The sequence below is a fragment of the Dermacentor andersoni genome, chromosome 4, assembly GCF_023375885.2.
Source record: "Dermacentor andersoni chromosome 4, qqDerAnde1_hic_scaffold, whole genome shotgun sequence".
Classification (NCBI taxonomy): Eukaryota; Metazoa; Arthropoda; class Arachnida; order Ixodida; family Ixodidae; genus Dermacentor; species Dermacentor andersoni.
This window is the reverse complement of record NC_092817.1, coordinates 186,643,766-186,715,560: the sequence shown is the minus strand read 5'-3', so window position 1 is coordinate 186,715,560 and position 71,795 is coordinate 186,643,766. Positions and strand designations below refer to the sequence as shown.

Here is a 71,795-nt window from a genome sequence, read left to right as displayed (position 1 = left end):
GAATCCTTCAGGCACGAAAGGAAAGACCATGTCTGCGGGCTCCGTAAGGACCAGATCGTCGCAGGCAGCCGAAGAAACGGCAACCGTATTGGTTGTGATCAACGGTCGGCAACAAGACAGATCAATAATCACCGACTCTAAGACGGCTATTAAGAACTTCACAAAGGGCTGGGTCTCCACCGAGGCGGCCAAAATTCTGAACCGCAGAGCAGAAGACATTAAGAACAGCAAAATTACACCCAAATACCTCAAATGGATCCCGGCACATATGGGAGAAGTAACCACGAATTCCCCTCCCAACCTCAACGAGAAGGCCCACCAAGCCGCGCGAGAACTAACCCACTGCGGCTCGGACAGTGACGGGCCAACACCCCGCAACCCCCGGGGAAGGGGGAAGGACTGCGGCGGAGGCGATGGAGAACACTGATGAGGCGAGGACGACGAAGTAGCGATAAGAGACTATAGGGACAGACTGGTCACGTACCACGACATACTGACACACTATATGAAACAAAGAGAAGCATACCCACAACCCCAGAAACAACTCGACAGCTCTCAAGAAACAGATTGGAGAAGGCTGCAAACCAGAACGTTCCGAAAGCCAGTACATTTAAACAGAGTAAATTCGACACAATGCTCAGACGCGAGCTGCAAGCTCTGCAAGCACGAACACGCAAATATGGCACACATCTAATGGAAATGCACAAAGATAAGATCAGTATATGTAGAGGACAAGATAGAACCGGACCTTCTCGAGGAGTGATGGCTAAGCGCTCTGACTAGCTCGGAACTACACGATCAACTATGGGCTATCCAGCGGGCCCGGGCAGTGGTGGAAAGGCTATGCCTCACCGCACATAAAGCCCGGGTGGCCTAAGCCCGGGCTGGCAACCTCGCAGGTCCTTTTCGCATCAAAGTTTATTACCGTCCGTCCGTCTTTCAGGTGAAAAAAGAAGCAAGCCTTCTTAGTTCGAACGTTTCCACAAGATTGCTCATTATTTTCGCTGCGTCTTGCCATCTCTTACCCTACAGAATAACGGAAGGCGCTGCCAACTGTTAATGGCGTATTAAGAACGTTTTTCCTGCTGTGGAACAGTTGACATATCTCGACTGCTTAAGAGCGACACATTAGCAATGAATAGTTCGTCATTGCTCACGAAAAAACAGTCCGTATTTCTTCTTACGGCATCACATGTCCACATGTTCATGCCGCATGTTTCGTCACAAATTAAGCAAAAATTTATGTACCTATGTTCTTACTTTTGTATTTGTGGACATCGGTTGCTTACTTTTTACTTCTGTGTACTTATACATTTACTGTTGGTACGGCAAAGACGAAGTGCACTTGGGCTTGTGGGCTTGCAGGCCGGCGCGAGTGGCGTATAAACAAAAGTAAGCGTTCGCAGAGAAGACCGGTGGGCTGCTAACCTTATCTTCATCGAAAATGTATCATAAAGCAGCTGTTACATTCGAACATGTGTGTCCAGACTGTGAAATTTTAGGATTAGATTTTTACTTCCTGGTTGCGCTGCGTTTAGAGTGATTAATGCTTACTTTCCGAAATGAGTCAGTGAAGCAGCGTGCCAGTCTGGGCTGGTTAGTACATCATTAGGACGGGACAGGACGAAACAAACAAAAGACGAGACGAAGTCGTTGTCGTCACTTCGCCCTGCCAGGACAAAGTTACAGCAGACACTTCGTCTCCTGGCAGGACATTTTAATTCTGACCGCGCTTCTTGGGTAAATAAAACAGATGTTTGTGGAAAGAAGTTGTAGAATTAGGTGCATGATAACAGTCTTTTAATACCACAATTCAAGTCGAAAAACTTTCCTACGTGAGTGATTCTCATCTGCATTAGACCTGGCTTTGTCTTCTTGTCTGATGTCTACTTCAACTTGGTACACCTTTGGCAATGGAACAAGCTGTGATCACTTACCCATTACATTTGAAATTATGCTTTCACATCAGGCGTGCATATTACGGCAAAGTCGGCTCTATAATTATAAAACCTATATATCATCTACAACATCAGAGTTATCATCGTTGACTACTTGTGATTAGCAACGGAGCGTTGACTCAGTGGTATCGGTTGTAAATTCTGCTATTCACCCCGCACAGTTCGTGGTTATGTATGGCAGCTAGCCGTCAAATTCATGTAGGTGGAATGAAGAATGCACACGAGATTATAGGCGAACAAAAGCCACGTGGAAAAATCTCCAGCATAATCATTCACAAAAGATTTAGATGGATATCAATTCTATGCAGCTCCGTTTGACAAGCTGCGACAATTGCTAAAGATAATCAAAAGAAAACGGATTGCATTCATTTTTGCGAAAAACAGAAAGCAGATGCGCACATATTAGGTTTTTATGGAGCATAAAAAAATCTGTCAAAGTATCCGTGTGGTCAAATTCTGCGGTTCACTCGCCCAGAGAAGCATCGGATTCGCTAAATGTTACCGCGAAAGGGCTTGAATCACACTTTCTTTCGCAGCGTCCTAGGCCTAGGAGGTGTAAAGTTCGACATCAGAGTTTGTAGAAGTCATGCTTACGGAATTATCTGATGTCACGTTAACTTCACACACTCGGCTCCTAAAACAGGCCGTATTACATTTGCTATGAATAAATTATAGTTGAACTCCTTCCTCAATGAACATTTGAACATAGTTAACCATTCACTACAAAATAAATGGATTCTGATCTCTTTGAAAATTGCACAAACAGTCGTTTTACTTAAACATCAAGACCTCACATATGGCCTGAACAACATTCAGCCAATTTCCATTAAAACGAATTGAGTCAAAATAATTAAAACAGTAATCCATGTCCCGCTAAATTAATTTACTGCTTCTCGGGGTATTTTGTGCTCGAGGCAAATAGTATTTAGGCCTTAATGTTCAATATGATAAGCTAATTCTGATTTAAAAAGGCGCATTCGACTAGCAGGAATATCACATGTCTCATCATTAGTAACTTTAGATATTGCAAAAACTTATGACAGTGTCGCAGATGGAATTTTAATTTCTAGATTAGCAAGCTGACCTCTTCCAGACTATATATTGGTCTGGACGCAACATTTCCTTGCTGGAAGATATTCTTTCGTTTCAAGGATGGGATGACACCGGGTGCGTATAAATAGACGAGACGAATAAATAGGAATCAGAACTCGTATATACAAAGTGTTCTTGCATATAAAGTGTTCCTGCCAGCCAGTAGTGATGTAGGACATTATTAACGAATACGATCAGCCAATGAAAAAGAGAACTTACGAAGAAAAAGCTTCGTGAATTCGGCCCCAGTTCTTTCTCCAGTGTTGTTTAAATCTTTTCTTATCTTCTGTCCCAGTTCACCAAGATCTGCAACTCTATTTCTGTGCCGAATACATTGCATATTTATTCTCATCACGTGACAAACACGACATTTTACAATCATAGGTGTCTGAACTCGAGTCCTTGTTGCACGTACTGTCTCTTTCCTTTAGCGTCAATAAATGCTCGTTACTTCTTTTTAAATTGTGAATTCACTGTTTTATTTCTCTTCATTGTCGAAATGAGCTGATCCCGCATTAGCCAGCTTTGTACTATTTAGGGATAATATGTACTGGTAAGCTAAACCGGCAGTAGCAAATTGAAGCAAATGCTAGTAAAAGAGAATGTTCAATGGGATCGTAGCGCCGGTTGAGTGGTAAAAACACAGGTATGGGTAAGGCTAGCTTGCTGATTGTTTATTCAAATTACGCACAACCCATTTTTCAATTCATCTGTGTTCTTTTCTCAGGGTGTCCACCATACAAGCTACGACCTCTAATGCTCCTGGAAGGGCAAGCGCTGCGTCTGTGTCGTGAGCTGCCAAGTTTGGTGACTAAAAATGGGACTTATCTGTCCCCATTTAAGCAACTAACTATCCTGACTTTAAGCGTTACGATGAATCTCTCTCCCGTTTGCAATCTGCTTCCATCACTTTTCCCGATTTATTTTTCTGAACATCTTGGCGGCGTTAAGGACAGCCACAATTCCTTTTTGTTCGGGCGCTGTATCAAAGCTACCAAGCCTGATTTCCAGAATAACAAATTCGCTTAGGGCGAAACTGTTTTTCATGTCTATCGAACACGCAAACCTTCATCCATCGCGCACTTGAAGGCCTCCTTCAAGGTCATCTTGGTCAATTTCTACGGTCGCAACGTCAAATCTTTCGAAATCAGCTTAACTGGCCTTTTCCTCTCAATCTTGCTGATTATACTTCAACATTTCTTGCAGAATTTCGGCCAGTAATTCTGGCCATAAGAAAAATGGGTCCACAGAAATGTAAAGTAATATTCGTTAGAGATGCGCTTTTGGTCTGCGCTCATTTAATTTCTAATAATCGGTCACAGCTGCCGATTATATTTTCGACACTTATCCTGGACAATTTGTCTGAAGTCTGCTTTGCCAGGGTTCCCGGACACTAGAGTCTTTTTTAAATGAGTCCGCTGACTCGCTCACATTGTCGTCGCTAAATGTTCCGGTCTGAAATGTTCCTCACTTCTCTTTCAGGACAGGAAGTAGATTTAAACGCCTTTTATTTCTCCTGCCCTACTGTCAGCTGATGATTTTCGACACCTATGATTTCCGGAAAACAAGAGAAAATGCTTTTCACGACAATACAAAGTGATGTTAACAAGCCGATGTTCCAGCATTTGCTGCAAGATGCTTCAAGAAATCATTGCATGTTGCATATCATTACATATTATTGCATATGTATGTAACATATATGCCATAATCTGGAATCAAATAATTTTTTATTAACCAGCAGTTGTTTAGGAAAGGCTTGCCATGCGAGATGCATTTACTAGAATTCACTACAGACTTACATTTTAATATGGACCGTATTCTTCAAACAGATTGCATTTTTCTCGACTTCTCCAATGCCTTCGACCGTGTAGCTCACTGCCGCTTAATTGCCAAATTATCCGTTTTCAAATTAGACTTCTTAACGCTCTCTTGGTATCGCAACTTTTCAACTAGTCGTCAGCAATTTACGTCACTCCTTGCATATGTCAGTTCTGGTGCACCGCAGGGCAGCGTACTAGGACCCTCGCTTTTTATTATTTACATCAATGCTCTGCACAATAACATCTCATCCTGCACGCGTGTTTTAGCTGATGATCGCATATTGCATCCACCAAGTAACAACCTTGATGATGATCTCACTCTTCAAGAGGGCCTTCAACTTGTTACCAATTCGCGTGAAGACCAGCAAATGAGACTTAACGCATCCAAGTCCAAATAATTCCATTCACGCGAAAAACTTGAAACCACATCTTTTCATATTATTTAATTGCAAATCTAGTATCTAATGCATCAGTACATAAATATCTAGGCTTTAATCTTACACCAAGTCTCTCCTGTGCCATTCACGTCACAACCATATGCGCTATCGCTTCCAAAGTTCTTGGGTACATTCCTCGCAACTGATGTTACTGTCCGTCTAACATCCGTAAATTAGCATTCCGAACATTTTTACGGCCCCAGCTTGAATTGGCGCCCTCTATATGGTCTCCCTACCACGAATACTTAATTCGTATGTTGGAATTAAGCCATCCAAAACGGAGCGAGTTGATTTATTTCCAACAATTACAGCCACCAGTCAAGCATAACTGAAATAAAACTCCACCTTTCCCTTCAATCACTAATTACCCGACGTGAAATAGAAGACCTGTCCGGGCTCTATAGATATGTACACCAGATGAAGCCAGCAAACGTGCCACTGAAACGCGCGTCTTGCACATGATGCCAACTTCATATTGATCTGAGCTTCACTCGTATTTATGAGAACATTAACGCAGTTTAACTTCACGGTTTTATCACGAGCTATCCAGTTATTGACTTCGCTTCCTAACAACACTGTCGTGCGAATGAACAAAGGTAAAGTCAGAAAACTAGTGAACCCGCCGTTTTCATCACAACAAATTTGTTCATCTTTGCATATGTCATTTCCGATAATACGTACCATATATGTATCAGGTTTCTTTTTTCAATGCGGCATTCTGTATGCCATCATGAACTGTCTTCTTTTAAGGGCCTTCTTACTATTTCTTTCCCATTTTATTTTCGATTTGTTCTTTCAATTTCGTTGTTTTTTATGTGCTCGCGCTATGTGCGGTATTTTGATGTTCTTAACGGGAGGGATTCGCCGCTTTCTATGTCACCATAAACTGTACTTTCCCGTTTTTATTTGTAACCTTGGGCGCTATAACGTAAAACTGTTCCAAACTTTTCTATTCCAATTCCGCAATCAGCCCTCCACGATTGGTCAAAAAATGTTCACGACACCCCAACTTCGCCTGTATGTCACGCGACGTCATGAAAACCACGATAGCTCCCCACCTGATACGACGTGTACACACTGATTATGCATGAATAAACCGAATAAAAGAAAAATAAATATTTCTGATTCGGTGCCTTTTCGCCATTAGCCCTCTGCTATTGGTCAAGAGTTTTCGGGCTGCGCCTTATTGCCTGTCTGTTACGGGACGTCAAAACTCAATTTTTTTAATAGCCAGAGACTGCCCGTTTCCAAAGAAATAGAAGATGCCTGCGCGCCGATCGCCCAGGCACTAGCTTTTCGCACCTGCTAGCGAGCTTGGATTTATTCGCGTGTAATTAATAAACCTTCTGAGTGGCTGTATAACGTTATCGAGCCCTTTCAGCACGTATACGACATCGCTCTGCCAACTCTTCCTTGCTGAGGATCAGTTTTAGCGGCATTATTAACCTTCCATTGCATGCCGCCGCGATTTCCGACCAGCCACCGCAAGCTAACAGCAAGCGGAGCAATCGCCGATGCCCGCACCACCCTCCTCATCCAGTTGCCCATTTCCTTGCGCTGATTCAGCCCTACCGAAACACTCTCCACTTGAGCGTGCTCATTGCCTCTTGTCCACCAATCAGATAGAAAAAAAACAGCTCGGTGTAGGTAATTTTATTCATTTGGAAGGCAAACAAAAGGGGCGGCGTATAAAGGAGAGCGCGTTTGATTGGGCTGCGCAGACAACGCTGCGGGTCACCGCCCGATGCTTGCGTCAGTGGCTAGGTAAATTTGACGTCAGGACATTGCAATAAAAACAGACTGGAAAAGTTTTACATTATATGGCCCACTGTTTTGCAAGCGCGTTATCATTGTAAAAATTTGTTAGCTCTCATTTATTGGTTTTATATTGTCATTTATTCTACGACTACCCCCTTCTCAATGCTCACCGTGGGTCCTCTAAAGTGCTTATAGATATATAAATAAACGAATAAATAAAGGAATAAATAAATGTTCGTGTGCGTCATTCTTCCTTGAGTAAATAAACAAAATTACACTCATAGATCTGCTTTATCCTTAATTAATCTCTGCTCTTTTGTAATGAGCGACAAACTATTGACCCTTCCTTTCTTTCTTACCGCCACTTCTCCCGCCTCATACTTCCGACTGGTAATCTTGGTTTAGCACTTACGACACCAAACATTTTGTCCTTTGGTGCTTGTCAATTAGGTATGAGCCATGGGTCGATGAGTACCGCTCTGCTCAACTTCATTGAAGCGTCCGGAAGATTACGCTGCTAGGGTACCGACCCCTAGGCTTTCTGTTCGCCCTCTGACATTTTGTGCAATCCGCCGTGGTTGCTTAGTGGCTATGGTGTTGGGCTGCTAAGGACGAGGTCGCGCGATCGAATCCCGGCCTTGGCGGCCGCATTTCCATGAGGCGAAATGCGACGACACCCATGTACTTAGATATAGGTGCCCCTTAAAAAACCCAAGGTGGTCCAAATTTGTGGAGTCCCCCACTGTGGCTTGCCTCATAATCAAATCGTGGTTCTGACATGTAAAACCCTATAACTTTTTTTATTTTCTGCTATCGTTCATTTCCCTAATGCTTTGTTTTGAATGCTTGCCTTTACCCCTTTTGTTCTTTTGTTGGGTGTACAACATTTCAATCAATACCATGGGGCCAATCCCCTTGCTGGGTAGGAGCCTTATTAATACGAAAGCTATATATACCTCATGGAGCGGAAAATCTGTCGTCCGTTCTTGTCGTCTTATAGTACTAAAACCCACGTGACAAATAGATAACGTCACTTGCTCGGCGCTAGATCTGTCGCGGCTCGCGCGCCGCAATCTCACGGTGAACAGCCCTGGCGTTAGACCGGTCCACTCCCAAAATTAGATTTAGGTTGATTAAAGTGGATTAAGGTTGATTAAGGTGTATTAAGAAGGAGTTTTAATTTATAGTGATAACTTAGACAACTCTTATTGCTATCGCATTCAAATCACGTAAAGATACTAAAGTGAATGTTAATTTATTTTGAGGGAACAACAACTGTCTGTCTGTCTTTTTACATGACGCATTCTACAAAGAACCACGCTGGCTCAGTCATGCAATCCGCTGCTTTATCGCCGCCGCACGTAATAATCACATCAGTCGCGTATGGCGTTAAGCCTCCTCGGCAGTTTCAGAGTAGGATTCTACCGGTGGTCTTCTCAAAGCGATCGAAAAGCTGACACAAGAGCTGCAGGCTATGACCAGCGCCTTGGCAACCGTCAGCAGTTGGGCCACGCTTCCACCTGACCCTGAGTGAGAGTGCGCTTCAGTCCCTCCGTCTTGGACCTCTCCTGCCTGAGTTCTCCGCCCACGCTTCCTTTAGCAAGTGTGATACTGGCATGAATTCATTCAACAGTCCATCCACTGCGCACGTTGATCTTTTCTTCAACCCATCGCAAGTGTACGGATAAGCAACGCATCGTGCCTACATATACTCGTGTTTTTGTGCAATAAAGTTATCTTGCAAGAGCTGCTGCTGCGTCTACGTCGGCTATTACAGTGACGACGAGGCACGGTTTAGCCCCTGCGGGCCGGACATTACCGGCAAGATGGCCTTCGCATCGGCGAATTTCACCTAATGGCCAACTCTTCTTGGGAAGATTATATCGAGCGTGTAGAGATGCAGCGCAGCTAACAAGCTCAGGGAAGACGCCGATAAGAGCGCAGCGTTGGGGGGCGGAGCTGCTGTTGAGACGAGACGTCCTCCATGATAGCTACCTGCGCAAGCCTTTCCGACTGCCGAACGGGGACTACGAGTGCATCATCGAATTTTTGAAATCTCCGACAGAATAGTGTGGCAACGCTTGTTGACCGAGAAGAACCTGACTTTGGAGACTCCCTACGATTTAGCAGTCCCAGCCGAGTCTGCTGCAATATAACAAAGAATTGTGGGCAGTCAGCGTCAGGAAGTCCCAGACGTAACAGTCAAAGTAGATGTGCAAAATGTAAAGCAGCACAAGAAAGGCCTGGATGAAAACGCGTCGGGCAAGCAGTTGAAGTGGCGGTGCTTTCGGTGCTTGGGAAAACATGCTGTGTACCATTACAAGTTGGAAAGCGCAGTACGCTTCAACTGTTCCGGGAAATGACACTTAGCAAAACAATGCGGTAAGAATATGAGTGGGAAAGTGAGCTATCCCTTGTAATATATCTCAAGTTCAGGGCCAACCGAATATGGTGACTTGCTAATTATTAGCCAAGTGACCTGAGGTTGCCCCAAGTTTATCTTTACCGTAAGCATTGGCGGAGAACGCGTTGCTATGGAAGTAGATACAGGAGCCGCTAGATTGATTATCAGCCAAAATGCGTTCAGGACACTGAAGGTCGCAATGAGCATTAAGTTTGCACAAGCAGACGCTCAGCTCGTAACTTGGGACAAGGAAGGATTGTACGTCGTCGTAAAAGCAACAGTTCCAGTCAAGTTCAAAGAGCAAGACTTCCAGCTGCCCCTACTCGTTCTACAGAACGACGGTAGCACACTTTTCGGCCATGAGTGGCTCATGGTTTTGAACATCCGTGTAACTGGGCTTCACAGCATCAGCCAAAACGCAGAAGCCAATACTGAAAACTTTCCTGACGTCTTCGGTCTGCCGTCCCACCGCCAGCGCACATCGAGCTAAGCAGGAAGCCCAGCCAAAGTTTCTGAAATGCCGCACCATTAATTTCGCTCTCAAGGAGGACGTCATCAGTGATCTGAACGAACTGGAAGGTCAAGGTGTTCTGCAATCGACAGAGTAGTCGGAATCGGTCACCCCTGTGGTCATTCTGCGAAAAACGAATGGTTCGCTGAGGATATGCGAGGACTATTAAAGCGCAGTCAACAAGTCCGTAAGGAGGAATGTTTAACCCTTACCAACCAGCAAAGAACTATTCGCAAAGTTGGAGAGAGGCTGTATTTTTTCAAAAGTTGTCTTGACGCAAGGGTATCTGCAACTTGTAGTTGATGATGCTTCAGCAGAATTGCTCACAATAAATACAGTAAATGGCCTGTACAGGTTGCGACGTTTGCGGTTAAGTGTGTCGGTGGCTCCCAGACTATTTGAAAGAGCAATAGATACAGTACTTGCAGGATTCTCTCAGGTGGGTGCATATCTCGACGACATCCTGGTTGCCAGTGAAACGGCAGAGGAGCACCACAAAGTCCTCACTAAGGTTCTCAACCGACTATTGAAAGTGGGACTGCGTGTTCAAGAGGCGAAGTACCAGTTCTTAAAAGAGAGCCTGGAACATTTAGGCCAGAGGATAGATGCAAGGGGCATCGGCCCTTCAAAAGCTAAGATCGATATTCTTCACCAAGCACATGCACCGGCACGTAAAACCCCATCATTTCATTTTTAAGCAGAAGCACCAAAGAACAAGAAGGAAGTGCAAGCCTTTCTAGGTATGGCTAATGTTTACAATCACTTCCTAAAGAATCGTTCTGGAGTTCCCGAAGTGCTCTACCGCCTACTGGACTGCGAGTGTACGTGGAGGTGCGGCGAAGAGCAGCAGCCAGCCTTCGAAGGGACAACGATGATGCTGGGCACGTCTGAGTCACATCTAGTGCACTACAATATTAATGCACCATTAATTTTCTCTTGCGACGCATCACTCGTGGGAGTGGGAGCAGTATTAGCTCACAGCGATGCTGAAAGACGCGAGCAACCTGTTGCTAACACGTCAACACTCACCAAAACGGAACGCAATTACGCCCAGATTGACCGCGAGACTATCTATTGCCTGTAGGGTTCGTCAGTTTCACCTGTACCGCTGTGGGCGAAAATCCTGCACCTTATCCGATCATAAGCCACTCCTACGCATATTTCAAGCAGAGAAGCAGATCCCGGTGGTTCTATCACCGCACATGTTGCGCTGGTCTTTGATGTTATCTGCTCATGAATACAAACTGGAGTACAGAAAGGGGCAAGACTACGGTAATGCTGACTATCTAAGTAGGCTACTGGTACCCGGAGATCTGCAGGACCTCGAGCCTTCAGGCGACGTTATTTTGCTAGAAGCAGCGGAGTTCCCTCCTGCGAGTGCAGCAGACGTCGTATAAGACACTATGCGTGACCCGTGTCTGTCCCGCGTCAGGAAATGCGTTGTCGGGGGGTGGCCAGAAGAAAGTGTCAGAACGTTCTGTGCAATCTCACCAATTGACAATCGACCGCCCTCATGCAGTGTTTCATGGTTCCTTGTACAGCTTGATGAAACTTTGCGGCAATGCACCTCAGTGGACCAATTCTGTTTGATCGGGGACTTTATTATTGACATTTTATGACTTTACAAAATATGTGCTTGCAGTTACATACTTGGGCCCGCTTATGCTCTGGAATGTACAATTAGAGCTCCTACTAGAGTGGAATTAATTATTTATAGCCTAGTGCCATATTGCTTAGATGACATAGTGGCCAGAGCTTCGAACTGTTCATTTAGGCCATGTACTATTCTACAATGGTTAGCTGACCATTACCTCGTAGCATGCCGTCTTCTATTACCAAACGCGTCTCGAACGCCGTCGTTCGGAACAGCATCTGGGCCGCGCAGATGCCTTAGCCCTATGTTTAATCGACTCATGCTTAATAACCTTATCGTTTCGTTTGACTGGGCATCCTTAACCAAAGAAGAATCGTCGGACAAAGTATATGAAAGGTTGCGTACGCAAATGAAGAATTTTGAATTACGTTGCACACGGTTGGTAGCTAAGCCGATACGAAAGTATCACTGCTGTATGAACACGAAATTTCTAGCTGCGATTTCGTATTGAGATACCTTGCGGAAACACTACAAAATAAATCAGAGAAACCAAGCACTGCGATTAGAATACAAGTCGCCAAAAACTAGAGTTGTTGCTCTTCTGCGTGGCGCCAAACATCGTTACATTTTTCATAAATTCTAGAAATCTTCAAATAATGTAAGGAAGGCTTTGTCTTTGGTAAATCATCTCAGAGGGGTTAGTTCCAGTAACCGGTCTCCGTTTGATTCTTATATGCAACCTCCCACAGCAGCGGCTGACGTTTTCAAGAGAGACTTCGTAAGAGCGTCCCAAATAGCTGTATCTATATCCACAAACACTCACTCGTTAAGGCAATCTATATCTGCTGCAGATTTTCTTCTGATAATTTCTAAGCGTGACCTGGGAGTAATGATTTTCAGTTTCCGCCCTAACAAGCCTCCTGGATATGATGGAATATCATTACATATCATCTGAAGAAATTTTACTGCGCTGTCAGGTATTATCTTTCCCATATTGATTGGTTTTCTCGAACGTGACAATATTCCGGAATGCCTGAATACTGCAGCTGTTATGCCCCTTCACATGTAAGGGAAGAAAGATAAGATCGAGAACTATCGGCCAATTTCTATACTACCAGTTATTGCTCAGGTCTTAGAAAATTTTCACTTTTACACTATGCCTTCTTTCCTTAACAAATTTTCTATCCTGACGGATTGAAAGTTTGACTGTTTCTGGGCGGCGTACCGTTGCAGTGCCTGAGGAATTTTCAGATGAATTGATCTCGGTATTCGATCAGAACCTTTTCGCGTATGCTGTCTTGTTAGATGTAGTGAAAAAGTTTGACACGCAGAACCACTAAATCTTCTTTGGTAAACGGTATTTTTGCGATTTCGTTGGCCTTTTTACAATATTCTCGAAAATTACTTGAGCAGCCGATCTCAAGTGGTCTCTACCGAAGATAAGGCCGTTTTTATTTCTAAGTTGTCGCTGAATGCAGGTGTTCCTCAGCATTTAATTTTACCGCCATTGTTGTTTAGCATCTTCGTTAATGACATTTCTTTGGGAATTTTCAAATGTTCGGTGTTCCAGTGTGCTGATGAGACTGTGTTACTAGAAAAACATATTTTAGAAAATTTTCACTGAAATGTTGCTAAATGACCTGTGCAATTCAACGCATTGGTTCTCTAACAATGGAATTGTCAATGTCGAAAAAATACAACTTGTTTTCTTTTCACTCTTTACTCAAGACTACTGTAATTACAATGTATCTCTACTTGCATAAGCCGAATTGTGTTTCTTGTAAATGTGTGCTGATGCATACGTGAATTGTGTCAAATATATTGGGATGTCTTTAGACACTAAATTATCTTGGCAACATGGCTTATCCCTTATCTGTTGAAAATTGTGGTCACTCGCTCGGCGGTTCTTTAATATCAAAAGCATTGCGTCCCTGTCTATACAAAAAAAAAGATAGTACATGCACTGGGTTAGTGCGTTGAGATACGACATTGCACTATTTGGCTTCTGTTCGGATTGCTGGACATGCAGGCTAGACAGGATTACACAAAATATTCTTTCAAATGTTGCCTACAAATGCCCAATAGTAACCGTTGCAAATGTCTTCCGTGAACTTGGCTTACCGAATTTGCAATCCCTGCGCACAGAAATAGTTGTCAAACATTATTGGAATTCCGCCTTCCAACAAAAGATACCGCCACAAGGGAAATTATAAAACACGCCCGTTATGTGGTTCGTTGTTCATCCACAAGTTATGGTTCGGCCAGACGCTGTGCCTATGTGCCGGGCATTTTGAACAAGTTACCGGATGAAATCTTTAACGCAACCTTGAAAACCACGCTAACAGAAATATTGAAGGAGCTATGGCGAAATTCATTAACATAAACGCTTTCGCATCGTAATATTTACTGCCCAAATATATTTTGTGGTAAATAGAATAACCAAATGCTTTTATATTTTCTGTCATTTACTTTTTCATCGATGTCTGAATTTTGTTTACCATATCTATCATGTTCATAGGCACAGTCCTACAAGTCAACTGAGGCTTAGGCCAGCCTGTTCCTGTTGTTTTGCATTTATGAGTGGCAATAAACATTCCTATTATTATTATTATTATTATTATTATTATCATTATTATTATTATTATTATTATTATTATTATTATTTGGGTCGTTGTGATTCATAAAAGTTCTCAACGCTTGCTGATGTAAGTCTTTGGCTCTTTTATAGTAAAACGTTGTACATCTTCAGCGACAACAGGTTAACTAGGCCCGACGAGACTGCGTCAACATAGGAATAGAGCTCAAATAGTTTTTCCCTTAAGTGTCCCTTGAAGGCACCTACAACGGTGGTGCAATTAGTACGGACAATCAGATGGCGCAACCATATCTTTATACAGTGTACGTAAGAAATACGAAAATTCGAAGGAGAAGAAAACAAAACATTATCACAGTAAAAAAAAGCGATGTACAATGAAAGGGGCTGCATAAGGAGCAATAACCATAGCTACTGCAGCTCCTTCAGAGTAGCGGCTGGTCCGGCTCGCTGAGTAACCTTGCCACGGCGTTATACTACGGAGGATGTGGTTAAATGTTTGCTTTTTGACAGCGCCGGCCACACTGAGATAGAGGCAAGAACACTCGTAGGCCTAGTTGTAGGTCGAACGTTCCTGGGTCTAGTTGCAGGTCAAAGCCCTCTTGTGCTGGGGGCACAGGTAATACGTAATGCCCGCGAAATTAAATACACGAAGACACACAAGATGTCCCGCAAGATTCGTGTCTCCAATGTTTTTACTCTCTATGTGTTTCGCATAACCTATACACGCGCAACTTGGCGTCCATGTTCAAGAACCAGTTAACGTAGATACAAACGTATTTAGGTTTAGGTGCACGTTAAAGACACGTTGTCTTCCATTACGGCGTCCGTCATAGCCGCATGCCGCATAGCTTTAGGACGTTAAAACGAACGAACGAACGAACGAACGAACGAACGAACGAACGAACGAACGAACGAACGAACGGTACTTAAAGCAACGAGAGCTCCTTACCACAGCTGCTCTGATGCACTCACCACGTTTTCGGTGCGCACTAAGTCGTTGATATCGTTTATTATAATCTCCAAGACGAACATTTCGGTGATCTGCGAATGTCCCGGAAGGCAGCATGTTCGTGAGCTACTGCACAAGTATAATTGCTTATGCCTTTGTGTCTACTCCGGCCCTTTTACAAGAGCTTCTTTTCAGACAATGGGACTCGATTGCTTACAGCGTTATCATTCACAAGCACATTTCCGAATGCACGGTTAAGTCATAATGCGAAGCATTCTTTGCCAGAAGGCAGGCAGGCGGGCGGTAAATGGGAGGGTGGGCGAGCCCTTGTTGCGCCTTACTTCGGACTTTTAAAACAACACGTCTCATGGTGTGATTGAACCAGTGTCTCACAGCAGAAGAGGCTTCTCCATCGCCCATTCAGCCCCAGACGCAGGCATGGTTGTCTAATGCAAGCGCAAAATAGCCCTCAGAGAAGTCTGCCGAGTGCGTAATGTCACATACCGAGAACAATATTTAAACGCAGAAATCATGGGTGTATAATGTAAACCTATTCCAAATATTTCTATTCCATTTCTCCAATCAGCCCTCCGCGATTGGTCGAACATTTTTCGGGCTATCCCTGTTTCACCTGTCTGTCATGCGACGTCACGATAACCGCGAAAACTCTGCATCTGATATGCCGTGCAAGCACTGATTATGCACAATCGGACGAAACAAAAAGAGTTAATATTTCCGATTCTACAACTATTTTGCCATTAGCCATTTATTATTGGTGTAAAGTTTTGGAGATGCGCCCACTTCGCTTGTCTGTCACTCGACGTCATAAAACTTCGAAAACGAACCACGTCAAAGTGATGTGTACGCATTAAAGATGCCAATAATGTGCTGAGCAAAACTGAACTTTTTTTCGGAATAGCCGGAGATTGCCCAGTTCCAAAGAAACAGAGGATATCTGCCTACCGTTCATTCGGGCACTGGCTACTCGGAACTGCCTGGGAGCATGAAGTTATTCATATATATTTATAGAATACTGCAGGCCAAGATGCGTCCCAGGAAGGAGTGAATTTCTTTATACAGTGTACATAGGAAATAAGAAAATTCGAAGGAGAAGAAAAATAAAACATTATCACAGTAAAAAAAAGCGATGTACAATGCAAGGGACTGCGTAAGGTGCAATAAAATCAGTGAGAATATTTCGTAGAAAAAAAGAAGGGGGAAGAAAGATTTTCGATAAACGTAATCCAGTTCCATCAACTCTACCGCAGTGAGGATAGACACAACTGAACCCTTTTAAGCCTAGGCTACCACGCATTAAAGCACGCAGGCGCATGTGCGTTTACTACAAATGCAGTTTTTCCATGGAATATTATACATTCTTGGACAGGAATACATCGGCTGGCCGGAAGTTCTATTCCTTCATTGTTCCTGGAGCAAAGGAAAGTTTAAAGCAATTTTGCGCTCGGTAATAGGGGTTGTCTTTTCGGGGTAATGATTCCAAGTAGGTCTGGTTGACAGTGGCTGGAGATATCATGAATTTTCAAGTAATAATTTATGTTTGCAGGTGCGGAAAATAAATTAAAGGCGTTCTATCTTCCTTCGGGATGCAAGGGTTGCATTATTATTTTAATTCATTAAATGGTATGGGGAGTCATAACGTCCATAACCATAAAAAATGAAGCGGACGACAAGTCTGGCTATGTGCTCGAGTTTGTTGCAGCTTTCTTTGCTTAAAAGCACCCGCGACGACGCAAGCGTACTCTAATCACAACCTTACCAATGTGTTGAATGCTAAAGGTTTCACGGATCGAGGTGAGTGTCTCAGCTTGTGCCTTAGCAGGCCGAGTTTACGCTGAGTAGACGCACAAACATTATACATGTGTTGCGACCAGTTCAAGCGATTGTTGATTGTTGCACCTAAATATTTAAAAGATTCTATTTCAGCGACTGCGGATTCCCTGAATAGTTTCTTGACACGCTAGAAGGTGTTTTCTGTTGGTGATGCGCATAAAATAGGCTTTTCTTTATTACGTTTCGTTTCCGAGTTGTCGCAGCAATCAGAAAAACATATGACTTTTGTTCAGGATTACTAGGTCATCAGCATCATTCATCACATTCTAAACACTCTGTTAACCATTTTGTAATCACTTTGTATTTGCACATAATAACCTTCTAAACACTGTTAACCATTTTGTAATCACTTTGTATTTGTACATAATAAACAATTTTGCATGGCTGTTAAACGTTGTCGAGCCCTTTAGGCACGCTTACGACATCGCTCTGCTACCTCTTCTTTGGTGAGGATACGTTTCAGCAGTATTCTTAACCTTCCGTAGTACGCTGCTGCGATTTTCGACAAGCCACCGCAAGCTAAGCAAAGGAAGGGGAAGCGGGCCCATCGCAGACGCCGGCACCAACCTCTCCATCTGGTTACCTGCTTTCACTGAGCTAACTCGGCCCCCTCTAAATCCTCTCCACTGCTGCATGCTCCTCGTTTCGTGTCAACCAATTAGATAAGAAAAATCTATCAAAATAGGCAAAGCTATCAGTTTTAAAAGCAAACAACTGTTAACTGCTATAAACAAGGCGAGCATTTGAACGATGCGGGTTACCGCCCGACGCCGGTGGTTACGTAAATTTAACGTCCCTAGATTGAAATAAAGACAGATTGGAATAATTTGAAGCTATAGAGTCCCATTTGCAGAGACGCCAGTCTGCGTTAGGGATAACCGCAAGATTGAAACGCGAGAATGATAGTAAACCTTAGCACTCTTCTCCGCTTGTTTCTTCAAGTTGCGTATCAAAGCAAAAGCTTTATTGAGCGAACTCTCACCACTACCGTTTTGGGTATTTCTCAACTGCAGCTTTGATATGTCTCCCGGAGTCAAAGGGAATACGTTTGCTAGCGCCATTCAATTTACACTCTGGCGTACGTGTCCATTGACTGTACCTCCTACTGCAAGAAAAAGGCTGTCAGAGAACTAAGTGGCGTGACAGACGCTGTGCACACCTTGTCGACATGGTCCCATAGTTGCCCCCTCATCTTGGCGAAGAAAGGCAATTCCGGATGGTCGACCTGCGTAGTAAAGGCATTGTTATGGAGACAGACTCAAAATGCCGCTAATAACGCCGTGTATTTCGTCTACGGCTGTGTAAATATTGCCAGAAGGAAACACATAGCCGCCACCGTCCCGCCCAAATTCACTGACACTACATCTTTAAAATGCCATTTTGACAACTGTCGTTATCGTTTCAGGTTTTCTCTTTCTTATAATTTGGATCGTCAGTCATATGATAAAATTAAAAACTAATTCAAATTTATTCAAGTGCGCATGAAGCTTTAATTGGTTGCCTCAAGCTAACTAAAATTGTTCACACTTTGTAAATAGAAGAATCCGGGAAAGTGTCTGAACTGATTGTTGCCATAAAAGGTTTTGTGAAATTAAATGCATGGTATATATAACGCGACGCTCTCTGCATAGCTGAAAAGCAACATTCTGGCGCTAAATTACACATCACCAGTAAGAAAGTTCTCAAATTTCGGGAAACGCCGCAGGGCATACCGCCACGGCGTGCCTAGGAGGGCTTGAGCAGGAGATTCGAGACGCTCTTTAAGGAAATTTGGTACCTTACGTTCCAAAGCACCCCGTTTGTTGTAGAAAACACCTTACAATAAAGGACTCCGAATTAAGCTGTGTGTCGATTACCAAAATACTGTAGACTTCAGTATTAGAATACACAATTTTTAACATGATTTTAGCTTTTCTTGTGATTTTGTAAATTTCCGTGCGAGGAGATTAACAATCTTAGTGAAACCGCATAAAATGCTGGCACAATATTATGCAAAGTTAACGCAGTAAATGTCTGGGCGCCAACATAACTTCACTTGAGGCCACCCCTTCCCTCACATGATTGACTCTTAATGCGGGATATATAAGAGAATATTAACGAAAATTGCAGGCTGGGCTGGGGTAGCATACGGCATATCAGCTTGAGCGCGGCTCATTTCAGAAGAATGGCACGGAAAACTTGGGAAGCCATATTCTACGACTCTTCGTAAAGCTTTCGCTATCATTTGTTGTCCTAAAGATGAACGTGTGGTGCACTTTGATTGAAGCTGAAGTTCTTTTAGAATTATCTTCATTGTTACTTACGTCCCCAACTGTCCAATTCTTCTGAAACAGATAGCTTGCTGCTACATTCCATCGCCTTCGACATCCATTAGTTTTAGTTTCGATCGTTTCGATCGATAGCAGGTTTTAGTTTCGATCGTCGCTAACGTTACCATTGAAACCTAGTTGAAGTCACCGCACCCTTTTATTGGTTTTCCTAAATTAACAAAGCGCCTCCGGGAACTATCTGGTTAACTAAGGCCACCGGGGAACCTTAAGGTTAATGCCATGCATCGATACAGAGCAGCTTCATTCAGGGTTGTCTTTGAGGAATACGTATTGAAACTTGAGAAAGCTAAACACACCTGATGCAGTTATGGACGTGGTCGGTCTATATCCCTGTAATGAATTAACTTTGCTCACATGAACTGGCGACTCACCGAAAAGATGAGACGCGGGTCGACGGTGAGAGACAGGAGCAGCTGCTGTATGGTTTTCTGCGTACGGAGATGTCATTCACGAATATGCACTTGTTTACTTGCGGAGTGTAAACAAGTGTAAGCACTATGAAAGAACACGTCCTCGTCACAAAATCAATCACTCATAATATGTTCACTTCAAGAAGTGAAACATAAACAGTCCTTTATACAGGTGAACCAAAGAATTTCTTGAGTTTTGAGAGGGGTGACCTAATCACTAGCAATAAAAGAGCAGTAAAAGGCAGTAAAATGCTTTAACAGAAGTAAAGCGATACAATACATCGCATTATTTCAGCTTCAATGCAACTGAAGGAACCTAATATTGATGGGTGCTACGGTAGCATTTAGTCATATTTCACGGCATGGAGAAAGTAATGTTTGGGTTTGGTTTTTAATTAATAAATATCTTCTTGCTTGTTATGTTTTGAGTCAATGAATTCCGCAATTTAGAAGCACTGTAGACGAGTGAAACTACTCCATAGTTTGTTCGAATAAGTGGATTGTTATCTTCATTCAGTTAACTTTTACGATTTCGATTAGACCAAGATCAAGCGCATTCGCTGCACACAAACGCAATAAAATTTATAACTTTAAACCTAAACAGGCTCGTCGTATACAGGGTGTCCTGACTATCATGCACCAAGATTTCAAGATATGCCAATCCCACGTAGCTCGACAGAGCCAAGGTAATGTTGTTAGCAGTCGCTTGGAGATACGGAGATTACTTTTTCCATCCCGCCTAATTATATACCAGGTCTTCACTAATTCTATATTAAGATGAAAAATCTAAATGAGGAAATCGCAGAGCAACACGAGAACCTCTCGATACACCTTTCTGCTTCTCAATACCTGCTACATAAATATGTTTTTCCGAGCGGGAAAGAAACCCACAAGAACATGCAAAGTGCATCGAGCGGCCAGTAGAGCGGCAATTTTGCGTGTATTCGCGAGCTTCTTTCACGCTCGGAAAAACTATTTTATGTAGGACGTATTCAGCAACAGAAAGCTGTATCGACAGTTTTTCATGTCGCTGTACGACTTTCTCACTGACACTTTTTATCTAATTATATTCTTTGAGAAGTTGACTAATTAATCAGGGCTAGTTATGTAATCAGGCAGAATGCAAAAGGTAATCTGAGTATCACCAAGCTACGGCAAACAACATTACCTTGGTTCTGTCCAGCTACGTAGGATTGGCATATTTTTAAATCTTGGTGCATGGTAGTTGGGACACCCTGTATAACTAACAAAAGGAAGAAGATGTTCATTGCTAAGCTCATTTCGCATAACGTGAGATTCTGGATTTCGTGAAAAGTTCAGTCTTACCCTAAGGCCAGAGGGCTTTGAAGCGAAGGACCATTGGCGCAGCTGCCTTCAACCTTGAATTTCTCGCAGCCTATTACCGCTACCGTGTTGATTGTGGCTGTTTCTATACTTGCATTTAGGTGATTATTAACTGAAAGACCACTATGTACTCGAAACTGAAAACTACTGCATGCTCAAGCATTCCGATCATTCCAACAATGCTGGCGCTGTGTGAAAGCCGCTGACCGAGTCATTATGATGCGGACATTAAGCTCTACACAGGCCCCTTACCTTGTGCTTGCGCGGCGTAAATGCGAGGCGCGAAAGCATTGCGTTGAAGCGTATGCACAGCGTAATTAATAGCTCTTTTTTGATACCGCTATGCGCCTTCTCTACAAAAAAAGCACTCAAGTATCCAGAAAGGTGAAATTTGCGACCTATTAAAGGAGATTTGTACCGAAGTTTAGGGCAAATTAAAAGCGGTAGTTTCATTCTTTTCTCCGTCAACAATAAACGTGTTTATTGACACAAGAGACCTTGTCCATTCTTATAACATCAATTTTAGTGGTGCGAACGTATTTAGTGCCACTATAATTGACCACTACCATTGATTGCACGATTGTGGAATTGTTCCTATCATTGTAAATGAGTGATTCACATGCATAGTCACCTTTCCTGCTGCAATACTCGGTATTTTTTCGTCATTACATCATGCCATCGTGGTACCATCATTCATTTGACCCTAGTTGCGGCAACACATTTCTACTGAGCAGCCATTTTTCTGCCATCTTTGAGGAGAAATGTCATATATGGTCTTTCAAGGGCACTTGCGCGCTGCCTTTAGACTCCGGTGTAACGTGTGGCCACATTTCTTCCCGACCGCGGTCACGTCCATTACGTGATGCGCGCTGTACTAAACCTCTCGTATAAAAATAAGCTCTAGTTCTGTCTTTACTAGATTACAAGCGTGGCATAAGGTATCTTATGCATGGACAGTTCATATTGTGCAAGAAATGAAGTGCTAGGCCCAACTGTTAGATTTCATCATGCTACTGAAGGTGGCGGTCACTTGGAGAGACCACCATGCTTGAACATTCCTAGAGGGTTGGTTTTTGTAATTACTGCGTGGTGTTCATTATTAGGAGTTTGTGGAATAGCGATCACTCTTTGACTGTTTCGCAACAGGCAGCAAATCTATTGAGAGCGATTCTGACGTTTAAGATCATCATACAGTCTACTAGAACGCGCAATGAAAGAGCAGGAACAAGAAAAGCCCTTCGCACTGTGCGTGAATACCTTGGTAGAAGGGATAATTAAGACTAAGTTCCTCTCATGACTGCGAGCATGGATATGTGGAGTCCTTCCTACAACATTCACCACCACTGAACCATTTATTATAGGGTGGCGTGACATATACCAAAAAGAATAAAGAGGTAGTAATTACAAGTGACATCTCCAAGTTGTCGTTGACAAAGACGTTGGTCTTTCAGACTAGTGCCTACGCTCAGCAGCGGTTCAGTTTGTACACGCCAACTATGTTAATTGTATACGTACTCTTCTCTAGCTCCATCACCGAGGTGGCCCAGATAATGAAATCAATGTCCCCTATGGCGGCCACTACAGTACGTATGCTTCACTGCAACACAGGCAAAGATTTTACGGAGGTGTGCTGTCTCCAGTACAAAACGCCGGCCTTCGAGAACCACATGGGCGTGCTAGACATGCAATGTCCCTAGTGGCCTCTAAGAAACAGCGCATGTTCTGCTGGCCTCCACCAAAAGTTACTGCTGGATATTTGGTGACCGCCACCTCATTTTGTCCCACTGAAAAGCGAAAATGAAAAGCGAAAAAAAAAAGAGCATTCGCATTCAGGACAACATTCTGCCACCAAATGTTTTCCATTTTTTTCAATAAAATTCAGTTTTACATGCAAAATACACTTCTGTATATAAAATAGTTAATGCTCTGATACCCCTTCTTGGAATATCTCCCATGCAGAATTGCGCCGAAGGGAAAGCTGATACTAGCCTTTATTCATTCGAAATTTTTAAACGCGCAGCATGTTCTGCTATTTCCTCACAAAGCTAGAGCCGACTGTAAACATCAATAAAACATGTACTGTAACTTGATAATGACCTGAAATATAAATTACTTTCATCAAACATGCACACACACAAAGAGAGAGAGAGATACATTTTTGTCAAGCTGTGTATATCTCAGGTTCTCACCGTGAGGTCCACGAGCGTGTTGACCGAATCCTGGTAGTCTCCCTTGATGACCTCCAACATACGACCGCCGTTGCAAATTCTGTGCATTAAGGAATCAGGGGTGTCAGTTTTATTGAGGGTGGTAGCTATCCTTACCAGCAGTCTTGTTACGCCATATCTTGTAATGCAGTTTTCAGCAACACCTTAGCAGAGTCCCTAGCTATAACGTAAAGCTATTGCAATATGTTTTTGTTCCAATCTCCTGACGTCAAATTTACGTAACCACCGACGCAAGCATCGGGCTGTAACCCCCAGAGTTGTTTGAAAAGCACAATCAAACGCATTTGTGGTCTGTAGGACGTCACTTTCTTTTGCTTTCAAAACGAATAGCATTGCCTACATTGAGCAGTCTTTCTTATCTAATTCGCTTAGAAGAGGCGAGGAGCACGCTCAAGTAGAGAGAGTTTCGATGGGGCAGAGGCAGCCCTATGAAAGTAGATAACCAGATCAGGAGGGTGCTGCCGGCGTCTGCGGTTGGTCCGCTTCCCCTTACTTATCTTCCACTGGCTGGTTGAAAATCACGGCGGCCCGCTACGGAAGTTTAAAAATGCCGCTAAAACGGACACTCAGGAAAGAAGAGTTGGTAGACATGCCGAAAGGTCTCGATAACGTTACACTGCCATGTAATTTTTTTTATTATACGCAAATAACTCAATGCTCCCCGGCAGCTCTGAGTAGTTAGTGCCACAGCAATCGGCAGATGGTCATCTTCTGTTCCTTTTAGAGTGGGGCAGTCTCCGGCTATTCAGAAAATATTTCAGTTTTGTTCTCTATATCAATGCATCTTAAACACGTGCACGTAACTTTGACGCGGGGAGTTTTCGCGGTTTTTTGATGTCGCATGACAGACAGATGAAGTGGACGCAGCCCGAAAACGTTTGACCAACAGAAATTGATCAAACGACGCCTTTTTCTCTAATGGCGAAAATGCATCCAATCAGAAAAATGTTTTTTTTCTTTCGTTCAGTCTGATCATGCATAATGAGTGTTTGCATATGCCACGGTTTTCATGACGTCGCGTGACAGACAGGCGCACGGGGGGAGGGGGTGGTGCTTGAAAATTTTTTGACTACTCGTGGATGGCTGATTGCAGAAATGTAATAGAAAAAGTTTGGAACAACATTACGTTATAGCGCCGCAGGTGAATAATTTCTGAGAAGACTGGCAAAAGGGTGCTGAATATGGTTGATGGCCGTTACATTGCGTCCTCAATGCAAATATCATTAAATGCTTCGAGAACACTACTCGTTTTTCTAACTTTGGGCTCACACAACAAAATAGAGCATATTAATTTTTTTTTAAAAGAACAAGAACGGGACAGGGTCATAAAGGGACTACTTTTGTTTTTATTCTGACAGAGTATCAGCTCGTCCAGTTCACCATTGATCTGCTGAAACTAGAGGGTGTCAAACCATATAAATTCACATACGGCATTGTATCACCAGAAAAGCGAGCACTATGTTCTTGTGCTTACTTCTAGCTCCTGAATCTCCTATCTTTTTGTACCTGACATTTTACAGTGTGAGCTGCTACAGCTTCTGCGGCTTTTTATGTCTCCTTGCGACCACCACTCCTTATATAGACCGCAAGATAACACACGATGCCTCACAGAGACCCCGTAGTTGAGTTATTGCATCGAGTTGATGCGCGGAGGCTCTTTAAATGACTCGGCAGCACTGTTGAAAGTCCAAAATTGGAATTCTTGCGATAAACATTACTTCGGGAAGAATCAGCCGGTGCATTTTAACCAAATATCGCTGTCATCGCCAAATTGCAGCCTACTGTTCATAATATAGGCAATACCATCACAGAATTAACATTGTTGGTACCAAGGGGGCGCCAACGGGGAATGTAAGGGAGAGACACCCATATGCTTTGCGGAAGAAAATTAGCGTAAGTATCGATCCCGTGAACATTACGACTGCAGTAAGCTAGGCGGCTGTCCTCTCGACAAACATCATGTGCATATGTTGTTAAGAGGTAGTTGGAAGTTCTTAATTACCCGTTGAAGCACAACAGTGGTTTAACCATTACAAATTCAAGATGTCTCCCTGCCTGGCTCTGAGCTACGAGAAGATGATCACTGTTCAAGCTTGTACGGCTGCTATCTGGAAATCTGCGTAAAAAACGAACGTAAGAGTAAGAAGCAATATAACTCATTGCATTTAACTTCCATCAGAGGCTCGCAAGACACTCTGCCCACTTGTTGGCTTCACAAAAAAAAAAAAAAAATGCTACATAAATTCTAATTCTCTACTAATGCGAAAGCATTCTTTGGCTCGACCATTACTTCGCTTTAGCTTACTAGTGTTGCTAGCGTATGCATGTCTGCCCATGGATTTTTTTTTTTTGAGTCAGAGAATGCTTACGCAATTCTCTGAATTTCTGTATCATTTTTTTATCGAGCGTCGCCCTGTAACGTCGGTTCCGATCCGCTTCTGAACACTTCCTTTCCTCTGCTTGCTGTTGGCTATGTCCTAGTTGCTGTCGCTTATCTCGTTGTTCCTTCTGCCGACTACGCTATTCCCGCTGTGATTCAGGGTTCACATGCCGCTTGTTGGTTTCACCAAGCTCGTACTTTCTTATTGCATAAAATGGCGATGTTGAGGCGACGACTACGTGACGAGTTCTTTTTTTTATCGATTCTAAATCCACCAATCATCTACAGTTACAGTATTGTAACGATTAAACGTCTTAACATTATCAATTACCGTACTTGCACGAATCTGACGCGCACTTTTAAAGAAAAGGTGCCTTCAAATTTGCATGCGCGTTACAATCGGAACTATTTCTACTCAAAATCAAAAATGAGACCAATTCTTACTCAAAAGAATAATCTCAATGCAAGGTAGCTAGACACACTGCCATCGAACGAGTCGTCTGAAAAAAAGGGACGTTTGGAGACATTGCAAGGTGAGTCCATGATGCGTAGAATGCCCTTCCTCCGACGGTGGTTGCGCGATCCTCCAGAAGTGTGGCATTTCGAATGCAACAAATGTACTTAAGGTGATTTTCTCTGGTCGGTAGACAGCGAAAAGTAGCTGTCATCGGGCTGCGACTGCCACTATCCGCTAAGGCTCAGCACTATGCGTGTCTGTGTGTCCTTGTATGTTCCACAATATCGTTTCAACACGGTATTCGACGACTCAGGTTCCGTTACTTGACGTGTGCGGTAGAATCGGCACCAGGTTATTTTTTTTTATTTGGGCGGTAATATAACTGCGCATTACAAACGGTGGCGCGGTATAATACAGCAAATACATTATGCACTTATTTCCCAGTTGCGAGGCGTCACAGGAAAGACATGGTTTCTCCGGAGTTCTTGCCAAAGAAAGATTGCGCATTAAAATGGAGACGGGCTGACAGACACATGCACAGACATTCACAATGAGACAGACAACAAAACAAACGGCAGATTGCTAGAAAAAGAAGACATTGCTTTACTCGAATGTCAGCGCAGCTCTTTCGCTTTTCTTCGTCGCGATACAAGATTCACACATAAAGAATAACTGACAGCTTACTTCGGCATTTCTCGGGCCTGTTCCAACGTGGTATCGTTGTTATATTTATGGCCGGATTTCTGGGCTTTCGAAAAAGGTTAGTGTATAAAAACAGTTTTGCATTCGTGAATTACGCAATGCTGGGCGATGTCCTTAATAGTGATCTTACATCTTCCTCAAAGCCTTTCAATATTTCTTCAGCGAATCGTCCACCTTGTACAGCACACATATTTTCACATTTCCAGACAACGACAAAATTTATGCCAATGTGACAAGAAACAAAGCGACATTTCTTATTAACCTCGCATGTAATCTTTCGATATGTCTACTGCTACTGGCTTTTATTTTCTAGCTGGAAGTTGTGCAGTATTTCAAGCTTGTAAGAGATAGACAAGAATTTAGCAATCGCCACAACATTCACTAAATCGCGGGTGAATATTATTTTATGAACTCTCTTAGACGATGAGTTGTCATGAAAACTGATTCTTTCTGTGCCGCCCACAACGAACAACTCTTGTGAGAGTACTCACTGCTGCTGCGCACATGTTTTATACGAATTCAGATTTTTCTGAAGTTAAATGGCTGCGCAATCAGCTGTCTGACTTAACTGGAACCATGCGATGACGCTTCCTTTAGTTGTGCTATTAAACAGCACATATTTGCGCAGCAAATCTTCGTGCCTGCGTACTCACTGAAATGCTTTCCACCTTTTGACTTCTGCACGACCGTATATATATGAGTGTGCAAGCCCACCGCCTTAGGACTCCCGGGTCTTTAATGGTGGACTAAATTGATGATGCTGAATAGGACGACTTCGCCCACGTACATTCGTTAATCCATGTAAAAATACCAGTTGCATAAAGTATTACAACCAGACTTGCTCGAGGCTCGCCTTGCTTTTATTTTCCACACTAAAGGAAGGGAAAAGGTCCTACCTGAAGAACAACTCGCAATGTCCTTGCTATGTTCGCTATGTTCAGGCAACTCGCCATGTTCAGGCAGTGTGAGAGAGAGAGAAATAACTTTTATTTATATAGCCGGCAGATTGGTGGGGGGGCCAACCCCGCCTAGATGTTGGCCAGAAGCCCTTGAGCTCTAGCGGCATCCTCGGCCTGCTGGACAGCCAGAAGTTGGTCTTCGGGGGCCGAGCTGAGCAACACGGTCTCCCACTGCTTCCGATCCTGAATGTTTTGGCCCTGTCAGGGCGCCCGAGGGCAGGCCCAGATAATGTGATCCAGGTCCGCCCTTTCTTGACAAAATTTACAATTGGCCGAATATTGGTCTGGGTAATAATGATTATAAGTCACCGGATTTGGATATGCATTTGTTTGAAGGAGGCGCCATGCTACCGCCTGCTGCTTATTAAGTGATGCGTGTGCGGGAGGAAAACGCACCCTCCCCAATCTGTAATGATTAGTTATCTCCCTGTAGCCAACCATCCGGTCCCCTGTCAGCCCCAGCCGCGGCGCCCCGGCGGCTCGGCTTGTGAGTCTTCGAGCGACGGTGTCGGCCGCCTCATTGCCGGGGAGGGAGGAGTACGCAGGCGCCCAGATGATATGGACAACTCGCTCACCGCGGAAGTTTGCCAGGATACGTTGTGATTCCGGCGAAATGCGCCCCTTTGCGTAATTTAAAATGGCGGTTTTAGAATCACTGACTATTATCGTGGCCAGTGTGGAAGCCATTGCGAGAGCAATGGCCGATTCCTCAGTCACCTCGGCTCCGTTGGTTTTAATAGATCCGCTGACTTTAGGCTCACCTTCTGAGTTCACTGCAACGATACACATATTCTGATTAGTCGTGTACTCTGCCGCGTCGACGTACACCTCGTCCTGAGAGCGTTGGAATCTCCTATGTATAGCCCTTGCCCTTTCCTCCCGCCTTTCCCTGTGGTGTTCGGGATGCATGTTTTTGGGTAGCGGTGGGATAATAAGCTTCTTCCTTATGTCGTGGGGAATGTCTACTTTATTGCCATATTGTGATGCGTATGTAACTCTAAGCTTCTTAAGTATGTGTCTGCCAGTAGGTGTTTGCGAGAGTCTTTCATATTGCGCTATCGTATGGGCTTCTATGAGTTCTTCGAGCGTGTTGTGGACACCTAAGGCTAGGAGCCTGTCATTCGATGTGTTTATCGGCAAACCTATGGCTTGTTTGAATGATCGTCTAATGATGACTTCGATTTTTGTCTTTTCTGCTACTTGGAGATTTAGGTAAGGGGTTACATATACTATGCGGCTGATGACAAAAGCCTGGACTAGTCGTACCAGATTGTTCTCTTTCATCCCATAATGGCGATTAGCAATTCTCTTAATTAGTCTCATTGTTTGTTGTGCGCTGTTTTCTAGTATTCTGATTGTTTCCCCGTTGTGACCGTTCGCTGATACGTGGAGGCCGAGGACTCTAATGCTGTCGACAAAAGCTATTTGGTTGCCATTTACAAAAAGCGTGATATTTGGTTTATCCGTAGAACTCTTACGGCCCCTGCTTGTCGGTCGGTATAGAAGTAATTCTGATTTTTGCGGCGAGCATCTCAATCCTTTATCCACGACATATTTCTCAACCGCATGTATGGCTGTTTGGAGGATTTCTTCAATCTGCCCATCACTTCCACCTGTTACCCAAAGGGTGATATCATCGGCGTACAGGCTATGCTGTAATCCTTCTATATGTTCTAGTTCTGCTGGCAGGCCAATCATAGCTACATTGAAAAGAAAGGGAGATAAGACTGATCCTTGGGGTGTGCCCCGGCTTCCGAGTTCTATCTCTTTGGATTTCACTTCACTGATTGTGACTTGCGCAGTACGCTCAGACAGAAAGTCTTTAACATACGCATGGGTTCGTTGCCCCACTCCTAGGCCTTGTAAATTTTCTAAGATAGCCCTGTGGGTGATATTATCAAAGGCCTTCGTAAGATCAAGACCAAGGATAGCTTTTGTATCTAGTGTTTGAGGTCCCGCGTCTATTATTTGGTGTTTGATTTGCAACATAATGTCTTGTGTGGACAGTTTTGGTCTAAACCCAATCATAGTGTATGGGAAAAGGCCGTTGTCTTCCATGTAATTAGTTAGACGTGTGAGGATGACGTGCTCCACGAGCTTGCCAGCACACGACGTTAACGATATAGGCCTGAAAATTCTTAAGTTGAAGTTTCTTTCCCGGCTTTGGAATCATTATTACCTGGGCGGTTTTCCATTGACGTTGAATATTACCCTGTTCCCTGCAGTAGTTAATACACTTGGTGAGGGCCGAGATAGATTCATCATCGAGATTTCTCAGGATCTTGTTGGCGATTCCATCCGTGCCTGGCATGGATTTCGTGTTGAGCCTGATGCAGGCAGTGCGTTTTTTTTTAAATTTTTGGGCGACAAATGAAAACACAGGAGCGAAATTCCTTTTTTTTTTTCATGGCGGACCAATGACCAGCCTTTGACCCGGTATTGCCCCTTGTTGCCGAGCTTGCAAAGGCCTGAAAACTGCCCTCTTTCGCTGTGTTTATAAGCTGTCTTTTTAGGCCTATTAAAAAGGACATCTATATTTTGTAACACACACGTTACCACTCGCACATGCTGATTTTTCTGTAAACACCTTGCGTCCTTCTTTATATTTATATGAGGAAGAGGGTTCTGACGAACCGAGACCATGAGTTGTCTCAGGAAGCATGTAGAGTGCAAACGTTACACAGCGGATGCAAGTTTTATTAAAACGTACATCAGCTGCATAAAACATGATTTATATAAGAAATCCTGTGTATAAAACGTCTGTTTTAATTTTCTGAACAATTAGAATAATTTAACTTTCACTCAATATTGTCACGTAGGTGACTGTGAGCTACCTGGCACGCAGGCAGACAGAAAGGGACACTGCGTCGGCGGTAGACTTAAAGAGAGTTTAATGGGCGAACTTGTGCCCGAAATCAAGCGAATAACGCGGTGACGGCGAAAGCAGCAAGCACGTCTGGGGCGTTCGTCGGACTGAGCCAGCCCAGGCGGTGGTCCCGTATTTATACGCTTCGCGTCCATGATCGAAACGCGTCAAGCGACGCCGCTTGCGTCGCAGCGACGCGAGCTGCGTAGCTCGCGTCGCTAGAAGCCGAAATAAACGCACGTGGCATTACCCCCCCGTGAAAAAGCATCGCCCCGATGCTAAAGAAAACAAACTTGTAAGCATGCAGTCAACAACGAATAACGAAAAAAAAATGAATGTCTGTTAGTCCGCTAACGTTCAAAAAACTTCTTGAGGCGCGCGACGTGCACCACCTCAGGTCGTGCGCGACGTCGCTGTGACTGCGTCACTCCATCGGGCACAACCTCGTACACCAGCAGTCCAAGTCGTCGAGTTACCTTGTAGGGCCCGAAGTAACGGCGCAGGAGCTTCTCACTAAGTCCGCGGCGACGAACCGGTGTCCACACCATAACGCGGTCACCAAGTGCGTACTCTTGGTCTCGTCGTCGTAGGTTGTAGAGTCGGGCGTCGACGTTTTGCTGCTCTTTAATACGCATTCGGGCTAGCTGGCGAGCTTCCTCGGCACGTTGAAGGACGCTGGCAACGTCTGCATGGATGCTGTCGTCTTCAACGTGAGGCAACATCGCATCAAGCATCGTGGCGACTTGGCGACCGAAGACAAGCTCGAATGGCGTCATCTGCGTTGTCTCCTGTGGCGCGGTGTTGTAGGCGAACGTCACGTATGGAAGGACTTCGTCCCAAGTCTTGTGCCCGACGTCGACATACATGGCGAGCATGTCGGCGAGGGTTTTATTTAAACGCTCCGTAAGGCCGTTTGTGTGCGGGTGGTACGCTGTAGTGCGCCGATGGCTCGTGTGGCTCAAGTGCAGAATCTGTTGCGTAAGTTCAGCTGTGAATGCCGTACCTCTGTCCGTAATAAGGACCTCGGGTGCACCATGACGGAGAACGATGTTCTTTATGAAGAATCTGGCGACCTCGATCGCATTTCCCGATGCTAACGCTGCTGTCTCGGCATAGCGCGTCAGATAGTCCGTTGCTACCACTATCCACCTGTTCGCGCAAGTGGATGTCGGGAAGGGGCCAAGCAGATCCATGCCTATCTGCTGGAATGGTTTCCATGGTGGCTCGATTGGTTGCAGGAGGCCGGCTGGCCTTGTAGGCGGTGTTTTCCGACGTTGGAAATCTCGGCAGGTTTTCACGTAGCGTGCGACGTCTGCGTTCAGGCCCGGCCAGTAGTATTTTTCTTGAATTCTTCTGAGAGTTCGAGTGAATCCCAGATGCCCTGCTGTCGGCTCATCGTGAGACGCTTCTAAAATCTCTTGCCTTAGCTTGACCGGCACGACGAGTAGATATGCCGCTTTGTACGGCGTGAAGTTCTTTTTCACAAGCACATTGTCGCGCAGGCATAGCGATGAAAGCGCGCGTCTGAATGCCTTTGGCACTGAATCGGTCTTCCCTTCGAGATATTGAACCACACAGCGTAAATCAGGATCGGCACGTTGATCTTGTGCGAAGGTGTTAGAGCTTATGGGCCCAAGGAAGGCATCGTCGTCATCGTCGCAGGTCGGGGCGGATTCAACAGGGGCTCTCGAAAGGCAGTCGGCGTCAGTGTGCGTTCGGCCTGACTTATACACGATGGTGACGTCGAACTCCTGTAGTCGCAGGCTCCAACGAGCGAGGCGACCTGACGGGTCTTTCAGGTTAGCGAGCCAGCACAGAACGTGGTGGTCACTGACGACCTTGAAGTGCTTCCCGTAAAGATACAGCCGAAATTTTGTGACCGCCCAAACGACAGCGGGGCATTCCTTTTCGGTCGTCGAATAGTTCAATTCGGCTTTCGACAGTGATCTGCTCGCGTAGGCGATGGCTCGCTCCAGGCCGTTCTTCTTTTGAATCAACACAGCACCGAGTCCTATGCCGCTTGCATCCGTGTGGATCTCGGTGGCAGCACTCTCGTCGAAATGGCCGAGTACTGGCGGTGACTGCAAGCGTCGTTGAAGTTCGCGAAAAGCGTCTTCTTGGGGCTTCTTCCATGTGAACTGCGCGTCGGCTTTCGTAAGGCGAGTGAGAGGCTCTGCGATTCGAGAGAAATCTCGGACAAAACGCCTGTAATACGCACAGAGCCCCAAAAATCTACGGACAGCTTTCTTTTCACTGGGTATCGGGAAACTTTCGATGGCTGCCGTCTTTTTGGGGTCCGGACGCACGCCTTCGCGATTAACTACGTGACCGAGGAACAGGAGCTCTTCGTAGGCGAAACGACATTTCTCTGGTTTCAGAGTGAGTCCCGACACCCTAATTGCCTCTAGCATGGTCTCCAGCCTATTAACGTGCTCGTCGAACGTGGATGCGAAAACGACTACGTCGTCGAGATATACGAGGCATATCTGCCATTTCAGCCCAGACAACATGGTGTCCATGACACGCTGAAATGTCGCCGGCGCTGAGCATAGTCCGAATGGCATGACTTTAAATTCGTAAAGACCGTCCGGCGTGATGAAGGCAGTCTTCTCACGGTCCCTCTCGTCGATCTCAATCTGCCAGTAGCCGCTCCGGAGGTCCATGGACGAAAAATACTTGGCACCGCACAGTCGATCTAACGTGTCGTCGATTCTCGGAAGCGGGTAGACGTCTTTTTTCGTGACGCTGTTGAGACGCCTATAATCGACGCAAAATCGTAGGGTACCGTCTTTCTTCTTTACGAGCACCACGGGTGAAGACCACGGGCTCTTGGACGGCTGAATGACGTCGTCGCGAAGCATTTCTTCAACTTGTGTCTTGATTGTTTCACGTTCTCGCGCTGAAACGCGGTAGGGACTTCAGTGGACGGGACGAGTCGATTCATCGGTTATAATGCGATGCTTCGCTATGTGCGTTTGCCGGATCCTCGACGACTTAGAAAAACATTCGGAATATCGCAGAAGAAGGCGACGTAGCTTTTCTTGCTTTTGTTGAGGCAGGGCGGGGTTAATGTCGAAGTTCACCTCATCAGCCACAGTCGACGACGCTTCATGGGACGACTCGGAGAGCGCTAATGCGTCGCTTATTTCGGCGAACTCTTCCAAGAAAGCGACCGTCGTACCCCTGTTGAGGTGCTTGTGTTCCGTGCTGAAATTGGTTATTAGCACAGCCGCTCTGCCTTCACGCAGGTGGACGACACCGCGTGCGACGCAAATTTGGCGATCCAGAAGCAGCTGCAAGTTCGCTTCGACAATCGCATCGCCGCTTGATGACGCGTCTGTTTCAACGAGTGCCATGACGCCAGCATTTGGCGGGAGGCTCACTTGATCGTCGAGGATGGTGAACGCGGCGCGATGATAATGATTGCTTTGCATTCTTTCTGACCGTTTTGTCGTCAGTCTTATGGTTTTCGTCTGCAGGTCGATCACCGCACCGTTTTCGTTCAGGAAGTCCATCCCGAGGATTACGTCGCGAGAGCAGTGCTGTAGGATGATGAAGTTCACAGGGTAGGTGTGACCGTGAACAGCCACTCGCGCAGTGCATCGTCCCGTCGGGGTTATGAGGTGGCCTCCTGCTGTGCGTATTTGAGGACCTTCCCATGCGGTTTTGACTTTCTTTAGTTGTGACAAAAATCGTCCACTAACGATGGAGTAGTCGGCCCCGGTGTCGACGAGTGCAACCACTGGATGTCCATCTAGGGTAACTTGTAAGTCGGCACTTGGTGTTCGCGTTCGATGTCGATCGGTCACCGACTGTGCGGTCTGTCGCTTCGCACGGTCGCGGCTGCGTCGGGTGGAAGCCTCGTGGCAAGGGGCTGTTGTGGCCTTCAGCCGCGTCATCGAATTTGTGGTGTCGGGTCGCGGCTTCGTGTTTTGTGGCGTCGCTGCGTCGGGTCGCGTCGTGTTGTCCGAATGCAACGAGGCGTCGGAATGCGTCGAGGCGGCGGAATGCGTCGTGGTTGTAGGAGGGTTTTTCGGTCTTCGCTCGAGAGCGGTGTCACCTCCTGACGCCGCTGGCTTGAGTTTCCCCTACGAGGGCTGGGTGACCTCTCCCTCGCGTACCCTTGGTACGGCGAAGACGAACGGCGTGGGTAGGGTGACGGGGACCTGAAGCGACTTGGGGCGGCATCTTCGGTCGCTCGAAGATAGGCTTCGATTTCTCGAGGCCGTTGGCCAGGAAGGGGTCGCGGGGCGTCGATGTTGTACCCGCGGAGGCCCATCTGACGGTAGGGGCACTCTCGTAGGAGGTGGCCGGCTTCACCACAGTGAAAACAAAGCGGTCGTCGATCTGGGGTTCTCCAGATGTCAGTCTTCCTCGTGGTGATTTGCCGGAACGTGTTTGAGCGGGCGGCCTGCTGCGGGCGCGGCGGTGGCGGGTAGGCTTGGCTGCGTTGAGGTGGCGCGTACGTTTCCCGTCGCCAGCTGGTTGGCCTCGCTTGGCTTTGCAGAGCGGCGGTGTAAGTTGAAACGCGTGGCTCCTGGGAAGGTGGCGATAGGGCTGGTGCCGTCTCGGTAGGATCGAGTGTGCCCAGCGCTTGCTGGACCTCGTCCCTTACAACGTCGGCGAGCGAGGATATCTGAGGTTGCGCACCCGGTAGCAACTTGCGCAGCTCGTCGCGCACGATGGCACGGATGGTATCTCGAAGGGCCACTCGGAGGCACTTCGGGAGTCGTCGCAGTCTGACGGAGGAGCGCGTAAGTTGCGGTCGTATTGCTTTGCGCGAAGCTCGAGCGTCTTCTCGATAGTGGCCGCTTCGCTAATCCATTCGGCGACGGTCCTCGGCGGGTTGCGAATGAGAGCGACGAAAAGTTGCTCCTTGACGGCTCTCATAAGGTACTGAAGCTTCTTGTCTTCAGTCATGTTGGCGTCCGCATGGCGGAAGAGCTTTTGCATTTCTTCCGCAAAGACGGTTACGGACTCGTTTGGATGCTGCTGGCGAGTTTGAAGCAAGGCCTCAGCTCGTTCTTTGCGTAGAATACTTGCGAAAGTTGCAGATAAGTGCCTTTTGAAAGCCTCCCACGTTGTCAGGAACAGCTCCTGGTTCTCGTACCAGGTTCTAGCAGAGTCTTCGAGAGAGAAGAAGACGTTCCGAAGTTTGTCTTCGTCAGACCACTTGTTGAAGGTTGCAACTCTTTCGTAACGTTCCAGCCAATCTTGCACATCTTCGCAAGTGGAGCCGCTAAAAAGCGGAGGTACTCGCGGCTGTTGGACGACGAGCGGCGCAGGTGTGGTGGCGGCTTGCATTGGTGACGTCGAGCGGTGGTTCACACGGCGACCAGGGGCAGGTAGTGGTCCCACTTCAGCCGGCAGTCCTTGTAGTCGGCGGCTGCTCCGGGTTTCCTCCTTTTTGTCTTCTCTAGAGCTGTCTTCCGCGTCGCCGGCTCCAGATGCACTTGGGCTGGTGTCACGGCTTTGAGGGGGTGTCCAAAGCATAAGCACCTCCACCAAAATGTCACGTAGGTGACTGTGAGCTACCTGGCACGCAGGCAGACAGAAAGGGACACTGCGTCGGCGGTAGACTTAAAGAGAGTTTAATGGGCGAACTTGTGCCCGAAATCAAGCGAATAACGCGGTGACGGCGAAAGCAGCAAGCGCGTCTGGGGCGTTCGTCGGACTGCGCCAGCCCAGGCGGTGGTCCCGTATTTATACGCTTCGCGTGCATGACCGAAACGCGTCAAGCGACGCCGCTTGCGTCGCAGCGACGCGAGCTGCGTAGCTCGCGTCGCTAGAAACTGAAATAAACGCACGTGGCAATATTTTTTTCTCTCCTCACGGTGCATTGTTTCAAAAAAAGTGATTTTTCTGGAACTCCCTCATGAAGGTTACATTGAACAAGTAATGATTGATTGATTTTTCATTGATTGATTCACTCAATGATTGGTTGATTCATTGATGTGTACTTTTTCCGGTTCTAGATATGACCAAAGGGCGCCTTGGCAATGGTGATGAGTTGTCAATCAATAATTAATAAAATAAGGAAATCAATTGTAAATGGCAGACGCAACCTGGCTGTGCCTAAATTCTCTCGCTTTAACTTTCGCAAGAAACTTACGTATTACAATATTGACTATGATTAGTAATGTATGCTATGGCTACAAAAGCTTTACCACAGAGGGATAATCAGATCTATGGTGACAATACCACTATTTCCTCATCAGGCACTTGGAAGCAAAGGTTGGGAGGCACGTGTTTTGCAACAAATGCCCCATTGCAGCTACAACCTCTAAGGGAAGGCTGTGCTAACCTAACCTGGCCAAACTCTTTTTGAGATGTTAGTTTCTGTTACAAGTATAAAGCTGTTTTAAAATTACAAATCGGTTGACTGCTCAGGAAAAGGGCTGGGTGTAAAGGTTTGTGCTCACGGCATGCGAAAGGGAAGAACTTTTCTCTCTCTACCTCTATTTCCAGGCAATTAAGAAGAACATACCTAACTGTGAGCTTATTATCAGACCTTCATGTCATAGGATCGCTTGCAGTTAGTAGGTAAGAGCGAGGGCCGTAGTGGTGCCCTATTCTTAATCTACAAAGAAGCACTTCTTTGTGTCTTGCTGTTCTCACTGATATTCAGTTCCTTAATTTGTGTCATAGTGTGTGCCTTATTCAATACTGCAGTACCCCGCTGCCTTTGCAAATACTTGAACTTATGGTGTAAGATGGGCTTAAGATCTGTAGCTGGTATGGGTTCATTTGTGTCTGTTTCACTCAAACCTAATGACACAGTGTTCTCGTGAGTAGCTACATTGTATTTTATGCCTCTCTGGCAACATGGCCAGCGTAAGACAATGCTCTCGTTGCGCATATTTACGAAGCATAGTATGGTGTATAGTACATTAAAAACAGAGTTCCGCCTTATGAAATATATTAAGGGTCTTACAAGATTTAATAAGACTATGAATGTGCTAGCTCCATTGAGGTTTGTTTGCTTTATATGCTGCCCTGAAAGTATCGCGTACGCTTCAGCCGTGAAAACATTCTCATTATGATTTGGAATGATTGACGCCGAAAACGACGTTCTAGGCGACATCATTAGATGACTTGGAAGCATCTGCATAAAATTCTGCAAGCACTGCCTCGCCTGAAGTTCCAGGTAGTTTGCATGTACATGAGGCTCAGACGCCCATTTTGTTATTTCGACAAAACAGATATCGCCGTGAATGTACGGCCCTTCCCAAAGCAGTGAAGCCGAGTGGGAGCCATTAGGACATTTCCTGGATGTTGAATGCCTGTTTTTTTTTTCTCTGCTATTTCTCCCCAAGCGCAGGCACAAAGGAGCTCTAATAGCTGGGCGGTTACGATGAAGTCGGGCAGTTCACAAATCGCAAATAGTTGAATGACATGGATCCTCGGTTTCTGATTCTACCTTCAGGTAGTAGCATAAACATCAACATGTTCTTTGAAGATGTGTAGGGACCTTTTATTGAACTCAACATAGAGGCTTTGAATTGGGTTCGTCCTAACACCCCTGTCCCAAGACGAATACCAAGGTGGTACGCTGTGTCTACAATTGAAGTTGCAGAATAATACAGCACGGCACAATAGTGATGACTTGAGCGCATGAAACGCGTGTAGAAAGTTAAAAGATATCTCCTGTCAGTACCCCCAGTTGCGCTTGATAGGAGCTTGAGTAGATTCGTTGTCTGCAGGCACTTCCCTGTCACATATTTCAAATGGGATATAAAAGTTAGTTTCAAATCTAAGATAATCCCTAAATATTTATGTTCGGTGCTCACGAATAGTCGATATTCAATATTATGAATCACGGGGTCCGGCAATATACCTCTCTTATTCAATATGAAAACGCACGCATTTTCGGCGGGTTTAGCCTAAATCGATTCTCGTCCGCCACCTAGACAATTGATTTAGGACAAGTTGTACTTGTTGCTCTCAGACAGCAAGATTATATGATTTGAACCTGATCTGCACATCATCCACATATACAGAATAAAACATTGTACGTGGTATGACGGTATGCAGCGAGTTCATTTTTACAAAGAAGGGGGTAAAGCTTAGCACACCACCTTGTACACCAGTCGACTGTGTAAATGGACGGGATAGGATACTACCAACTCTAACGCGGAACGTACAATTGGACATATTGAATAACGTTCAGCATATTGCCTCAGACTGCCACACCCAGAATGATCGTGGAGAATCCCGAAACGCCGCATAGTGTCTTAAGCTTTCCACACACCAAGTAATACTGACAAGAAAAGTCATTTTGCAGACAGGCATCACGGATATTAGCCTCAGTGCGAACTTTGTAATCTGCTATGGATGTATATTATCTGAAACCACATTTCAGGAGTATAGCATTTCATTACTTTCTAGATAATGAAGCAGGCATCGGTTTACCATTTTCTAAAAGAGCTCACAGAAACAGTTGGTCAACGATACAGGCCGACATAACTGCTGGCCACAGGCGGGTCCTTGCCCTTTTTAAGAATTGAGATGAAGATTTCTTCTTTCCGCGCGGTCGCAATGTACCCGATAGACCACAACGCAATGAAAAACGATAGGAGTGTATCGTGTACTTTAGGGTTTGCCTGTTTGATAATGTAAACTATTCGGTCAGTTCCAGGAACCGAATATTTACAGCAGTTCGTTGACGGCGGAAATTTACCTATGCGAAATGGATGGTGGTATGGTTCATTCCATAAAGCTTTTTCGATCCAAGAACATTTGTTCTGCTTCTCGTTGATATCTTAGGAATGTTTCTGAGTAGTGGCAAGAACTGGAAGTATACTCAGAATACGTACCTAAAGTATCAGCTTGATTTTTGAGTGACTCCAAGCCTTATTTTGCTTTCTGCGGGCTTCCCTACACTCGTCGGTCCACCAGAGAGCACGGTGTTTTGAAGGCGAACTATTCATTACACGCATATATACCGATGCTGCATCGACTACAAATGCTCTTAAGTATGCCGCTGCGTCCTCCATATGAAGTGTGGAGATATCATCCCAGGTGAAATGCGTGAGCTCCTTGTATAGTTTCCAGTCGGCTGAGTCTACTGTCCAACTGGGAGTTTGCGTAACGCATTGATCCAGTTCCAGTTTTGTGCTGTTTAAAACCGTAAGAAAATGGCATGGGTTCTGAATAACGCTCCACTCTAGATACGGCATACCTGCACTCGACGCTATGGTTAAATCTGTCGGGGAAACGTTCTATGCACAAGGCTACAGAAAGTTGGTTCCTTCTTGTTAAGTCAGGAGGTACTTGAGGAGCACAAGAAATTTTCTATTGGGGGCCCTCTCACATCATAACGAGAGACTACGCTCCGGGAGCTATGCGCATTGAAATTTTCTACAACAATACATGCATCAAAAAGCTCATCGATAAAGTTGTGGAAGCCTGTTCTCCGTATTTGAGAACTAGGAGGGATATTTAAGGAACTGATTGCGACCAGGCTATTAAACAGCACAGCTCGCACTGAAACTGCCTCAAGGGTAGTTTGGCGTTGTAATTGCTCGGAGCCGACCCCCTAATAAACTATTTTTGCAGCACTACCGGACGAGACCGAAGCATCGTCCCGGTAATTCCGGTAAATGGTGTATTGCAGGAGAAAGCTTGTTTGTGGATTTAAGGCGTGTCTCTTGAACACACAACACTTTTGAATAAAACTTATGTAGAAGGTTTTTCAAGACATCAATGTTGTGAAGAAGACGCCAGATATTCTATAGCAATAAATTAGTATGTATGTTTAGAAAGACATTTCAGCTGTGTGTTTAAGAGAATGAAGTTAACGTTGTTTAGTTCTCAGGGCTCTTTACGGGTACCGTAATGCGGTGTTTGTCTTTCTTGTTGCGGTCCTGAGATTTGCGGCGGTCTTTCGGCGCTCGCTGCGCCATCTGGCTAGGAGTAGCGTTCACTGGAGCCTACCAACCCTGAGGTCGGTGCACCCTGCTTCAAGAAGGGAAAATTAGCGCTCGCTGTGGCGCCAGAGGGGTTGGTGGCACGGCTACAACTGCGCTCCTAATGGGCCGGGCAGTTGGCCTACTCAGCTGCCCTTTACGCATCACATCAGCAAGCGCTGCGGTATGAAGAAATCATTCACATTTTCGTGCTTCCGGGAAACAAGTGTTTTCCTTTACTCTGAGGGTGACATTGTTATCGTCTTTCTTCCGCATTGGACATCATCGCGAACATGCTGCATCACCACCGTCGCAGTTCAGATAGTGTAGTGTACCACTACAGTTGTCATAGTATGTTCGTGATCACCACATTTCGCACAAGTCAGCCGGCCTTGGTAGTTTTGCGAGCCATGGCCGAATCTTTGGCACTGGAAGCATCTACGTGGGTTCGGAATGTATCGCCTTTAGGCTGTTTCACATGCTGCGACTGGAACGACGAAAATCGGTGCAGTCGCACGCGTCGCGATGCGATTTTTTGAGGGCCCATTTCACATGATTGCGATTTCAACAATGCGAGACTGTGCGAAGTCCAGAGTTGCGTACTGCAAGGCTTCCTGGCACACGCTGCATAATTCTTCTATTGTAATGAATAAAACATTTACATTATAATATTATTGACTTGTCTTGATTAGGAGCAAATAATATGGACATTTAGCAATTTAAAAACGTGTTAGTTAAGATTTCTTTTGGAGTACGCAACGGCGGTTTCTGAAGTTCAGTGCAACATAGCGCACGTAAACAGCTGTTCGCAGGGGGTTCAGCGTTGTGTGTTGTCTCTTCTGCCTTCTATGACCGTTTCGTTCTGCCTGCGCTACAACAATCTACAAGATGACCTATCGACAAGTTGATATAGCTACCATCACCGCATATGCAGTATTCGTAATTCAGCTGCCACGAAGTTGTCGTGTCAGCCCAACAAGATCCTCGCGCTACCCGTGCTCGGCGTCAGCTTCCGGAGAAATGATGTGTGTATATTGCTCGTGCTTGCGCATATGCGGTGCCTGCTCTTAGCCATATTCCTGCGCCAAACGCAACAACAAGCACCAACCCGAAAGCCCGCGTGTGCCCCTGAACGAAGCCGCAAGTGATCTGTGTGATTAATGGACGTGGAATGAAAATTGTGTTGTGAACTTTAACCTTAGCGCTACACTAGTTCGTCCATCGCCATGCGTGCACTGTGAATATATATATGGGCGTCCTCTCTGGATATTTCTAAAGGCGCAAAAGCTGACGTATCAAAAGTTTGAGCAGCTACCGTCACTTCTGTAGAAACCTGTACGTTGTAACATAGCATTCTAAAAGACGCGCTTCTTTTCCACTTTCTTGTCCTGTGTCTCGCGCTGGTAGTATACTCTGACCTTCTAACAAGAAGACCATATTGTCACGTGGTAGTGACGGTGAAGAAAGCAGCCAAACTGAAAAAGACGAAACTAGCCTTTTATTGGGCGAACTTGTGCCTTCAAAAACAAACTACACTCAAAGAACGGAGACAGGGGGGAACACAGTCGGCGATCGTCGAAAATCTGTTCAGAGGGTCAAGCGCGTCGGCTTTTATACATCAGTCGTCGAATGTTCCAGAGTAATCGCTGGGACCCACGTGCCTTCCACAAAGTTCTACATTATTCACGTCGCGCACGCATGCGATCAGGCTACACAAGATTCGGTCGCAGAGAGCGAATGGAAGCCTCGATAACATTCTAGAAACTTCCGATACATGCACGCGCGTGCTGCGCTGTGCGATAACATTTATTAGGCGGTGAAACGTGGCGCCCGATAAAGACAAGTACACGTGTCGATACCCCCCCTCTTAAACAGCAGCGACTCGATGCTACGAACGAAAGTAATAAGGAAAACTACCCGTAGCAAAGAGAACACCAAAACAAGGAAGTTCGTCAGCGTCCGTAAAATTGTTTAAGACGCACCACGTGGACCACTTCAGATCGTGCTGCGGCGCCGCTGTGAATGAGAAATGCCGTCTGGCACGACCTCATAGTCCAGTGCGCCAATACGTCGAATTACCTTATAGGGTCCGAAATTGCGTCGCAATAGTTTCTCACTCAGTCCTCGTCGGCGTATAGGGGTCCAAACCCAAACACGGTCGCCGGGCTGGTACTCGACGAAGCGTCGTCGGAGGTTGTAGTGTCGGCTGTCGGTACGCTGCTGGTTCTTGATCCGTAGGCGGACGAGCTGTGGGGCTTCTTTGGCGCGCTGGAGATAGGTAGCGACATCAAGATTCTCTTCGTCGGTGACGTGCGGCAGCATGGCGTCGAGCGCCGTCGTCAGGTTCCTGCCGTAAACCAGTTTAAACGGCGTGATCTGTGTTGTTTCTTGCACCGCCGTGTTGTAAACGAATGTTACGTATGGCAGGACGGCATCCCAGACCTTGTGTTCAACGTCGACGTACATTGCTAGCATGTTGGCGAGGGTCTTATTCAGGCGCTCCGTAAGACCGGTCGTCTGTGCGTGGTAGACAGTTGTCCTCCTGTGCCTTGTAGGGCTGTACAGCAGAATGGCTTGGGTGAGCTCCGCTGTAAAGGCCGTTCCTATGTAGGTGATGAGCACTTCTGACGCGCCATGTCGGAGCAGGATGTTCCCGACGGAGCAGGATGTTCCCGGCAGGTGTTTTGGTGCCGAGGGAAATGACAATGCTGGAGCTGGGCGCGATGCTGACTTGACTTTCAAGCGCGCTTAAGGCGTGATGACTACGAGAGCTCTCCGGTGGTATCGCACGATATTCCGACAGCGTTATCGACTTCGACTTCAGGTCGATGATTGCGCCGTGTTGGTTCAGGAAGTCTATGCCGTGAATGACGTCTGGAGAACACTGTTGGAGGATAACGAAGGTGGCAGGGTAAGTCCGGTCATGAACGGTAATTCTTGCCGTGCAGATTCCAGTCAGCGTGATGAGGTGTCCTCCAGCGGTCCGAATTTCAGGGCCTTCGCATGCAGTCATAACTTTCTTCAACTGGGCGGTGATAGGCCCAATCATGACAGAGTAATCGGCTCCTGTCTCTACTAAGGCGATGACTATGTGGCCGTCGAGAAGCACGTTGAGGTCGGTGGTTCTTTGTCTTGCGTTACAGTTGGGTCTTGGCGTCGGATCGCGGCTGCGTCTCGTTGACCTGTGGCTGGTACGTGGCGTCGGCAAGTCGTCTATCGTAAGCGTATTCTTTGCTTCCAGACTTCTTCGGGACGGAGGCGTGTCGTTATGTGGTCAAGGTAGTTTCTTCGGTGTCTTCGTCGGCGGCGGAGGATCTTCGTCAGTTCGACGAGCAGCAACCGCACCTCCATCGGTTGCTGCTCTTAGTTTTTCGGATATGGGCTCGCTGACCGGCCCCAGGCTGGGCCAGTGTATGGTCGGCGCTACAGCGGCAAGTAGCGGCCTGGTGACAGCGAACCGGACGGTCGTCGCGGGCTCCACTGAGTGGTTGCGAGGTAGTCGGCGATATCGCGAGGTCGTTCGCCAAGCTGTGGTCGCGACGCGTTAACGGCGAAACCTCGCAGTCCCATCTCCTGGTATGGGCATCGGCGGTATACATGGCCGGCTTCTCCGCCGTGACAGCAGAGCGGGTGGTGGTCGGGGGCTCGCCAAATGTCCGTCTTCCTCGCGTAGGTACGCTGGGCGACGGGTGGGCGTGCTGGTGGCGGCGGCGACGGACGACGGAATGGCGGCGTTGCAGGGCCCTGGCGCGGTCGAGGAGGGGAACCTTGACGGCGTGCGACGGCGGCGTATGTCATCGGGTCTGGCTGGGGCTGTGGTAATTGTGGTTGTACCTCAGGAACTACAAGCGATCGCTGCACCTCTTCCTTCACGATGTCGGTGATCGAGGCCACTTGAGGCTGCGATGAAGGCAAGACTTTGCACAGTTCTTCGAGCACAATGGCCCGGATGGTCTAGCGCAGATCGTCCGTGGCCAGTGATTGAATTCCTGCGTAGATGGTAGAGTTCGTGCGGCGATTGAATTGCCGGTTCCGCATTTCGAGTGTCTTCTCGATGCTGGTGGCCTCGCGAAGGAACTCTTCTACGGTCTTCGGTGGGCTTCGTATCATTACACCGAAAAGATATTCCTTCGCACCACGCATGAGTAGGCGGACTTTCTTCTCCTCGGGCATATCCGGGTCGGCGTGGCGGACTATTGGCGCATTTCTTCCGTAAAGATGGCAACGTTCTCGTTAGGTAGCTGGACTGGGGCGTCCAGCATTGCTTCGACCCTTTCCTTGCGCACGACGCTCGCAAAGGTGCGCAGGAAGCTGCTACGGAACAGCTCCCATGTTGTCATGGTCGACTCCCGGTTCTCCAACCACATTCTGGCAGCGTCTTCTAAGGCGAAGTATACATGCCGCAGCTTGTCGTCGGAGTCCCAGTTCTAGAAAGTCGCGATTCGTTCGTAGGCCCCCTGCCAGGATTCCGCTTCTTCAGTAGCTGCTCCATGGAAGGTCGGTGGGTCCCGAGGTCGTCACAGGATAACGGAGGACGCTGGGGCAGCCATTGAGGTAGTCTTGGCCACGATCTTCTTTGTCGTCTCAGGTAGAAGTCCGTGCTCTGGGGGCAGTCCTTGCAGTCGGCGGCTAGCACGCTGGTCTTGGGTGATGTTGGTTTAGTCCTCGGGCTTCGGGCTTGGGTCACGGCTTTGTGGGGGCGTCCGGTACATGAACTCAAAGCACCTCCACTAGATGTCACGTGGTAGTCACGCTGAAGAAAGCAGCCAAACTGAGAAACTGCTTTATTGGGTGAGCTTGTGCCCCCAAAAACGAACTACACTCAAAGAACGGCGACAGCGGCGAACACAGTCGGGCATCGTCGAAAATCTGATCACCGGGTCAAGCGTGTCGGCTTTTATACATCAGTCGTCGAATGTTCCAGAGTAATCGCGGGGACCCGCGTGCCTTCCACAAAGTTCTACATTATTCCCGTCGCGCACACATGCGATCAGATTACATAAGATTCGGTTGACAGCGGATGGAATCATCGATAACATTAAAAAAACTTCCGACACATACAGACGCGTCCTGCGCTGTGCGATAACAATCGTTAGGTGGTGAAACGTGTCGCACGATAAAGACAAACAAGTAAACGTGTCAGTATCAATACGTGCTACCCATAATGTAGGATCGTAGGCCCAGGGCAGGCGCACTTGCCGTAGGGTTTTACAACTTTCTGCTCAGCCTCGCACGCCGCTCATGGATAGCCTCTTTTGTGGAAATAAATATTACTATTATGTCATTATTGCTATCAGACATTATAGTTTCTTCACTGTAATTTATAGCAATCATCCAGATTTCTTAAGCTAGTCATGCATTTAACCTGCATGAGATCAACACGTCGTTTAACGCTAGAACGTTATCTAGTGGAGGCGAGTCTAGCAGTGGTATTGGAGGAATTAGAGGGCAGTAAATGGGATATAATTAGGCTCAGTGAATTTAGGAGGCCAAAAGAAGCACATACAGTTCTAAAAAGCGGGCACGTCCTGTGCTACCGGGGCTTAGCGGAGAGATGAGAACTAGGAGTCGGATTCCTGATTAATAAGAACATAGCTGGTAACCAACAGGAATTCTATAGCATTAACGAGAGGGTGGCAGGTCTTGTTGTCAAACTTAATAAGAGGTACAAAATAAAGCTTATACAGGTCTACGCCCCTACATCCAGTCATGATGACCAGGAAGTCGAAAGCTTCTATGAAGACGTGGAATCGGCGATGGGTACAGTCAAAACAAAATACAGTATACTGATGGGCGACTTCAATGCCAAGGTAGGCAAGAAGCAGGCTGGAGACAAGGCAGTGGGAGAATATGGCATAGGCCCTAGGAATAGCAGGGGAGAGTTGTTAGTAGAGTCTGCAGAACCGAATAATATGCGGATAATGAATACCTTCTTCCGCAAGCGAGATAGCCGAAAGTGGACGTGGAGGAGCCCGAACGCGAGACTAGAAATGAAATAGACTTCAAACTCTGCGCTAACCCTGGCATCATACAAGATGTGGACGTGCTCAGCAAGGTGCTCTGCAGTGACTGTAGGATGGCGAGAACTCGAATTAGCCTAGACCTAAGGAGGGAACGGAAGCAACTGGTACATAAAAAGTCGATCAATGAGTTAGCGGTAAGAGGGAAAATAGAGGAATTCCAGATCAAGCTACAGAACACGTATTCGCCTTTGACTCAGGAAGAGGACCTTAGTGTTCAAGCAATGAACGACAATCTTGTGGACATCATTAAGGAATGTGCAATAGAAGTTGGTGGTAACTCCGTTAGACATGATACCGGTAAGCTATGGCAGGAGATGAAAGATCTGATTAAAAAACGCACATGTATGAAAGCCTCTAACCCTACAGCTAAAATAGAACTGACTGAACTTTCCAAGTTAATCAACAAGCGTAAGATAGCTGACATAAGGAAATATAATATCGATAGACTTGAGCGTTCTCTCAGGAACGGAGGCAGCCTAAAAGCAGTGAAGAAGAAACTAGGAATAGGCAAATATAAGATGTATGCGTTAAGATACTAAGCCGGCAATATCATTACTAATATGAATAAGACATTTGAAGTGGCAGAGGAGTACTATAGAGATTTATACAGTACCAGTGGCACCCACGACGATAACGCAAGAAGAAATAGTCTAGAGGAATTTGACATCCCACAAGCAAAGCTCGAAGAAGTAAACAAAGCCTTGGGAGCTATGCAAAGGGGGAAGGTGGCTGGGGAGGATCAGTTAACAGCAGATTTGTTGAATGATGGTGGGCAGATTGTTCTAGAGAAACTGGCAACCCTGTATACGCAATGCCTCATGACCTCAAGCGTACCGCAATCTTGGAGGAACGCCAACATCATCTTAATCCATAAGAAAGGGGACGCCAAAGACTTGAAAAATTATAGACAGATCAGCTTACTGTCTGTTGCCTACAAAGTATTTACTAGGTAATCACAAATAGAATCAGGAACACCTTGAACTTCTGTCAACCAAAGGTCCAGGCAGCATTTAGTGAACGCTACACAAAAATAGACCATATTCACACTATCAATCAGGTGATAGACAAATGTGAGGAATATAACCAACCCTTATATATAGCTTTCATTGATTACGAGAAAGCGTTTGATTCAGTCGAAGCCTCAGCAGTCATGCAACCAATTACGGAACCAGTGTGTAGACGAGCCGTATGTAAAAATACTGAAAGATATCTATAGCGGCTCCCCAGCCACCGTAGTCCTCCATAAAGAAAGCAGTAAAATATCAATAAAGAAGGGCGTCAGGAAGGAAGATACGATCTCTCCAATGCTATTCACAGCATGTTTACAGGAGGTATTCACAGCCCTGGATCGGCAAGAATCAGGGATAACATTTAATGCAGAATACCTTAGTAAATTGCGATTGACTGACTTAGTAACTCAGGGGACCAATTTCAATGCATGGTCACTGACCTGGACAGGCGAAGCAGAAGGATGGGTCTAAAAATTACTATGCAGAATACTACAGTAAGTAAAACAGTCTCTGAAGAGAACAGCGATTTACGATAGGCAGCGCGGCACTGGAAGTGGTAAGGGAATACATCTACTTAGAGCAGATAGTGACCGCGGACCCGGATCATGAGACTGAAGTAATCTGAAGAATAAAAATGGGCTGCGGTGCATTTGGCAGGCATTCTAAGATCATGAACAGCTGATTGCCGTTATCCCTCAAAAGAAATGTGTACAACAGCTTTGTCTTACCAGTTCTCACCTATGGGGCAGAAACCTGGAGGATTACGAAAAGGGTTCTACTTAAATTGAGGACTACACAACGAGCTATGGAAAGAAGAATGATGGGTGTAACTTTAAGGGATACGAAGGGAGCAGATTGGGGGAGGGAACAAACGGGAGTGAATATCTTAGTTGAAACAAAAAAAAATATATATGGGCATGGGCAGGGCATGTAATGAGGAGGGAAGGTAACCGATGGTCATTAATGGATACGGGCTGGATTCCACGCGAAGGGAAGCATAGCAGGGGGTGGCCGAAAGTTAGGTGGGCGGATGAGATTAAGAAGTTTGCAAGGACAGCATAGCCACAATAAGCAAATGACCGGGGTAGTTGAAGAAGTATGTGATAGGCCTCGCCCTGCAGTGGGCGTAGCCAGGCTGACAAAGATGATGATGATGTCACTGCCCCAAGTAATGTGTGACAATATCTTTAATAAATTGGCTGATTTTAGGCCCTTTGCCTTGAGGTATTTAATGAGGGGGATAAAATATAACTTCGAGTCAAGCTATACTAAAAAAAAATGTGCTCGATTAGTACAGGCAAATGCACGCCACGCAGGTCAATGACAGAATGTGCAGCTAAACCTCTCTTGCGAGAGAAAAGCACGCGAGTGCTATTTTGAGCGTTGAACCTGAGGTCATTCCCGTCTGCCCATTTCAACATTTTCTTAACCGCAAGCTAGACTTGTGTTTCACAGTTTGCCAGATTGAAAGGCTTAAAACCTATTTGTATATGGTTGACGTAAAGAGAGTAAGAAATTGGTGGTGGTATGTTAGAACGAAGCAAGTTCATTTTAACAATAAACAATGTGCAACTCACGACACCTCGCTAACGTATGCCAGTTTCCTGTATGAAATATATTGACAATGTTTTCCCAATTTCAACACGGAAAGTCCGCTTTGAGAGGCAACTTTCAGTAGGATTCAACATCTTGCCTCCTACCCTCATAAAAGATATTGTAATATTCAATAGCGCCATGTCATATCATAAGCTTTATTCATATCAAAAAAGACTGACAATGAATATTGTTTGTGGACAAATTCATCTCTTATAATTGCTTCTATTTAAACAAGGTGATCAACTGTTGATCTGTTTTCTCTTAACCCACGCTGATTTGTATCTAGTGCATTCTTATTTTCCAGATAATACAGAAATCGCCGATTAATCATTTTCTCGAAAAGCTTAGAGGCGCAACTGGTGACTGCTATTGGCCTATAGCTTGATACTAAAGATGGGTCCTTTCCTGTCTTTGGTATAAGAATTACTATAGCTTCCTTCCATGCGGAAGGTATGTATCCGTCAGTTCATATTCTATAAAAAAGGGAAAGTAATGCCATTTGACAGGAGGTGACAGATAAACTCTGTCACCTCCAGCTGAGCAGTTGCTACGGCTGTTCAAAGCAGCCTTAAACTCGAGAAGAGGGAAAGGACGGTTGTGTGGTTCATCGCTACCACCTTTACGATTCGATGCCTTTTTTTTCTGCCATAGCTTTACGTATAAGGAAAGACTCGCAGTAGTGAACCAAACCAAACAAAGTAGATGCCAAGGGCGTCGCCCTCGTCTGCCAAACTTTCCCCTTGATCATTCACCAAAGGAAGCTATCGCAGGAGACGAAAGATCTGATCAAGAAACGCCAATGTATGAAAGCCTCTAACCCTACAGCTAGAATAGGACTGGCAGAACTTACGAAGTTAATCAACAAGCGTGAGACAGCTGACATAAGGAATTATAATATGGATAGAATTGAACATGCTCTCAGGAACGGAGGAAGCCTAAAAGCAGTGAAGAAGAAACTAGGAATTGGTAATAATCAGATGTATGCGTTAAGAGACAAAGCCGGCAATATCATCACTAATATGGATGAGATGGTTCAAGTGGCTGAGGAGTTCTATAGAGATTTATACAGTACCAGTGGCACCCACGACGATAATGGAAGAGAAAATAGTCTAGAGGAATTCGACATCCCAAAGGTAACGCCAGAAGAAGTAATGAAAGCCTTGGGAGATAGGCAACTGGGGAAGGCAGCTGGGGAGGATCAGGTAACAGCAGATTTGTTGAAGGATGGTGGGCAGATTGTTCTAGAGAAACTGGCCACCCTGTATAAGCAATGCCCCATGACTTCGAGCGTACCGGAATGTTGGAAAAACGCTAACATAATCCTAATACATAAGAAAGGGGACGCCAAAGACTTGAAAACTGATAGACCGATCAGTTTACTGTCCGTTGCCTACAAAGTATTTACTAAGGTAATTCCAAATAGAATCAGGAACACCTTAGACTTCCGTCAACCAAAGCACCAGGCAGGATTCAGTAAAGGCTACTCAACAATAGACCATATTCACACTATCAATCAGGTGATAAAAAATGTGCGGAATATAACCAACCTTTATATATAGCTTTCATTGATTACGAGAAAGCGTTTGACTCAGTCGAAACCTCAGCAGTCATGGAGGCATTGCGGAATCAGGGTGTAGACGAGCCGTATGTAAAAATACTGAAAGATATCTATAGCGGCTGCACAGCCACCGTAGTCCTCCATAAAGAAAGCAACGAAATCCCAATAAAAAAAAGTGTCAGGCAGGGAGATACGATCTCTCCAATGCTATTCACAGCGTGCTTACAGGAGGTATTCAGAGACCTGAATTGGGAAGAACTGGGGATAAGAGGTAATGGAGAATACCTTAGTAACTTGCGATTCGCTGATGATATTGCCTTGCTTAGTAACTCGGGGGCCAACTGCAATGCATGCTCACTGACCTGGAGAGGCAAAGCCGAAGGGTGGGTCTAAAAATTAATCTGCAGAAAACTAGAGTAATGTTTAACAGTCTCGGAAGGGAACAGCAGTTTACAATAGGTAGGGAAGCACTGGAAGTGGTAAGGGAATACATATACTTAGGACAGGTAGTGACTGCGGATCCGGACCATGAGAGTGAAATAATCAGAAGAATAAGAATGGGCTGGGGTGCGTTTGGCAGACATTCTCAGATCATGAACAGCAGCTTGCCATTATCCCTAAAGAGAAAAGTTTATAACAGCTGTGTCTTAACAGTACTCATGTACGGAGCAGAAACCTGGAGGCTTACGAAAAGGGGTCTACTTAAATTGAGGACGACGCAGCGAGCTATGGAAAGAAGAATGATAGGTGTAACGTTAAGGGATAAGAAAAGAGCAGATTGGGTGAGGGAACAAACGCGAGTTAATGATATCTTAGTTGAAATCAAGAAAAAGAAATGGGCATAGGCCGGACACGTAATGAGAAGGGAAGATAACCGATGGTCATTAAGAGTTAGGGAATGGATTCCAAGGGAAGGAAAGCGTAGCAGAGGGCGGCAGAAAGTTAGGTGGGTGGATGAGATTAAGAAGTTTCCAGGGACAACATGGCCACAATTAGTACATGACCGGGGTAGTTGGAGAAGTATGGGAGAGGCCTATGCCCTGCAGTGGGCATAACCAGGCTGATGATGATGATGAGATCAACATTGTTACGACATGCTTATGGGAGTCATTTCAAACTAGATTGCTCAGCGAGAGAACGTACAAATGAAAGTGTCAATGTTTATCCCAATTTGGTATCCCTAAACAGATTATATTGGCAGAACTTTATCCCTGCTTGCGTTTCCTGCAATCCAATGTTCAGAGCTGGAAAAACTGATTTCTTTTCTTGCTGTTGACAGGCTGCTTCAATGTCGATAGCAAGCTATAATTACTCATTTCCAAAGTGTTAAGCAATGACTATATCTCGAAGCTTATCAATGCATTTTTGTTCCACGAACAGTTAAATTTTCTTTCTCCCTCTCATTGACAGCCATGTAATAAATGTGTTCACTTTCATAAGTGTCAAACATTCTGGAGTTTGTCCTGAGCATTTGTCTGCATCCTATAGTGTGCATGCATGTATCAAGTTGTGGTGTTGCAATCGCAGTGATGTGCACCTATTTTTATATTGCAACAAACAAATTCAATGAACTTTGTTTTCAAATCTACAACGTGGACATGCAGCAATGACCAAATTAATAAGCAAAAAAAATTGCAGATTCAGTGTACGTGTTCGAATCTATGTGAAGTTTTTGTCAAGTGTTGTGAAGTGATCAATAAAATGCTGTTAAAGTAACTGCGATATATACAATTTGTCTTATTTTCAACAATCCAACACGCCATCTTTTGCAAGGTTTGCTTATGCACCACATAGGTCACAATCTTAATGTCATGAAATTTTTTTGCATTACGCTATTCATAAACCATGCCGAAATGCAAACGGGAGTTATGTAGATGGACGCTGCAAGACATCAACACAGTGACGTTTGTTGAGCAAGGAATGGTGCGAGGTGTATGCAGATGAATGAATGACATGCTTATGTACCTATTTATTTATATATCTTGCAGGCTGCAAGGTCGGAGTATTAGGTGAGGGGGAATAAAAAAGTAGTTACAAAAGGAAGAAGGGCACAACATGAAGAAAAAAGCCAACAAGAAAAGCAGCACCAACTAGCCCAACGTGTTTTACTGGCACAACATTGTACAATACTTAGCAAACAATAACAGAAAAAATTACTGCCCATGCACCCTGTACAGATGCTAAACCAGTGAAGCTGAAATGTGCGGCCCCGGTGTTTATCACTGGGTCAATTCCGACGGTTTAGTCAAGCCTCTATATTATTGGTTGTCTCTGTTTCTTAATGAGGTTACGCACACGTTTGGCTTGGGTTTATCACATTGTTTATTTGGAATTCCACACATCGCGCTTCGCAAAATCATCATCATGGAAAGTGAAATGAGTGGTTTATTGTGTTAATTACGCGGGTCCATCAAAGTCTTCCTGAATTATGTCACGCATTTGTGTTTTGTAACGCCCTAATTATAGTATTTATGACTCGTTTATGCACTATAGTTACCAAGTGACACACTGGGGATACACATTTCATTTAATTAAATACAGGGACACATTTTTGAACCTACCCGCCGTGGTTGCTCAGTGGCTATGGTGTTAGGCTGCTGAGCACGAGGTCGCGGGATCGAATCCCGGCCACGGCGGCCGCATTTCGATGGGGGCGAAATGCGAAAACACCCGCGTACTTAGATTTAGGTGCACGTTAAAGAACCCCAGGTGGTCGAAATTTCCGGAGTCCTCCACTACGGCGTGCCTCATAATCAGAAAGTGGTTTTGGCACGTAAAACCCCATAATTTAATTTTAATTTAAACATTTTTGAACCTATTGGAAAGTCAGAGATGGACTGCTGCACGCGCGCTCTGCTGCGAGAGAGAAACGTCACTATCGGTGTAGCCAATCGCTCACCATACCTTTGCTGCGATATAATTATGACATCATAGTCTTGTCTTAATCTCATCCCACTCTGTGTCCCTTCCTTGTAATAATGCGTAGATGAATGTATATGTTTTAAACGCATAAGCATTTCTATGTCTACCCAACAAGAGATTTCTCCGTCCATCAGGTAAGTCGAATAATGGCTCATAGCCCCCTAAACAATGGCTCATAACCCTACACTAGTGTTCTTGTGATACGACAACGAGTGTTTCGCCTTGGCATATACAGCTTGAATGGGAAAAGAATGGAGACCTTTCTGCTAGAGACCAAGACGATCATGAGGCGTACTAACAAATGAAAGGTTATTGAACATGCCGAGTAAATGCTGGGTTACAAGCAATAAATCGAAGTTACACAAAAAGCAGAAGCAAGAACTGATGTGTCTCCGTCCAAATCCCAACAGGAAATGCATCAATCTCTGAGAGTGTAACAGATGTCATGCTGACACAAGATTCTTCCAGTGTCATTGCATTTACAGCTTTCATAATGTCTCTAGGCGGCCGATCTCCACAGAATGCTAGCTTCTTCCTCTGCAATACACTCTCCACATCTGAGCGTGCATTGTAGAGGAAGAAGCTAGCATTCGGTGCAGATCGGCGCCTAGAGAAATTATGGAAGCTGTAGATCTTAAAATGCTGCGAGAACCTTGTCAGCATGGCTTCCGTTAGAAATGGATGCATTTCCTGTCAGGAAACACACATTAATTTGTGCTTCTCCTTTTAGTGTATGTTCGGTTTATTGCTTGTCAGCCAGCATTTACTCGGTGTGTACATTAAACTTTTGGTTGTTAGATCATCTCGCCTTTCTCGTTCGTCCTATATGTTCTCTGGTGCCGTTTGCAGCCAGGCTATTGCTTATTTTTTTTAAACTGCAACAAGTTACTTTAATGGCCCTTATGATGCTTCTGTTTACCTTATATAATTTTTTATTTGGGCAATGTTGCAAGAGCGTACACTGTGAAGCAGTAAGAACAGGGTACGCTATCTTCTAGTTAAAAGGTTTATTGTGAAAATGCAATAATTAGTACATCAATAAAACCTGATGAATCTAGTGCTTGATGAAACCAAACATAAAAATGGGAAAGGGAGAAAATACACATAAATCTACAAGTCCGGGGAAATAAAAACATTGTGATCACCAAGTGCGCATGCGGCTACTTTCCAAGGAACTCGTTTTTTTTTCAATGGCATGGAACTGGAAGAATGTGCTTGCATAAGCAAGCTGTCAGTCCGTCTATTGGAATAAGAACAGTGCTTCTTGAAAGGTGCTCGCATGCAGGATTGGCAATTGTAATGATTTCTGCCTGTACTTGAAATTTTTCTGTATTTTCTTTCTGTACCGCTTTCATTTATGTTTGGCTGCATCAAGCACCAATTTTTTTCTAGCCTTCAATGATGTTATTTTTGGGTAATCTGTATATTTCACCATATTTTTACAATGAACCTTTGTTGAAAGTTAGTCCTCATCTATTTCTAGTATTATCCTGTTGATACTGCTTCATGCTATGCACCCTTGCAACATTGTGTGTGTGGGTGTGTGCGTGTGTGTGTGTGTGTGTGTGTGTGTGTGTGTGTGTGTGTGTGTGTGTGTGTGTGCGTGCGTGCGTGCGTGTGTGTGTGCGTGCGTGCGTGCGTGCGTGCGTGCGTGCGTGCGTGTGCGTGTGCGTGTGTGTGTGTGTGTGTGTGTGTGTGTGTGTGTGTTTTTGTGTGTGAAATCGTGCCCTTGGGCGGAGGTATCATTCTTCTGTGCAGCCTCCTGAATTCATTCACTGTAGTGCAATAGAAATACGATGGACAAGAACGAAGTGAACACACAGAGCCCTTCGTTCTTGTCCGTTGTTCATCTGTTCCGCTTTAGTTAATAATGAATACACACCAATCCGTCTACTTTTCAGTTCTTACGTTGGTTTTATAAGCCCGCTTGTGTCGTGGACTATCAGCATGGCTATGTATCCTGTAATTTAATTCTTGGCCATGTGCTTGCAAGTCGCGTGTCAATCTCATGATTTTCCTGAAATCTCATGTGATGTGCAGGCTCAGACAGTTTCTGGTGAATTCATGCAGGTGTGGAGGGTGTTGTGCAGGGTGTACTTTGCACTACAAGTGCTGCTTTGATTGCTCTCAGTTAAGCTTTTCTGGGTGTAAGATGACATGGGATGGTACTCACTTATGTGGGATTTAATATTATGAAGCGTCATACTACTGTTACTCTGCTATTGCCACATCAGTGTACTATATGTGCCTGATGTTTGCTTGCATCTTCATGATTAGCAACCAGTCTTCAGATTAGCAGGTTAATCTTCAGGTTAGCAAATGAGTGGGCATGGGAGCAGCCATCGTGGAAGCATGGCTAATCCCTTCGTTTTCTACGCTCCGCAGGCCCTTGTTACCCTGGTGGTATACTACGTGGTCGCTATGCCGTGCGCCATCCCGCCCTTGACAGTGTCGCTCACCGAAAGCCCTGCGCAGCACTACCGCCTGGAAGGTGCGCGCGCACTCAACGAATTCATGCCTCGGATCACCAATTTCCCTGATATCAAGTTGACAAGACCGACGCTGGAATCGATTCCCGCTTCGTATTTATATGCCTGGCCGCCACCGTGTGCTTTCAGTGGGCATGGGAGCAGCCGTCGCGGAAGCGTGGCTAATCCCTTCGTTTTCTACGCTCCGCAGGCCCTTGTTACCCTGGTGGTATACTACGTGGTCACTATGCCATCCGCCATCCCGCCCTTGACAGTGTCGCTCACCGAAAGCCCTGCGCAGCACTACCGCCTGGAAGGTTTGCGCTCACTCAACGAATTCATGCCTCGGATCACCAATTTCCCAGGTATCAAGTTTACAAGATCGACGCTGGAATCAACTCCCGCCTCGTATTTATATGCCTGGCCGCCACAGTGTGCTTTCAGTGGGCATGGGAACCGCCGTCGCGGAAGCATGGCTAATCCCTTCGTTTTCTACGCTCCGCAGGCCCTTGTTACCCTGGTGGTATACTACGTGGTCGCTATGCCGTCCGCCATCCCGCCCTTGACAGTGTCGCTCACCGAAAGCCCTGCGCAGCACTACCGCCTGGAAGGTGCGCGCGCACTCAACGAATTCATGCCTCGGATCACCAATTTCCCTGGTATCAAGTTGACAAGATCGACGCTGGAATCGACTCCCGCCTCGCATTTATATGCCTGGCCGCCACCGTGTGCTTTCAGTGGGCATGGAAGCAGCCGTGGCGGAAGCATGGCTAATCCCTTCGTTTTCTACGCTCCGCAGGCCCTTGTTACCCTGGTGGTATACTACGTGGTCGCTATGCCGTCCGCCATCCCGCCCTTGACAGTGTCGCTCACCGAAAGCCCTGCGCAGCACAACCGCCTGAAAGGTGCGCGCTCACTCAACGAATTCATGCCTTGGATCACAAATTTCTCTGGTATCAAGTTGACAAGACCGACGCTGGAATCGACTCCCGCCTTGTATTTTTATGCCTGGCCGCCACCGTGTGCTTTCAGTGGGCATGGGAGCAGCCGTCGCGGAAGCATGGCTAATCCCTTCGTTTTCTACGCTCCGCAGGTGTGTAACCGCTTTTCTATCTTCGCTAGAAGGTCGGACGGCCGCTGCTTGGTAGTGCTCCCATGCCCACGGGTGCTTTGTGAAACCTTGTGCAATTGCTTTGATTCTTCTTTGTTGTTGCTCTGCTCTGGTGACATTGAGACTAACCCTGGTCCAGCCCGCACTCGATCTACTCAAAGCGAAAGCGATTCGGAGCACGCGCAGATAGCTGTCATGATGCAGATGCTGAAAAAGACAAATGACAGCATCAAGGAACTATCAAAAGATTTTTCATTGGGCCAAGCGACTGCAATAGCCGATATTAAAACAACCAAGTCTAACAAAGAAACATTAGAATCTAGGCTCATTGATATGCTTAACCGCATTGAAACCCTTGAACGTAAAAGCAACGACTCTAGCTCCATGAGTCATGACATAGCTGCCGTGCAGGATACTGCCACGCGCCTGACGTCACAGCAAACTTCAATCCAGAATCGCATAGACGATCTAGAAGATCGATCCAGACGCGAAAACTTGATCATACATGGTATTCCTGACGCACGTGAAACATGGCAACAAACCGAGCAGAAAGCGCTTGCCGTGTTGTCCACCATGATGGGCAGTAGCATCTCGGAATCCGAGATCGAACGCGCACACCGTTTACAAGCTTTCACGGCATCAGGATGTCGGCCTGTTATTATAAAGTTTACTTCTTTTAAACCTAGATAAAAAGTGCTGGAATTACGGTCAAAATTCAAGGAGGAAAGAATGTCAGTTGCCGAAGACTTTTCCACCGCAACTCGCCATGCTAGAAGAAAGCTGGTTGAATTCGCCAAAGGTTTACCCGGGTCACCGAACCTCCAGCTGCGGTACAACAAGCTCATTGTCCACAATAAACGCTACGTGTACGACCAGTGTGTCTGTACTTTTGGCAAATGTTAGAAGCGTACTTATTAAGCGTGAGTCACTTGAATCAGTTGTTGACACGTGTAATTCATCTATCATTGCGCTCACTGAAACCTGGCTTCACCCAAACATTACTGACATCGAAATATTTCATGACGCACTTAGCTTCAGCATTTATCGCTGGGACCGTGAATCACGAGTAGGAGGCGGTGTTATGTTGGCTATTTCGCGAGATATTCCGTCTTCCTATATTCCTGTTCAAACTAACCTAGAAATTGTATGGGCGCACGCTTACATCTGCCATAAAAGCTTTGTGTTTGGGGTTTGCTATCGTCCACCCAATAATTGCTCAAATTTTGCTGCCCATTTACATGATGCCATTGATACTATTATTGCACGTCATCCTAACGCTTTCATTTTTCTCCTGGGAGACTTCAACTTTCCTAACATTTCCTGGTCTTCTGAGCCCCCGGCTTTGAAACCGTTTTCATCAGAAAGCTTTGACTTTATTAATCTTTGCTCGGTATTTTCTCTTTATCAGCTTGTCTCCCAACCTACTAGGCTATCGCACAATACGGCAAATACGCTTGACCTTATACTAACGAGCTGTCCTGATATGGTCTCTGATTTATCGTATCTGCCAGGTATTAGCGATCATTTAACGCTCTGTTGTGAAGTAAAATATTGTCAGCCGATAAACCGGAGAGTCAAAAAGTCCCTTCGTAATTACAGTAAAGCCAACTTTGAAGCTATTAATAACGAACTGTCTCCGTTTCTCAACGTTTTCTTAGATGATTTTGAAAGCCGTACTACTGAAACTAACTGGAATATGTTTACAAGAAAAGTACATGAACTAATCGACAAGCACGTACCTATGCGCACTATTTCTTCGCATACAACAGCACTCTGGTATAACTCGAATTTAAAACGAGTTCATAACAAAAAAAAAGCGGCTCTATCGCTCTGCCAAGCCTTCTCCCTCCGAGCAGCGATGGGATGCATATGTGAAAGCGAATAATGCTTATGTCTCCGCACTGAAATGTTCTCGTAATAATTTCCTACAAAATACTCTGCCAGCTATGCTCAGTAATGACCCAAAAAAGTTTTGGCGAACGATTCACCCCGACCGTAATAGCGAAATCTCGTTACTTGACTCTTCTGGTGATGCGATTAGTATCTAGTATCCCGTGTAAAATCCTAGAACATGTTCTTTACACAAACATTGTTAATTTTCTTGATGCCAACTCGATCTTTTTGAAGGCTCAACATGGTTGCCGCCGATCTCTTTCCTGCGAAACACAGTTGGCTTCCTTTACACACAAGCTACATACAATTCTTGATCGTCGTTCTATAGCTGACTGTGTCTTCCTAGATTTCGCAAAAGCCTTTGAAAAAGTTTGCCACAGTTTACTTCTCTTTAAATTAAGCAAATTGAACATCGATAGGAAACTTCTCTCCTGGATCGAATATTTTCTAACCGGACGCTCACAATTAGGGTCTGCTAACACTTATAATTCCCCGTTGAATCCAGTTCATTCTGGAGTGCCCCCAGGCTCAGTGCGCGGCCCTCTGCTGTTTCTCATTTATATTAATGACTTGCCGCAATGCGTGACCTCTTACATTCACTTATTCGCCGACGATTGCGTAGTCTTCCAAGAAATTATTGACCAAAATGATGTTATGATCCTTCAAAACGATATCAACTGTATATCTAACTGGTGTAAAGTCTGGCTGATGGAACTCAACACTACAAAATGTAAGGTATTACGCATCTCCCGTACAACTTCTTGCCCCATTTCCTACTTGCTCGAGAATTCCGCTCTCGAATCCGTAACATCCTATTGCTACCTGGGTGTGCACATAACTTCCTCTCTTTCTCGGTCTCTTCATATTAGCAAAATAATTAGCAATGCAAACCGCTCGTTAGGTTACCTCCGGCGCAATTTTTCATCTGCTCCTGTTTCTTTAAAACTCCTCCTTTGCAAATCTTTAGTCCGAAGTAAACTCGAATATGCCTCTTCAATCCGGGACCCCAGAACTGCTATATTAACCTCTGCCCTCGAGCTTGTCCAAAATAACTCTGTCCGCTCCATTCTAGGAAACTACAGTCGCACTGCCAGTATCACTTTAATGAAAGAGTCCCTACAGCTTGCGTCACTCACCTGCCGCCGCAAGCTTTCCCGCCTATGTCTCTTCCACAAGATATACTACAGTCCCGCCCTACACAACGACCTTATTCTTCCTCCATAATACATTTTCTCGTTTCGATCATGCACAAAAGGTGGGAATAATGTCGTGCTTAACGCAAACATGTTATCAATCATTTGTACCCCGCACCTCACAGGACTGGAACCACCTTCCTGGAGCAGTCACGTCCACTGTTCAATATTCCCAGTTTCATAATGTTTTAAACACAAGTGCATTGCAATGTAACTAACCAACTATGTAATTATATTTGTAATCGGTCAATTGCTTGAATTTTTGTTGCTTCACATTTCAGCTAACATTGTATTAGCAGAAGAAAAACGTGTATAGTGTCTTTTTCCGTATGTTCCACTCCCCTCTGTAATGCCTCTGGCCCTGAGGGTAATGCTAACAAATAAATACATAAACCCCCTCTTGGTGTTTGGCAGTTGCATATAGTCTCCTGGCCTAATTGTTTGCCCCCATATTGCACGGTAGGAGCCTCTTGTGTTTCAATTTCAGGTGCTCCCGAGGTTCTTTCTGAAGGTAGGAATAGTCATCCTTGCATGTCATATGCTAGCTGACAAAGTATCTGGGGACCAGGTTCTGAGCTCTTGAGGCAAAGAATTTGTGTTGCAGGCTGCAACTCTAATATGTCTAGGTGCTTGTTCGTTTGCTCTTTCTCACAGAGGTCTTCAAGCATGGTAAAGTCGGAAAGACTTGTTATTACCCGATGCCTGTATTCGATAAGTTCTCTTTTTTTGTGCGCTGCTGGTAATCCATACCGTACAATACCTTGGACACAAGCACAGCATCTGCGATTTTGCGTAGTATCCACTCGTCCACTCCCCATGATTTCAAGGTTATTCTTTTCACCAGCTGTAGAATTTGCGTCCAGGCATGGCATAATTGTTTCGCCCACGTGCTGGTTCTGCCATCATGGTCTTACACTAGCTGAGGATTTGTGGATGTTGACTTGCGGGTATGTTTGTCCAGCTATGTGGAGCACAAGTGCAATCTGGAGTAGTTCTTGATTCTAGTCTTTTTTTCCGACATCGATGTAAGCTGACTTATCAGAAAGCGAGAGGCCAGACTGGCCAAGAAAGTCTGCAGTGTTGTCGAGAGCTTGTTGCATCATTCTTGATTTCTGTATAAGCTAGCTTTCCCATAGACTGTAGCACACCATAGGCTGTAGTGCTTCTTGTTGTATGCCTGTGTTGTTGGTGTGGGTAGGCCAAATGTACCTGCAACTCTCACCTCGAATTTCCTGTCTTTCAAAAAGTTACTGTTTAACTTAAGTGCTCTACCAGAAATTTTTTTGCTCATCGTTCCTCTTTAATATTAGATTAGCATGAGGTACTGCAGTTAAAACCTCTTCACTCTCTTCATTCTTTAATAAGCGTTATTACACAATGCCCTGCAATAAAGTTTCTGCTGCTTATAGCCCACTCATATCTGCCAGAAGGGACAACTCTTGAAAAAGGTTTTCTTTGTGCTATATGTGCGACGTAGTATGAGCATTCATGTCTTTACGTTCATACATATGTAGAACCAGCTTCCTGACAGAGTACTTGCTATACCTGATTATGCTTATTTGTGCAGTGCTGTTGAACAATATATATTGGCGCCATTAATGTCTACACACTCGAATTAAAACGAAAGATGGTTGTCTTACAATTGTGCCCTTTGCTTTCGATTGGTGTTACATTTTGCATAAGCATGCCCCTCTATGCAACAGTATTTGGAAGTTTAACGGTTCAATAAAAGGTGATGAACTAAATCTAAATGCAAGAGCGTTTTTTTACGTATGACTCGCATCAAAATGCGACTTCCATGGCTGGCAATTCAACCCCTCGCCTTGTGTTAACAGCAGAATGCTATAGCCACAGTGACAGGCGGAGAAATTGAAGAACAGTATTTTTATCTACCGATTTTTTTCTCGCCTGCATGTTTCACCATTAGCCTTCGGCTATTGGTCAAAAGTTTTCGGGCTGCACCCACTTCGCCTGCGTGTCACGCGTCGTGACAAAAAGGCAAGAACTTACCGCGTCAAAGTGATGTGTACGCGTTAAAGATGCATTAATATGCCGTACAAAACTGAATTTTCTTCTGAGTAGCCACAGGCTGCCCCATTCCTAAAGGAATAAAAAATGGCTGCCGCCGATCGCTCAGGCAATGGCTACTCGCACCTGCCGGAGAGCATGGGTTAAATTGCGTATAATAAACGCGTTTGCATGGCCGTGCAACGTTTTCGAGATCTATCGGCACGTTTACAACCTCGTTCTGCCAACTCTTCATTGCTGAGGATCCGTTTTAGCGTCATTCTTGAGCTTTCGTTGCATGCCGCCGTGATTTTCGACCAGCCACCGCAAGCTAAGTAAGTGAAAGCGCACCAGTCGCAGACGCCAGCACCACCCTCTTCATCCTCTTCACCCTCTTCATCCTTCGCCATCATTGGAACCATGCTAGTGGCCGAGTGCTAACAACAGAGTGTTTTGAGGTTTGCTGTTATCTGCCTGTGCACCGCTCCATTTCTTGTATAATTTCTGTTATGTTTTGATCTTGCTGACTTTGTGTTATCTGAGGTTATAAATATGTGCTTTGCATATTATGTCTGTTATAAGTGTGTATATGTTGTAAGCGTTAGAAGGGTGTTCATGGAACATCAACTCAGCATTCATTCCTAATTAACGATAAGGAAACTTATTGTGTAGATATGTAGCTATTATACCTTTGTGATGACTGTCACTACATCGGATTCCTGATTCTGTTTCGCCGTGTGGTGTTTATACTGATTATATACTGACTATACCTGCATGTGCAATCTGTACGCCCACCTGCTCTGGTCGCGGAAAGGAATGGCAGTATTGAAAAAAAAAGTAAGTGAGGACGTCACATTCGCCACGAACGGACGCCGTTGCCCACACCCAAGAAATAGACTTTGGCCAGTTCGAAAATTCACTTGACCCACGCTCAATACCGACCTAGCCCACTCCCAAAAGTGACTTAGCCTAACCCCATAATTGTCTTCACCCAATCTGAAAATTAAGTTGAACCCCATTAAACAATTCACTTGGCCCAAACGCAAAAGTTCAGTTGCCCACCCTCAATATTAACTTTGCTCACTTCGAGCACATGGCCAAGTGAAAAGTATCGCACGTAAGAGTCACACTGCTTTCGCATTCACTGCACGTAAATAGACTTAAGTGCCTATGTAATTTTTCCTAATACGGGCTCCGCTCTATTGGTTAGTTGTCCATTGTTTCCTCTTGCTGACAGAAACCCTCTACGTCTCGCAACAACAGAGACTTGCGCGGACTCACATGGGCCGGCAGGTCCTACAAACCTTGGGCTTCCCAACACGAACGCAAGAAACCTGCTTGATACCTCGTCACGTCCAGGACAGGTTTCACGTTGCCGTGATACCAAGCAACATGGACCCTAACCTACACTCCTGCAGGAGGAGACGAAGGGCCCAGTACATGGAGAAAGCGTTCAGGTTCAATACCACGGCCCGTTTTACAGACGCCGCCATGTATGGGACGAACAACAAGGGCGCAGTGGCAGTGGCATGTGACCACCGAGGCCACGTTAGCTCCGCTGCATCGTCCCGCCCCTGCACGATTACGGAAGCCGAAGAGCTGGTCATCGCGTTAGCCATCCGCGAGGGCATACACGCAAACCAACCACTGACAATCCTCACGGATTTCCAGCAGCCCTGCCGCAACTTTCTACAGGGAAGAATTGGAAGACTTGCTGCACAAGTCCTAGCCCAAATACTCAAGGAGGACCCTAAGGACTTCACCACCCAAGCCATCATCTGGATACCGGGCCACACTGGCATCACAGGCAACTTGCAGGCCGACAGAGCAGCTCGAGGATTCGTACATAACCGAGCACTCATCACGCCGGCTGCAGAAGACCCGGACTCTGTCGACTTCGAGTATTCAGTAATCGTAAACTACCACAGAGGGCGTTGCTTGCGATATCCACCCATCGAAGTCTAAAGACGCAAAAGATGCCGCTGCCTGATGTAGGCACCAGACAGGCACTTACACGAACCTATACACATACATCAGATACACCCCACAGCCTACAGGGACGAATGTCCGTGGTGCGGGGCAACACCAATACTATGCCTCGTTATGTGGTAGTGCACGCTACACAACATAGGACACCCCGACACGAACACCACGAGGGACCAATGGGAGGCACTGCTGTCCAGCTCTGCCCTCGACGACCAGCTCTAGCTGATAAAGAGAGCTGAGAAGATGGCAAGAGCCAGCGGAGCCCTGGACTAGGGACCCCGATCATTAGCGGCCTTTCTGATTATTCTTTTAATAAAGTTTATCTATCTACCTAACCTGTACACGTAGAGTTTATTCATTGCCCTCGCATGTTTCATTGGATTATTTTGTTTTACATTGTGTATATACAAGTGTTCGTTTTCCGACTAAATCTTTCCTTTGTTGAGAAGCGCTACTTCCCTGTGTCTCTAGAGTGCGTTTTATATTGCACCAAGCCCCAAGTAAGAATCAAACGCTTACGCGCAATTTTCGAGCGACAGCGAGCAACTGCGACACGCTTGCCCATCGTGAAAGCCGATCAGTCTCCGTCACTTACTGCGAAGAAAGCTCTGGGGCACCTAGAAATTTTGATTGTTGCTCTGAGGTAAGCCAACTATCAGCCGCCTCATCGATGGCTAACACCATTAACAGAAGTTACTGTACAGGCTAAACGTAACACTGCAAACAAAAAAGAATTGCGGGGAGGGGTGGGGGGTGGGGTGTTACGTGAAAAAACGGCGATCTGAATATGAGGCACGTCGTAACAGGGGAGTCAGGAAATTTGGACCACCTGGGGTTCTTTCACGTGCACCTAAACCTAAGTACAGGGGTGTTTTCGCGTTATGCCGCCATCTAAATGGGGCTGCCGTGACCGGGATTCGACCCCGCGACCTAATGTTTAGTAGCCCAACACAATACTCACTAAGCAACCACGGCTGGTTAAACGTAAGTCTCTGACAAAAAAAATCTGAAATGTTGTTCGAAGGCTACGTAATACAATGTACGACACAATAAAAGAACCATATCAAAGCCAATGAAATATCATTCGCTATTTTCAATTTTTTAGGGTTCGCAACTGTGTTCAAAGGGGCAACATTGACAATTCGTTGTACAGTGGCGTTCAATATGAGCAGCAGCGCAGTTGCCATGCTCGAAGCGACTCCCAAGACTGAAATGTGGCGCCGACGTACACGAACTTCGACAATTATCATTTTTTAATAACCGCTAATCGCTAACACAATTTTTTGTATGTCTGCGCCGCCAAGCGGTCGTGGGATCCTAATTGATCAGCGTCACCGTCTTGCAGCTCATATTGAATGCAACTGTACCTTTCACTGCGATACCGCGTGCATTTCGTTGACTCCTTACAAGAAGTTATGTTAGCCCAGCTGCCATCCTTTTCGGCATAAACAACTTACGTGAGCGTGCTGCCCGCCAGGAACTTTCCGAACCACTTTCCACGCGTCTCCCGAGGCCAGATAACGCGCATTGTCTGCGTGCAAGAAAGGAAAACTAATTCACCCCGATCATCATCAGCCTATTTTCATGTCCACTGCAGCACGAAGGCCTCTCCCTGCGGTCTCCAATTACTCCTGTACTGCGCCAACTAATTCCAAATTGCGCCTGCAAATTTCCCTATTTCATCGCCCCACCTAGTTTTCTGCCATCCTCGACTAGGCTTCCCTTCTGTTGGCACCCATTCTTTAACTCTAATGGTCCGCCGGTTATCCATCCTACGCATTACATAGTGTGCCCGGCTCCATCTTTTTATCTTAATGTCAATTAAACACCGGCTATCCCCGTTTGCTCTCTGATCCAAACCGCTGTCTTCCTGCCTCTTAACGTTACGCATAAGGTTTTTTGTCCCATCTTTCTTTGTGCGGTCCCTAACTTGTTCTGAAGCTTCTTTGCCAACCTCCAAGTTTCTCTCCTATATGTTAGCCCCTGTAGAATGCCGTGACTGTGCGCCTTTCTTTTCAATGGTAGTGGCATGCTCCCAATCAAGATCTGGCAATGCCGGCCGTATGCCCTCCAACCCATTTTTATTGCTCTGTAAATCGTTATTAGGGACACCTGTGTGTAGTTGACCTAGGCAAACGTACTCCTTCACAGACTCTAGAGGCTGACTGGTGATCCTGAACTGTTGTTTCCTTGCCCGGCTACTTATTATTATCTTTGTCTTCTGCATAATAATCTTCAACCCCGCTCTTACCCTCTCTCGGTTAAAGTCCTCAATCATTTGTTGTAATTCGTCCCCAATGTTCCTGAACAGGACAATTTCATCTGAAAACGGAAGGTTTCTGAAATATTCGTCGTTGATCCTCACTCCTAAGCCTTCCCAGTTTAAAAGATTGAATACTCCTACCAAGCATGCAGTGAATAGCGTTGGAGACATTGTGTCTCCTTGCTTCACCCCTTGCGTGATAGGTAACTTTCTACTTTTCTTGTGGAGAATCAAAGTAGCTGTGAGATCTTTGCAGACATTTTCCAAGACATTTAAGTAAGCCTCCTGTACTCCTTGATTACGTAATGTATCTGTGACTGTTGGTATCTCTACTGAATCAAATGTCCTTTTCAAATTCTATGAAACCCATACAAAGAGGTCGATTGTACTCTGCAGATTTCTCAATTACCTGACTGATGACATGGATGTAATTCCTTGTAGAATAGCCCTTCCTGAAGCCAGCCTGTTCCCTTGGTTCATTGAACTCGAATGTTGCCCTTATTCTATAAGTAAATGTCTTGGTGAATATCTTATACATTACTAGAAGCAATTTATTGGGCCTATAATTTTTCAATTGTTCAACGTCTCCGTTCTTGTGGATTAGTAAAATGTTGGCATTCTTCCAGTTTTCTGGTACGCTTGAATGGTGAGTCATTGCGTATAAACAGCCGCAAGCATTTCAAGCATGACATCTCCGCCATCTTTGATTAGATCGGCTTTTATTCCACCTTCTCCTTCCGCTTTTACCCGGGTCATGTCTTGCAAGGCTCTTCCAACTTCATCGCTAGTTATAGAATGAGTCTCTGCAACCTGTTCATACTACTTCGAATTAAGGTAGCATGGCTGCTCTTTGTGCCGCACAGGTCAGTATAGAATTGTTCCGCTGCTTTTACTATACCTTCGAGATTGTTAATGATATTGCCCTGCTTATCTTTCAGTAGATCATACTTCCTACCTATACTTCCTACGGATATCACTTAAGAGACCACGGAAGTAGCTTGGAACGCCTGTTATACTATGAATTATGCTAGCGCATTTAGAAAAAGTAATGCTTGCAGGAAGAAAGCGCTATGTGGAATCAGCTCTGGCTCTTCGTGTATTGTATGCGCTGCACAGTGAAATATGTCGTAACTATAAGCCCAAAAATCTACGCTTTTCTTTAACCAACCGGTCAGACTTATTTATTTATAACTTGTCGTTCTACATTTGCTGTTATGCTCTTCTGGAACTGAGTGCGACCAAACAATAAGAGTTTTAAGTCAAGTATTATGGATAGAAATGTAACTTACAACTTTCACATTCGTTTTTTTTTCACATTACTTTTTTCGCATTTTCCACATTTGCGCTTTTTTCTTACTTTTATTCGGTAATGACATAAGCACTGCAATTTATATATACTTTCACCAATGGCCTAAATACGGCAATGTATTTTTAGTGATCTTGTCTTGCAGTGTTCAGGAGGTAAATTGGTGATTTCCGACGCTGGGAACTTCTTCTGTATTTACCTTTTACCCTGTTTACGCATACAGCGCGTCCCCGCTAACTTTAGCCGGAGTTTCAAAATATGCGAATACCACGTAGCTGGACAGAACCAAGGTAATGTTGGTTGCCGTCGCTTGGAGATAATCAAATTACTTTCTTTCATTCCGCCTAATTCAATAATTAGTCTTAGCTAATTAAGTTCTCAAATAATATTACATGAAAAGTGGCCATCACAAAATTGTTCTTCCACTGCTTTTACTTTATCTTCGAAATTGCTTACAATATTACCCTGCTTACCTCTCAGTGCATACATCTTGGCTTATCCTACGCCAAGTTTTCTTCTCACTGATGTCATGCTGCGCCCATTTTTACTGTTTTCAAGTTTAATTTCGAGTATCCCTTACCTTTTGCTTGGTGATCAGTTTTGACAGTTCCCCCAATTATGTATGGTTTCTTGATTTGGAAACTTTCATGCTTTGTAGTTTCTTTATTAAGTGCTTTCTTTCTTTGGAGAGCTTACCAATCGCATTGGTGCCTTACCTCGCACTTCTATTGCTGCTTCTGAAATTAGCCAAGATACGGTTTCGTTCATTACCTCTATGTCATCTTCATCTCTCTGCTCTAAAGCTGCCTACATTTTTTTTTGCAGCCACCAGCCTGGATTGGTCAGCTTTTACCCTTACTACGTTTAGGTTGGCCTGTTTATTCTTGATTACTTTTACTCTTTCTCTTTTCATGTTGTGGGAAAATCCTATAACTCTCTAATCTATGATCACTGTGCTTTACCCTACCTGACACTTCTACATGCCCCACTGTGCTGGTACCAGCTGAGAACATGAAATCTATTTCTTGTTTTTCCATTAGGGCTTTTCCATGTCCACTTTTCATTATTCGGAGCTTATTGCTTTCCACGAGTTCTACCAACATCTCTTCTTTATTCTTCCTAGAATCGATGCCGCTGTTGCCAATTGCTTTTTCACCAACCTGCTCTTTCCTCACTTTTGGACTGAACTTGTCCATTACTACAGTGTACTGAGTTCGTACTTTTCTTATCGCTAATTGAGCATTTTCATAAGACTTCTATTTCTTCATTATCGTGACTCGAGGTTGGGGCGTAGGCTTCTCCTACCTTTATTCTATTCCTCTTATTCAGTTTTGTAACGACTACTGCTACCCTCTCATGAATGCTGCAGAGTTCGTCAATGCTGCTCGCTGTGCCCTTATGGATCTGGAGTCCTACCCTGTAATGCTTATCTGGGAGTCCTCTCTAGCTGAAGCCGTGACCGTTAGTCAGCACTATATAGGCCTCAACAGTTCTTCGAACGTCACTGAGGCCAATAATATCCCACAAAATGCCTGATAATTCCTCGGAGTCCTGCTAAGTAGCTTCACTCGAGAGGTTTGGTGTATTGAACGTTGCTAGGTTCAGTTTCCAGTGGCGGCCTGTCCGGATCCAAAGATTCTTAGCACTTTCTGCCGCATTACAGGCCTGACCACTTCCTCGGCCAGGTGCTCTGCAGCCGCTGGGGACTGAGGGCTATCGGTTAATTTTAAGTGTCATGAGGCAGGTAGCGGCCGAATACTGCACGAGACAGGTCAATTCCTGTTCTGGGGAGTGAGTGACTTTTCTTGAAGGTTAGTAGGCCTTCCTGATTTGGTTGCACCTGGACTAGTATAGCCGCACTGGCTCTCGGGATTTTTTGCCGCTGTCAAGCGCCACTTCAAGCCTGAAGATGTGGTGTAAGGGAGGAGGATTCGAACTTACGACCTTCATATTAGAAGCCAGGCATACTGGGCTGGTATGGAAGCACTAGTGAAAGAAGGTACACAGTTACTTTCATCCACTAAGGCTTGACGTCTGCTCATATCTGCGACCACGGTGATCGTACTATGATCAGCAACTGTTAAACAAGGAAACTGCCAGGTGCGTTCTGTTCCTTAGTTTGTAACGTTTTAACATGGCACCACGCGCAAAAAAGTGTACTCGATGGTTGCTGAACCAAACCATGTAACTGTAGAACCTGAGGCTGGCAAGTGCAACAACGAAAGTAGGGCATCATTAGTGAGATCTGAGCTAGATAGCAAGCATCCTTCTTTCTGCTTGTGCAGCACTCTCAAAAAACGATAATTAGGAGAAGACATGCGCAGAACATGAACTGCGCTGCGCATATCTTCTCTTAGTACTGGTTTACGGTTCGGTTAGCGCTGCACGAACAGAAAGTACTCATGACTACTTTCTGTTCGCGCAGCGCTAACCGTAAACCAGTATATATACATATACATATATATATATATATATATATATATATATATATATATATATATATATATATATATATATATATATATATATATATATATATATATATATATAGGGGAAGGGGATCTGGCCGCTATGCTCTCACTCGAGCTGGAGGCAAGGAAGCTTAATGTGGTGCTCCTCTGAAACTGCAGCGCCCAAAATTTTAACCCCTGCTAGGTCCAAACGGACACATGTATCCGCGAAGCTGCTTGCCGTTTCAATACCACAGCACCTATTTACTGAATTGCCTCGCTTTCGTTAATATATAATAAAGAGGAATTTTCTCATGACTACATAGTGACGGTGGATAGCCTTTCATACAATTAATGATAGTTGATATTGTTACTATAAGGCTACAACGAAAGCGAGGCAATTCAGTAAATAGGTGCTGTGGTATTGAAACGGCAAGCAGCTTCGCGGATACATGTGTCCGTTTGGACCTAGCAGGGGTTAAAATTTTGGGCGCTGCAGTTTCAGAGGAGCACCACATTAAGCTTCCTTGCCTCCAGCTCGAGTGAGAGCATAGCGGCCAGATCCCCTTCCCCTGGCCTTCATCACACGCTCTATTGTTCATTGCCAGGAAGTTAGGCCACGTTGTGTAAGATCTTTTTTTTTCCTTTTCAAAGAAGCCGATCGGAACAACCTGACTCACATCGTCCAGGAGCGCTGTCTGGGTGATGTCGGCGGTGTCGTAGATGATGTTGTCGTACGGCCGGCACACGTAGTTTGTGAGCGTCAGTGCCACGAGCATCACTGACACTGTCACCAGCATCAGGATCGAGCAGATGGGAAACGACAGCACCACGGCGAGAAGCATGGCCAGCCCCGCGTAGTTCGACGAAGCACTGCGCGCACGAGATGATGAGTGCGGCGCCCAGCAGGGCCGCATATGCCGAACGCTGTGCCTACGGATCACATGTTTTGTGTAACACAACGCCAATTTCTTCGGACGTTTCACTGAAACCAGCGCGAAAAGGAAGCGCCCGTTCACTTCTCTTATCGTCTCCTTAGTGGCGCTCTTTTTAGTCATATGTTATTTGATCTTATCTATTTAGCAAAAAATAAGTGGTGATATTTCGCATTGCGTGCGAAAAAAAAACTTTAAGAACGTGACACCCATGACGGAAATCTCATTGCTACTACTGCGAGCGCTGGTACAGGGACATACCGCTATCAACAGATTTATAAATTTATGTCGACAGAAATAGGCGAAGCCAGAGAGGAAGGAGCGCTATGATTGCGGTAACGCAGTGAGTGTTTTGCGTTAATGAATGACCTGAAAGGCCTGCAAAATATCCCTCTGCTTTGAGGGCACCAATGAATTTTAAGGCAGCAGCGCCTACCGATAGCCATTGTGTATCTCATCCAGCTGATTATTGTTGTCATTTGGCAGGCTATGCAGCGCCTAGGAGTTATTAAAATTGGTC

The 71,795-nt window shown here is 45.4% G+C and overlaps 1 protein-coding gene across 1 annotated transcript; it reads right to left on the bottom strand.

Moving 5' to 3' along the window:
* Positions 1-17,961: 17,961 nt before the first annotated feature.
* LOC126531886 (uncharacterized) lies at positions 17,962-71,266 on the bottom strand. The gene is made up of 5 exons (XM_055070661.2): positions 71,021-71,266; positions 65,779-65,852; positions 23,244-23,322; positions 19,672-19,728; positions 17,962-18,195 (listed from the first exon to the last, which is right to left on the bottom strand). Exons 1-5 carry the CDS (start codon positions 71,255-71,257, stop codon positions 18,073-18,075), a joined length of 570 nt encoding a protein of 189 aa, XP_054926636.2. The 5' UTR covers positions 71,258-71,266; the 3' UTR covers positions 17,962-18,072.
* Positions 71,267-71,795: the final 529 nt, after the last annotated feature.

Bases quoted from the DNA above. Each gene is read 5' to 3' on its own strand.
- LOC126531886 (XM_055070661.2), bottom strand. From the start codon at position 71,257: ATGCGGCCCTGCTGGGCGCCGCACTCATCATCTCGTGCGCGCAGTGCT. The intron at 65,853-71,020 runs GTGAGTCAGGTT...TCTTGCACGCAG, and splicing joins AGACAGCGCTCCTGGACGAT to ACAATGCGCGTTATCTGGCC. The intron at 18,196-19,671 runs GTGAGTCGCCAG...TTTACTACGCAG, and splicing joins ACCCGCGTCTCATCTTTTCG to GTCGACCATCCGGAATTGCC.